Here is a 72,089-nt window from a genome sequence, read left to right as displayed (position 1 = left end):
AACCTCTGGTAACAACAATTGGTATCAAAGCCAAGTTGGAGGTGAACGTTGGTGAAAGATATTCAGAAATATGTGTGTTAAAGACCAAGAGCGAGAAGGAGGTGTCTCGAGTGCTACGCTGCCAAACCTGTTGCATGTATCTCTGTCCTCTGCATATGCATGGACCAGAGCTCGGAGAGAGGAGAAGAGTCATCCATCGTTGCAGAGAGGAAGAGTCGACGAGGAGGAGCTGTTGCTAGCCCTGTGGCGAGGAGGCCCGGTCCATCTGTCCAGAGTCTGCGTGGACCATTACCATTGCTGGTTGTCTAGAAGAATTGGAGTTTGCGGAGCAAGGTTGCTAGTTGAGGAAGCCAGGTGGAGGCCCTGTCCAGGTCGTGGAGCAAGTGTTGCTGCCTATTGCTGGCTGACCTCTGCGTGCTACCAAAGCCATCAAGGAGGTTGTTGCCGTTGCTGGCCTTGTCTAGGACCCGTCGAGGAAGCTTCTGCCGCCAAACCTGTTGAGGGAGCTCCTGCCCCTGCATGTGAAGGGAGGGACCTGTGTGCTGGCCCAGGACCTACATGGAAGGTGGAAGCAGCGTAGCCTGCATGTGAAGGAAGCCCTGCATGGCTGCATGTGAAGGGAGGGACCTGTGTGCTGGCCAAGGAAGCCCTCTGGCCTGGTGTGTCGAGCAGAACCACAGTGCTGCCCCTGCGCGTGAAGGAACCTGCGTGGAATTCCTCTGGCCTGAGCTATTGCTGGCCATCTGCGTACTGAAAACGGGTTTTTTTATTTAATATAAAAAAAAGGAGGCAATTTTTTTTATTTTTTATTTTATTTTTTTACTTTTATTTATTTTATTTTATTTTTTTATCTTTTATTTTTTATTTTTTATTTTTTTTGGAAGAGTTACAGAAAAATCTGAATAGGGATTTTTTGTTTTTAAACAAAAAAAAACTCAGAATTGTAGAAAAGAGTTATTTTTTTTTTTTTTTTTTTTTTAAATCTCAGACTTCTGAAGAGGAAACCCTAAACCCTTGTTTTTTTAAAGAAACCTAGTTAAAAGAAGGATTTATAGGAAAGAAAATGGCCAAGATGTCGAATGCAAAGTTCGAGGTGGAGAAATTCACCGGCAAGAGCAACTTTGCTCTATGGAAACTGAAAGTTAGGGATTTGCTAGTGCAACAAGGGTTGCACAAAGCATTAGACGGGGCAAATAAGAAACCTGCTAGCATGAAACATTCAGACTGGGAGGACTTGGATGTCCGAGCTCTCAGTACCATCAGGTTATGCTTGGCGGATGAAGTTCTCTTCAACATTATTGAAGAAAGTACAGCTTCAGGCTTATGGGAAAATTGAAAAAACTATATATGACAAAGTCGTTAACCAATAAAATTTATTTGAAAAGACAATTGTACAGTATTCGAATGAAGGAGGGTTCAAAAGTTGCAAAGCATTTAAATGTTTTTAATACACTTATATGCCAATTACCAGATATGGAAGTTAAAATTCAGGAAGAAGACACAGATATAACCTTGTTGTGTTCTCTGCCCAAGTCATGGGACCACTTCATAACTTCAATCAGTTTGAGCACTGTTGATTCTTTGAAATTTGAATAAGTTGTGGGAGCTCTCTTGTCTGAAGAAGTACGAAGGAAATCCAGTACTGAAACAGCAACATCAGAAGCCATGATAGTTAGAGGACAATCAAAGGAAAGAGGGGAAAAAACAAGGGGGTCTTCCAAATCTAAATCAAAGGGAAAGAAGTGTAAGGCAAAATGTTGGCACTGCAATAAAATTGGACACCTAAAGAAAGACTGTTGGAAACGAAAAGAGTCTGATAACCCAAAGAAGGAAGCAAATCAGGTTGATTCAGGTATGATAGACGAAGTTTTATCTGCTGAAGAATTATGCATGATAGGTGAAACTTCACCTGTATGTAATGTCTCTCACGGTTTTTAAAGCTGGCTGTTAGACTCTGGTGCTTCCCATCACATGTGTCCACACAGAAATTGGTTTACTTCATATGAAGACGTAAATGGTAGTTCTGTGTTTATGGGTAATAATGTATCATGTCAGACTGTTGGGATGGGAAATATCAGGATTAAAATGTATGATAACACAGTTAGAACATTAACTAGTGTTAGACATGTACCTGAATTGAAGAAAAAATTGATTCCTTTGGGAGTGTTGGATTTGGATGGTTATGAGTTTACAGGTCAAAATGTGGTGCTGAAAGTCTCTAAAGGTGCCCTAGTTGTTGTGAAAGTAGAAAAGGTCGGAAATCTTTACAGACTCAAGGGAAGTACGTAGTTCAGTGAAGTAGTGATTATGCCAGAAAAAGAAGAAGAAGGTACTCGCCTATGGCATCAGCAATTGGGTCACATGAGCGAGAAATGTCTTCAGATACTAATGAAGCGTAAATCTCTTCTCGATCTAAAATCTTTAAAGTTGGATTTATGTAAACATTATGTGTATGGAAAATAGTGTAAATAGAGATTTAAAACTGGAAATCATAATAGTAAATATATTTTAGACTATATTCATTATGATTTGTGGGAACCATCTCCTATTGTATCGTATGGAGGTGCTCTATACTTTTTAACATTTATTGATGATTTCTCCTATAAAATTTGGGTCTTTATGCTAAAAATTAAAGTTGATGTATTTAATATCTTTAAACAATTTAAAGCAATGGTAGAGAAAAGAATAGGCAAATGAATTAAATGTTTAAGAACTGATAATGGTGGTGAATTCACTTCAATAGAATTTGAACAATACTGTAAGGATGAAGGAATTGTTAGACACAAAATTGTTGTTTATACTCCTCAGCAAAATGGTGTTGTTGAATGTATGAATCAGACTCTTATGGAAAGAGCCAGAAGCATGATCATCAATGCTAACTTGCAAAAGGAGTTGTGGGTAGAAGCAGTATCCACTGCTTGTTATTTAGTTAACAGATCACCTTCAGAAGAAATTAATTGTAAAATTCTGAAGAAGTTTGGTCAGGTCAGTCTCGTGATTATTCACATTTAAGGATATTTGGCTATGATGCTTATGCTCTTATTCCTAAAAATTAGCGTTTAAAATTAGATCCAAAATCAAAATGTTATGTCTTTATTGGGTATGACTATGCAGTTAAAGGATACAGGTTGTGGGATCCTACATCGCAAAAAATAGTCATTAGTAGAGATGTAACATTTGATGAATCTTGTTTTTCAAAATCAAATGTTGAGAGAATTGAACAGGAACAGGGATCACCAAATCAACAAATTCAGTTGGAGGCTAGACTTGAAGAAGAGACTTCTAGAGAAAAAGGTGTTGAAGATACAAAGGAAATTGTTGAAGTTTCTGAACCATTCAGCAACCAGTCACTCTAAGAAGGTCTACAAGGGAAAGAAAAACTCCCAAAAGGTATCAAGATTTTGCTTCATCTTTTTCTTTGATTACTGAAGATGGGGAACCTTCTTGTTATCAGGAAGTAGTAGATGATATGGATAGCGAAAAATGGAAAACGGCTATTGAAGAAGAAATGGATTCCTTAGCCAAGAACAATACCTGGGATCTTGTAGAACTTCCTGAAGGGAGAAGTCTTGTTGGATGCAAATGGGTCTTCAAACTGAAACGAAAATTTGATGGAAGTATTGAAAGGTATAAGGCGAGATTGGTAGCAAAAGGGTATTCTCAGGTTGAAGGTATCGACTTTCATGAGATTTTTTCACCATTTGTAAAACTTGTTTCTATTTGTACTGTGTTGGTGCTAACTGCATTACTTAACCTTGAGTTAGAACAGTTAGATGTTAAAACAACTTTTCTACATGGTGATTTAAATGAAGAGTTATATATGGAACAAGTAGAAGGTTTTGTACAAGGTCACAACAGAAGATTAGTTTGCAAGCTCAAGAAATCATTGTATGTTCTAAGGCTGTCTCCCAAACAATGGTACAAGAAGTTTGACTCCTTCATGGTGGGCCAAAACTTTATTAGAAGTGAATATGATCATTGTGTATACTTCAAAAGTTTCAATGGCATATTCATTATCTTAGCTTTGTATGTTGACAATATGCTTATTGCAAGCAAAAGCATGGAAGAGATCAACAGGTTAAAGGCTCAACTCTCTAGGATGTTTGATATGAAGGATCTTGGAGCAACAAAACATATCTTGGGCATGGAGATACATAGAGATAGGAAAAATTGTAAGCTTTGGTTATCATAGCAGAAGTATGTGGAAAAAGTACTTGAAAAGTTCTGTATGAACAATGTGAAACCTATTAATGTTCCATTAACTTCCCATTTTAAGCCTTCTTTGGTTTTGAGTCCTAGAACTAATGAAGAAAAGCAGTATATGTCTCATGTACCATATGCAAATGTTGTAGGCAAATTAATGTATGCGATGGTATCTACAAGACCTGACATTTCACATGCAGTGGGAGTTTTTAGCAGGTTCATGGCAAATCTAGGTGAAGAACATTGGCAAGCAATGAAATGGGTGCTTCGATATGTAAGAGGCACAAGTGACCATTGCATCATCTTTAATGGTAGTGAAGGATCAGTCCGCGGATATGTAGATGCTAGTTATGCAGGTGATTTGGACAAAAGAATATCTACTACAGGTTATGTCTTTACTCTTGCAGGTGGAGCAATTAGTTGGATGTCAAAGCTTCAAGAAACAGTTGCATTGTCCACTACCGAAGCAGAATATACAGCTACTTTAGATGATAGTAAAGAAGCAATCTGGTTAAGGGTCTACTTGATGAGATTAGAAGGATGCAGGAGAAATTGAATGTACTTTGTGACAGTCAAAGTGTTATTTGCTTGGCTATAAATCTTGCTTATCACAGCAAAACCAAGAACATTGATGTAAGGTATCATTTTCTGAGACATGTGATCAATGGCGAAAAAGTAGCTCTTCAAAAGGTCCATACACATTAGAATTGTGCAGACATATTCACAAAGCTAGTTACAATAGAGAAGCTGCGATGGTGTTTAGCTTCTCTTGGCTTGCAGAAAAGATGATGAATGGGCATGGGCAAGGGATTAGGAAAATTGTTGTCAAGGTGGAGTTTGTTGGTAATTGACAACAAATTAATGTAAATGTAAATTTGGATAAATTGTATTAGTTATTGACAAGTCAGTTTCATACCGAATCAGCAGTTATGTAACTGAGGAGGCTCATATAAAACTGATGAATGCCTGAACTATTGTAATGGAGAATCATTTCATTGATTGAATAGAAATTCCAATCCCTTGCCCCATGGATGTTTCCTTGACACTCTGTCAGGGTTTTACCACGTAAATCCTGTGTTTTTACTTGTATGGTTATATTCAGTTTCATTTTCTTTCTTGTTTTGTAACCTCCGGTAACTACAATTATGTATTTCAATTTGTGCTTTCATGCCTTCCACGCTTTACACATTCAAAATTGTTTTCTTGCAAATGGGACATAGATTTTTCTGTAATAGCCATTTTATGATGCAATCCAAGTGGTGAATGTGGCCACACTCTTGAATGCCTAGTTCTTCATGGTCCTTGTATTCCTGCAGACATATACTGCAAAATACATCCTCTGCCTGCTTCTTGGAGGCTTCATCTGCATTGGATTCCATGCCAGAGTAATATTCACTTCTCTTCAAACACTTAGAAACTATCTCTTCACTTAGTCCTATGCTCACATTACCTATTCATTCCTCCAAATTCAACAATTCCTCATAAGTCATGTTATCCACATCTAATCGCATCTATCTACGCTGATCATGTGCATTGGCACCAGCGTAAATCAAGATATTCTCTAATTTCATATTGTCAACTTCCACATCAATTTCTTGCATCGACCCAAATGGTACACCTACCAATCCATCACCCCGGCGTTCCATCAATATTACTGCTAATCTAAGATATTGTGGGACTTGCAAACCAGTGATTGGTGGCACAGGCACATCTGATGATGAAGAGGAATGAATATTCCAAGAAGGATTAAAATGACTACCCTGTGAAGTCCTGTAAATGGATGATGGTAAGCCCTGTAGTTGAGAAGAACCTCTACTTCTCCTAGTTTCTTGTGTGAAAGGAATATGATGTGATCCCCCAGGCATACTTGGTAGCGGGTGTAGCATCGAAGAAGAAATATCCTTAGGTCCATTTGGATTTCGGTTCACTGGAACCCAATTTCTAGATTCATGGTTAGTTGCTCTGTTCTCTGAACCTGAAACAAGCCTGATATTACTAGCAATACACATCATCAAGTTTCTTGAACTAGAAGATGAGCGCTCCCTTGCAGAAGAAAAATCCCCAGGTCCATTTTGATTTCGGTTCATTGGAACCCAATTTCCAGATTCATGGTTAGTTTCTTTGTTCTCCAAACCTGCAACAGACCTGGTATTACTAGCAATACCCATCCTTATGTTTCTTGAACTAGCTTTTTCTTGTTTAGAAGATGAACACTCCCTTGCAGAAGAAAAATCCACAGGTCCATTTGGATTTCGGTTCATTGGAACCCAATTTCTAGATTCATGGTTAGTTTCTCTGTTCTCCAAACCTACAACAAGCCTACTATTACTAGCAATACCCATCATAATGTTTCTTGAACTAGCTTCTTCTTGTTGAGAAGATGAACACTCCCTTGCACCAGCATTGGAGCTGGAAGCATTGCCAAAGTCTATGAATAGAAAAACTTCCATTACATCCAATTGAATGTAAACTCCTCTGTATAACAGACAGCACATGAAACATGCTGGGCTGGCGCAGTTGGGCACTAGTGCTTACACCTAATGGACCTATGTCTGCAGACTATTTACTTGAAAACAATCTCCTGGAATGTGAAGAATTTGGCTGCAAGTCAGGTATATACCTTCCCACATTTGCATATGGCCATATTTTAGGTTAACTTAGTTCCTATTGATGTGGAGGGTTTTGTCTTGCTCAAACAACTTTCTGGGAGCTTATGATTGCCCAACCATATATAAATCTCTGAAATCTAGACTCGCATCAGCTACACTAGCCCAGAGTATGACTGGCTCTTCTACAGGCCTAACACCAGGACTTGTTGCAGTGATAGTAGGAATATTTAGTTTGCTACCGATGGTGTGCCGTGCAGGAGCTGTAAAGCGGAGGTGGCCATCATCTGACTGTGAAATGCTTTCCACTGTCTTTCTTTTACAGTGTCCTCATGTGCCATCTAAGGACGATGGACCTGAAATTCCTCCACTGTCTTTCTTTTACAGGGTTCTCGTGTGCCATACATAGGATGATTGGCACGTCCATTGCTGTTCTCTGCCATACATCTAGCCTTGCTGCTACAAGCAAAGGCCTCTTGTTTAGATTTTGATCCAGCCAATTGAGTTGGGTGAGGATAGCAGCTTAAATCCATCAATGGTTGCCCTTCATTTGCAACTATTGTCTGATTAGTGCTGAAGTCATAATTATTACCATCATAATGGAGATGTAGAAGATCATCCATCACCTGGTTGTTGAGGGCATCCACAAACACACTTTTAGAATGAAGGACGTGTGAGTCCACCACTTGCCTTTCAAACCTTGAAGTTGACTGCACATTTGAAACTGGATTCCAGCCAATAACCATTTTATCTTCAGAAGTGCATCCCTGATGAGCTGAAATATCATATTTTGTTACACTGCCAATGGCCCAACCATTGACAAGAGAACTATTGCCACTAGTTTGACTTCCTATGTTTCTGAAACCAGAGCTTGGGCTGCTCCCTGAAACCTGATAATCGGGCAAAATTGGAGCATCCATGAGATTCTGTTGCTCACCCATAGCCTGATAATCAGTCAAAGTTGGAGTAACCATGAGATTCGGCTGCTCACACGGATAAATATGTAATTAGTATCCACATTATGTTGGTCAGACATATTTTCCAAATCATAAGCTTTTGGTATAGGGTGTGAGTTGCTCCTTTGGGCTTGCATCATACCTTCAATCAGTCTCCTGCGCTTATAATTTAAGCAACAGTAACATAAATGTACTGCTGCGAGTCACAGATTTGATAGAAATGTAAATCCTTTATTGTTAGGCTAACCCTATTACATGTACATTTACATTTTAAGTGCATATATAACTACATATATTCTGTCATTTGGGGTAATATCATATACATTTAACCCCATATATTCCCTCATTTGGGGTAATTCCAGAGTAGATCCATCTTTACTCCTGATCTACCAAGGGCCTAGAGGGATCAAATTTTTTCACTCTATGCTAGTTTGAAAATCAATATATTTGATACCTTTGGGCACTTAGTAGATCCATAGTAAAGATGGATCTATGCTGATTTAATTTCCCCTTCTACATTCCACGTGAATGCCATGGGTCAATACCATTGGTTCTCAATACCATGTGCCATCTTTATTTTTATTAATATTAATATTAGGGTTAATAAATTTTTTTGCATGGTATTAATAATAATTTGGCCGATAGGCTTCACCTAAATAAAATATCTTTTTTGGGTGTTCGTAAATATAAAGTGGATTATGGAGTAAATAAGATTTATTTATTTATCATACCTCTGGCTTATCTATATTTTTATTTATTTTTATAAATATGGTATTTGGCCCATCGTATTTAGTCCATGGTATTAAAATGGTATTTGGCCCATAGGCTTCACCTAATAAAACTTCTTTTTTCTTTAAATATAAAGAGGTTTATGGAGTAAATATAAAAAGAGGCTTATCCCCAATATACCCCATTAGGATCATATCAATAAGATACAAATAGTTGATAAGAAAAAACATCGGCAGGATGACATACCACAGTATAAATCTACATTTAAATTTATTTTAGTACTATATTACTCTTATATGCAACATTGCTCTCATACGTTTATCCATATGTTTATCTTTACTCGTGCGTGTAGGAAAGGGCTTGAAAGAAAGCACAAAGTCAAAAAAAACTTAGAATAGGAGAATCAGCCATCCTTTTTATCAGGCGGATTCCTCCAAAATAGAGATTCACTCTTTTATATGCAATTGCTTACTATATTGTTTGGATGCATATTTTTTAATACAAAACCCTTATTTCTTACTTAAAGAAAAGAAGAAGTGCCCAGTGTAGTTATAAATAGCCATCTTAACCTATAAAGAAAGAGTAAATTGGAGTTGCATAAAGAGTAAATTGGAGTTAAACATTAAAAAAAAACTTGACAAAGCTTCCTCATACCATGTCCTTATGCTACTAGTCAAGTTACTCAAAGTTGAACATGTTAGGTTAGTGCACCCTAGGTCTCTTAAAAATATTACTTGCATCTCAAATTTATACTAAAAACTAAAATTCTCAATATGGCATGAAATTTGATCCAATTGCAATATGCAATATTTGGTTTCTAGTAATAACAAAAAATCCCAATGAATTTCATTGCTAAAAATAGAAAAAAATGGATGTGTGTGGTTGTCACCATATTTCAACCCCACACTATGTGATTGCTTATGTTTGATTGGCTTGAGCAAAGCCCAATAGTAGCTTGGGACCTTACATAAATAAAACCTCATGTTCACCTCTCTAACAAATTTCTAAATCTATTTTTATAAAACCCCATGTTCATCTCTTCAACGAAATTTCAAATCTATTTTTAGATTTTAAGAAAGACTCTAAAATTACTAATATTAGAAAATTCCAAAATTAAGAATCTTGAGACTTTAAAAGTAATCATTTGGAACTCAATAGCAAGTCTCTAAAGCTGTATGAAAATGGAAATGGCTAAAATAGTCGAAAGAATTTGAAAGTTCCCACTTAAGTGTCTTCATCCACCCAATAATCCATCAAAATTTTAATATCAATTCTATGCATGGAGATAAATGGCTAAAAAATGATCTCTAAAGGTTTGAATAGGAAGCTTGCTAAAAATAGAGTGACAGGCAAATTATAATCTTTGGATAATCTCCAAACACTCATAGATTGCAATTCTAAAATAGGGTCATGCTAGAGTAAAACTAGTTCCCACTTAAGTGTCTTCATCCACCCAATAATCCAACAAAATTTTAATATCAATTCTATGCATGGAGATAAATGGCTAAAAAATGATCTCTAAAGGTTTGAATAGGAAGCTTGCTAAAAATAGAGTGACAGGTTCTATCCTCCTTAAATTATAATCTTTGGATAATCTTCAAACACCCATAGATTGCAATTCTAAAATAGGGTCATGCTGGAGTAAAACTCTGCAACAAGGTATTCCTATGGCTAAGGCACTCAAAAATTGTTGATACCAAATGGTGAACTCTATATGATGAGCCCGCCCCTTGTGATATCCATGAAAATATGTTGGAAGCTATACACAAATTTGTAATTTTTAAACCATATCGAATAATACAATGTATACATAGAATTTTAATAGAACATGAAAGTAAAACAATGGAAATCACATATTACACAAATTAGTTAATTGTTTAGAGCCATACCTCTAATTTTTTTTTTATCTTCAATCAACTTTGTTATCTATAATACAATATATATGATCCCTCAACATTAAAAACCACGCATCGATTAAGCCCAAATTATATTACGACTATAGTTCCTTAACTATAATTATCAAACTGTGGACTAAACCACCATGCATTATAAAACCACTAAAAGTGAAAACCTTATGTTGAAAACTGCTAAAAATGGACACAAAAAGAATCCCAAAATGTTGTGAGCCCACCCCATATGATATCCATGAGCATATGTTGGCAGTTAATACCAAAATGTGTGTACAATCTAGTGTTAAGGTTGTCTCCAATTTCGGGACAAATCCCTTTTAGGGACACTAAAATCCAATAAGTCTAAAGTTGATGGATATCTATGAATACATGTTTAGGAACATGTCATTGATGCAAATCAACCCCAAGGAAATACTCCTAGGATTTTGCCTAAGCCAACAATTCTTAACTTAAAGACACAAGTTCTATCTTCAAGGCTCAAATACTCAACGACTAACAATCTTCACAAGGGTGACCATGGACATCACAAGAATATGAATATACATATATAATTTTATTTTTTCTTCTGGTAAACAACCTACATACATGAGAAAGCATCTCATGAATGATCCATCCTAGTAACCTATTATGTTCAAAGACATTTATTTTAACTTGAATTTCAACCACCATCCCAAAACAAACACAATATTGATAAGTAATGGTGACCATCGACATTACAATAATATTATTTCTCATAAATAGCCTCCATACATGAGAAAGAAACTCATAAAAGGTCCATCCTAGTGGCCGATCAAGTTCAAAGACATTTATTTTTTAACTAGAATTTCAACCACCATCCCAAGACAAACATAATCAACTAAAACCATATGTTGAATGGAAATAAACATGATTTGATCACAAATAACTTGACTCAAATTAGGAGTCTCAAACCCTAATTAAAGTGATTCTAGAATTAGAATTATAATAGAACCAAAGCACATCTAACCAAAAAGGGATTGTATCTATCCACCTAATCCAAAACCTAAGTGATTAGAAGTATTATTTGAGAAAATAAATTCACTATGGCCTTGAAACCATTGATGATCAACATACTTTTACAAGTGTCTAATCTAATCACGTAATTGACTAAATTTGTCGAACTCATCAGTCTACCTAAATCTCTAGTGAATCCAACCATCAAACAGGATAATCCAAACATATGTTTTCATGTGCTTAAAAGGTAGCAAAAGTAAAGGAACTAATTACAATTAATTATGCAATTCGTAACATAGTTCTTTTTACCTAGAAAGAAAGAATAAAAACCCTGGACTCCCCTCTTTTTTCCTCTATTGTATATACTTTACGTAGTGCTCAATTAGATCAATAGAACCTCTAAAATATAGGCCTTGATAAAACTAAAAAATATTCATTGAAATAAATTTAGGTTAACAAACCATTACCAAATCACTAGATTCTTCCCATTACTTAGAAACATCCTGCTATCACCTCTTGATTGCTAGAAAATCCACCATCAACTTGAATTGGTATAACGGTGCTTTGTTTTGAACTTTAGAAAAACTATTGAGGGAGGTCAATGTCTCAACTACCATAGCATGTCACCGTCAAATAAATCATCACAAGGAGTAATATTTGTATTCATAATAGGAATTTTCTTAACCATTTCATCCTTATTAATTCCAATCATTTATATTTCAACAAGGCAAGAAGGGTTTTGATCTCTTTTCCTGACAGTAAAAAAAGTCAACCTCCTATGGTCTATTTCTAGGTTCCTTCTACACATTTATAGAGGTGGTACTCTTCTATAGATCACACTCTCAGTATGCGTAGAACTTGAATACTAAAAATTAAACATTCAACTCATGCACCTGTGAGTGGACCAGATGTTTTTAAAAGTAAAAATGAAATGATATAAAAATAAATTGTGTCCTCACAAATCCATTCCACATTGTCATCCATAAGAATACATGAGGAAGCATATTTGAAGCAAATGCAAATAGATATGAATCTAAAGTATTGGTTCAGATATTTGTAGAACTATAAAATGATTTCACACATCTAAAACCACAAGAGCATAGGAAAACATTCACTAGACTCTTACTTTCTATTTGAAAATTAAGTTTCAGAATCACAAATGACATGCCTTCCCAAAACAATATATCTACAGAGTGAAAAGAATAATTTATAGACTTAAAAGTTTCAAAATAAAGTAAAATGCCAAAAGCATAATCACAAAATCATATTACTTAAACATAAAATAAATTGCATCTGTCCCTAAAGGACTAGGATGGGGAACCCATGGACCAAATAGTAATGATAAAGGTAAAAAATTGTAGAAGGATCAAAAGTGGAATGAATCTTGTCTCTTGTAGTTGTTGTAGAAGAAATTTATATAGTTGGCTCCTTGATTGTTCATTATCTTAACTGCTTAGGTAGTTATTGTGGGTTAACGACTTCATTCAAGAACTTCCTGAGGCATTTTTTGAGATAGTAATTCACGGGTGGCATGCTTATGTCTTTCTTCACATTCATACTAAATATTTCATCTTATATTATTTTAGCATCTAACTATAGCTGCACAATAATAGCCAATTAGTCACTTAAAATATTGTTAATGAATGTGACCAACCATTTCTTGATCTGGCCTTTTAGAAAGTTGGCTAGGTTGTCGAAGTTAGTTACCAATGATACAACTATGTAGGAAAAGCGTAGTCACAAGAAAGGGTGTGTATTATTTGTAGTGCATATTTATAGTGATAAAGGTAAGGATGTTGAGGATGCAGAAGTATTCAAGAGGTACCCAATTTTACAACAATTTCAGGATGTGTTCCCAGCAGATATTTTAGACTTGAAGCCTCACAGGGAAGTGGAATATTCTATAAAGTTGGTACCCGGGGCAAACCAACATCAAAGGCACCTTATAGGATGAGCACTCCATAGTTAGTAGAACTAAATTTGTAGTTGAAGAAAATGTTGGACAAGCGTTACATTAGGCCAAGTGTGTCGCCCTGGGGTGCACTAGTATTTTTTATGAAGAAGAAGGATGGCTCTATGAGGTTATGCATTGACTGCAGGCAGTTGAAAAAGGTAACCATCAAGAACAAGTATATGTTGCTGAGGATTGACGACTTGTTTGATTAGTTGAAGGGAGAATGAGAGTTCTTGAAGATCAATTTGAGATTAGTATACCATCAGGTACGCATCAAAGAAGAGGATATCTACAAGATTGATTTCTTGACTAGGTATGGGCATTATGAGTCTTTTGTGTTTTTGTTTGGTTTGACTAATGATCCAAATACTTTCATGTGTTTGATGAATAATGTGTTGCATCCCTGTCTGGACAAGTTTGTGATTGTATTCATTGATGACATATTTATATATTCTAAGAATGAGGAAGAGCATGCAGAACATTTAGTAGCAGTGCTGACATTCCAAAGAGAGCAACAATTGTATTCCAAACTTAGTAAATGTAGTTTTCTTCAGATGGAGGTTCATTACTTGGGGCATGTTGTTTCTAAGGAAGGTATAGCAGTGGATCTGGAAAAGATTAGGCTATCATGGAATGGGAAACTCTTAGGAACGTGGATGAGGTCAGATAATTTATGGGGTTAGCAGGTTATTACAAAAGGTTCATCAGGAACTTCTCACATATTTCCTATCTTATTACATCATTGCAGCAAAAAGGAAATAAATTTGAATGGACAGAGGGATGTGCAGTGTGTCGAGTAGTTAAAGAAGTTTATTTCAAATGCTCTAGTTCTAAAGATTGCAGATCCAGATAAAGAGTTTGTGGTATGTATATATGTTTGCAAGAGAGGAATTAGTGGGGTTTCGATCGAAGAAGGCCAGGTAGTGTGCTATGAATCAAGGAAACTAAAAGAGCACAAGAAGAATTATGTGATGTATGATCTTGAGTTGGAAACGATCATCCATGCATTGAAGATGTGGAGACACTATCTTATTGGTAGGGCGTTCATCTTGATGACTGATCACAGTGGATTAAGATACTTATTTGACCAACCTAATATGAATGTTAGGAAAGCTAGGTGGTTGTCTATGACCAATGAGTTTGATTTTGAGATCCGATACATGAAGGGAAAAGAAAACAGGGTTGCAGTTGCTCTTAGTAGAAGAATACATGTAAATCACATAGCAGCTATGAGTTCATATGGGACAAATTTACATGTTCAGATATGGCAGGCAGGACAACAAGATGACAAGTACTAGCATCATAAGCACAAGTTATAGCAGCAAGGCACATGCGAATAGGATGTGGACTATCATCCCACAATATATGGTTTGCTAATATTTAGGGACATGATCTATGTGCCAGACAATAGCAAGCTCAAGAAGCTTATCTTGCAGGAATTTCATGTCAATCCATATCCAGGTCAACCAAGATCAAAAGATATTGATAACGGTTAATAAGTTCTCCCATTGGCCGAATTTGAAGAAAGAGGTGAAATTTTTTTTGCAAGATGCTTGGATTGTCAACAGGTAAAGTCATAGTGTAATCATCTAGGTGGATTACTGCAGCTGATAATGATTCCAGAGTGGAAATGGGAGATCATTTCCATGGACTTCATTACAATGTTTCCGAGGACATCTAGACATCATGATTTTATTATGGTTGTAGTTGACATGTTGAAAAAGGTACCGCACTTCATTCTAGTGAAGTCGATGAATTCGGCTAGTGAGGTAGCATAGGTCTTCATCAAAGATATAGTGAGGTTGCATGGTGTTCTGAAGAATATTGTGTCAGACAAAGATTCCAAGTTCACTTCCAAGTTTTGGAAAGAGTTATTTGCAAGTTTGGGGACAAAGTTTTCTTTTACTACAGCTTATCATTCACAGACAGAGAGGGTCAAAAAGATTCTTGAGGGCGTGTTGAAGATGTATGTCATGCATTAGCAATGAAAGTAGGAAGAGTATCTTCCACTGGTAGAGTTTGTGTATAACAATGAGCATCGGGAATATTTGAAGATGAGTCTATTTGAGGCACTTTATGGGAAGAGTTGTAATACTCTTATCGGTTGGGGTGATCCAGTGAACAAGGTATTGATTGGACCAGACATGTTGGCAGAGATGGAATAGGAAATGCAAGTACTCAAGAAAAATTTAAAGGTAGCACAGGATAGGTAGGAGAGCTATGCATATCAGCATAGGATGTTTAAGGAGTTTCAAGTTGGGGAATATGTGTACTTTCACATCAAGCCCAAGAATATGTCCCTTAGGATTGTATCATGTGCCAAGATAGCACCTTAGAATTTTGTGACTTTCAATATTCTTAAGAGGATTGGACTAGTGACCTACTGACTTGCACAACCACCGACAATGAAATTCCATGATGTTTTCCATGTGTCATTTCTTAATAAGTATGTGAAATATGTTGATCATATGATTGATGACTTTGTATTGCAGGTGGAACCAAAAGGATAATTCTAGCTAGAACCTCAGTGCATTTTGCAGCAAAAGATGCTTATGCTCCAGAATCGAGCAATCAAGCAATTTGAAGTGCAGTGGAAGTGCTTTGGGCCCGATGAAGTTACATGGGAGATGGTTGTAAGATGCAGGCTATGTATCCTTCTTTATTCATTGGTTGAGCGGATTTCTTTCAGTATATGTTTTTATTTCTTGTTTTGGCTATGTCTATATGCATATGTATGTTATAAATACCACATCAAGTTGTGTTATAAATCTCAAATAAGCATTATGGTGTTCATGATATGTTTGGCATGTCTTCAGTAGTATGTGGTTTCATTGCTACAACACCCTCCAAAATTTGTTCTGCACCAAATTTTGTAGCATGCCTTGGTCTTGCATATTGTCATCACAAACATTGAAATCCATTGTATGTGTTTTCTCTATGTGTTTTGGTCCCTTCTGTGAGAAAAGTAAAATGTCTTCATTTCACATGTTAAGTGTTGCATAATGTATATAAGCCTTTTTTTGTGGTTTCAATGAATTATCTTTGTGAAAATGAGTTGATATTACCATGTAAACATTTGTTGCACTCAATCCCAAATTTTTAAGCACTATCGCACAAGTGTCGTCACAGTCATTGCAAAGTGTATCTTTAGTGTCGTACTTGTCACATGTCATCGCAAAGTTGTCACGCTGAGGGAAGTATGTTTTTCATTTGTCATGGATGGTCTATGTTGTTATGTCATCAAGTGTTCTAAGTGTGTGATCACAGTCAAGTCTCATCACTATTCACATCAGCTTCATTGAACCCAGGGTTAGTCAAATTCCAAAAACTTTCTAACCAAGCAACTTAGGCTCATATGGCCCTCCTGAATTACGCATTGCGGAGTTCCATCCCTCAAGTTACAACCCTACCTCTTGATATTATGCAATTCACAATTCCTACCTCCCAATACTACGCACTGTGCAATTTCAGTGCTCAATCCTGGACCTTCACGTCCAAAATTACGTAATTCAACCCTCCACCTTGGTCTCAAATACGTATTGTAAAGTCTCTAAGCTCAAGCCCAACCCTTGAGCTCCTAATCTATGCAATTTCGCAATCACCAGGTTTGTTATGCCTTCCAGAACCGCGTAGTTGGCTAAAACAGTGCAAAACCCCTCAGCCCAACTCACTGAGCCCCAAAACTGTGCAATATGCATGTCCAACCTAGCCTGAACTACACATTGATTAGTCTTGTTACACAGTAATTTGTCACTATCCTCATCTCAGTCCCTCTACTGCGTCATGTATCAAATAAACATGTTCATGTCTTCCCACTCATGCAAAGAAGGTTAAGCAAATGCTCTCTGATGTTGCAAGTTGACCCTTTTTCCCAAAGTCTCTGCCTCGTTGCGAGTAAGTCCTTAATATACGAGACAATCCTTGGTCATAAATAGTCTCATCGCGCCACCATCGCAGGTGTACACCTGTTTCCCAGGACGATCATATTTCAAAGCCTGGCACAAGGCTATTAGCTATTTATCGTGACAATCGGTTAGCATGCATTGCCTCCTTGCGATGCCATCACGGGGACTTAGTTCACGGCTAGTGATGATCCAGATTGGGTGAATTTGTTCCAACAGTCGGCCTACCAGATGTCTCTAGACCTAGCTTTTGGGTCAGTTTGGGTCGCCTTTTCTCCTCTGGGATGGTAGTTCCATCTTTTGTGCAACCATCCTTGAGGATAAGCTCCCTCTCCCTCATTTCATGGAGACTCCTCCTCCTATAAAATCACTCACCATTGCTATGATCTGCTAGTTCTTTTGGTTGGACAATGCTTCTAGTGTTTTTGAGTTTAGTAGATAGCTTTGGTGTGAGTGTGACAAGTGCGAGATTGCTAATAGCTTTTTAAGAGGTTGTGGAGTGCCTTCACTTTGTATTCAAGCTTGTTAGTGAGAGAGAGATATTGTCTATTTGGGAGACCCATTCTTGAGAGTGAATTCTTGAAGAAACATATTGGTTGAACCCTCCAAGAAGACTTGTGACATCAAGACTTGGTTGTAAGATTTTCTCTTCATTCATTTTAATACAATCAATAATGATTTCCTATATCTTGTGTACATTTACTTGACAGCTCATGATTTCTTGACTTTAAGATCAAATACATCATTTTTGTTCTCGGTTACATGCTCTGTTGTTTCCTTGTGGTGTTTCAGGTTGATTGCTCATTGAGGAGAAGGAAACAGAAGCTGGAGCAGTGCAACAGAATGCCATCAACCATCGGTTTGAGGTAGGCCTCTAACGATGACTATTTAAGGGAATCAATTGTTTTTTTGTCTTTGTTGTGACTAGACCGACTCTAGGGCTAGAGGGGTTGTCTATGTCCACAAAGGGAACACTTTCCTACTTCACAAGTTGGTGATTCCACTGGGGAGTCCTTTGTATGTTTTTTTTGGTTTTGATTTAGTGTCTCTTGAATTTTTGGGTTAAATCATCAGTTTTTCGAGTCACCTGGGTCAATCTGGAAAGTCCCTTTACTGTCTGGAAGAATAGTCTGGTCTTTGTTTGGGAGTTTTCATTTGTTTTCCATTATTTTTAAGCTCATTGCTGAAAAACGCTTAACAGTCATGCCGATGTCGCCCTGTTTCTATTTTACAAACCTGTGCATCGCTAAATCCTGTCATACAGTCGTGACGATTCCTGAAATCAACACGTCGCGGAAGAGACGTGTACTCTCACGACGACGTGGCTCTGTTACTGCGACTATTGGCTGATCGTCACTAATTGTTGGTGTTATACCCGCGACAATTCCTGTAGAGTTGTTTTTTTCAAACTTTACCTTCTGAATCCACCAGTATTGTTTATCCCCTGCTACCTTCCTCTTTCCCATCAGTTTGTTTTAACTACTTTTGGTTAAAGGTACAGTCTCTTTGGTTTCATTGAGTGAATCTTGTGTTTTTTTGTAGGCTTTTTTACCTAGCTCTTTCAAGTTTTTGAATCATTTGTTTGGGTTGCTTGTCTATCCAAGGTTCATCTGTGGCCGTCTTATTGATTTGTTTGAGACTTTCTCATTGCTTGTTTTGCTGGTTGATGTTTAGTGTCAATTATTGAACCAATTCTTGATATTGATTCGATTTTTCACTATCGAGCATAGATTACAATTGCTTGGATCAATCAGTCCATGCTTGCTTGTTTGTCTCTTTAAATTCAAAACAATCAAAATCAAAAGATTGCATTCATTTGGTAGACAAAAGTGAAGTAAATTTGCATTTCAAGTTTTCATGTTTGAGAAATTGGAAAGCAAACTTTAAATCTATCATTAGTAGTATCGATGCACTGTGGGATTGGTGCATTTATGCATTGTGTTTCTTAGCACTTTCATTTGCTTGTCTTGCTTGTCTTGGTTTGGGAATGAACTTTCTACCTTCCTGTAAGTAGGTTTTCATCGAAATGAAAGATGTTTTACTCATTCTAGTTGCATCCTAGGGTTTTTTATATACATACAGTAGGGCCTGGAAATTAAAACATAATTCAAGATCAACTCTAAAATGAACTGAATGAACTTAACAACGCATTGGAACATAACACACATTCTTTAGAGGTCTAGGCTAAAGACGTGCTCCGGCATCATTAAACCTAGTCACTATTTCTTTCACTTAAGGTTGGGTGATTCCTCCTTCTATGACTTAATGGCTGCTAGTACGGACTTGCTCTCCCAATACCATCGAGTGTATGTTGGGAGATGACACTAGGTTATCATCCCACATCCATAGGAAGCCGTGTCTGCCGCCCTACAAACCATAACACACCGAACACAGCATTCAGGAAGATTTACTGCCATATGGAATGTCCTTGGTTGTCATATGATCGCCAAGGTGTATATGCAGTTTTATGGGTTGTTTGGTAAACCTTTTGTTTAGTTCTCCAGAGTAGTCACTTTCGTTCCTTTTTAGACTCTTTAAAAGAAAAGGTCCATCTAAGCACTTGTCCTTTCAGGCTCATTAAATATTCAAAGGTGACTAGAGTCATATTTTGTCCTTTTCTCAACTCTTTAAAGATGAAAAGGTCAAGTTCTGTTCCTGTGTCTTAAAAATCTATTCGGCCACGTTCACATTTACCTTGTTAGATCTTGTTTGTGTTTTACTTTGCATAGGGTTGTTTTCCTTACTCGTTTAGTTTTCCCTAGGACCTTTTAGTTAAATCATCCTGGCAGAATCACCGATCCCGTCTCCCGTACCAAGTGACCAAGGCTCTCCATATTCTGTCACTTCTGAGGTACCGATTGTTAGTGATACTCTTTTTGTTGTTCTGAGTATCCAACTGCTTAACTCTCGCGCTCCGGAAGACGAGTTTTATGATATTCATTGGAACCCTATTTGTGAGCCTTTCGAGGAAGACTTTCACATTACTCCTCCTGGTGTTTCGGTCCCAATGTCTTCGTCTGACATGGATGAGACAAACCCCGTCTTCGGTGAAGAAACCCTTATGGCAAGTGGTGAAATTCATATACCTACGGAAACTTCACCCTTCCATGTCACCCATGTTGGTATCACATTGCCTTTGTGTTACCATGCTTTGGCTGATATCATGAATTCCATATCTCCCCTTACGAGTTACATGTGGTCTTGTACCGTCACTCCGACCTCGAAGCCCTTTACGCCACAGATTCACAATGTGACTGTCACATCTGTCCCAACTATTTCGACTATTTGTGTGGCTTCTTCGACTCCCATTGTCAGTGTCGTCACTGCATCTTCAGTCGTGACCACTATTGCTGGACCTTCAGTTGGTCCTACTAGTGGTGGTCCGTCGGCCTCGACATCTGTAGTTGTTAATCCCACCCATAGTGTCCCACCTTCTTCTGGTTCCATTCCAGCAGGGGGGCATATGATCAGTATTTGCAAGCTCTTCAAAATCCGCATCCGCAGAATCCGTTTCATTATTATGATTCTCGAGGAGCCCATATTTATCACCCTAGACCCATGCCATCTCAACCTGCAGTTGAGATTTCGGTTCCATATCTGTTGCTTGGGGCCCCACCAACTATCATAGTGGCCAAGCATAGCCTTCGAATTTTCAAAGACCACCTTATCAAGGTCATCCGTCTCACAGGCAGCTATATTACGGGCAACCTTATCCAGGGCAACCTGTTGGCCCACAAGGACAACCCTTACAAGGACAACCTTCGACCTATAATGTTCCCTCCTTTACTTACTTCGAGCAACTTACCGGCAACCCAGGACAACCTTATATCCAACAAAGCCAACCTGGTGCCCAACAAGGTCACCCCTCTGGACAAGTTGGTCATCCTCAAATCCAGCAAGGCCAACCCACTGTCCAGCCTGGTCTATCTTCTAGACAAGTTGGTCAGCCTCAAATCCAGCAAGGCCAACCAATTGTTCAGCCTACTCAACCATCTGGTCAGTCAGGACAGCCTTCACTATGCAAGGTCAACCCGTTACCCAGCAGGCTCAACCTTCTGGGCAAATGGGTCCACCTCAGTCCCAACCAGGCCAACCTTCTAGCCAGATGGGTCAGCCTCAGTTTTCGTAAGGACATCCGTCTGGACCTACTCAACTGGGCACTCAAACACTCGTTGCTTCTCAAGCTCCACCTGGTTTTTAGGCCCAGTCTGGGCTCCAGACCCAATCCGGTCTTCAAACTCAAGTTGGCTTTCAAACCCAACCGCTTATCAAATGCAACCTGGTCCCCAGGCACAGTTTGGAGCACAGCCACCATATGGTTTCCAGCAACCCCAAGGGCAACTTCAAATTGCCCCATACCAAAATTATCAATAGCCACAGGTTAACCCTTATCAGAATTTTTAGCAACCATACATTGCTCCTGTTGGTCAGGTTGGTAATCAATGGGCTGCTGGTGGTCAAAGCCAGGGTCAACCATTCGGTTACAATTATAATCCCTACGTAAAAAACCCTTACGGACAAAACCCTTATGGGCCAAATATGTTCGGGAAAAATTAGTGGGGGCAATCAGGAACAGGATGGAATTCTAACCATGTTTCTTACCCACGGCCTCAGATGTCTGTTAAGGGATAAATTCCCCTAGGGTATTTGGGTTGATACCCTAGCAGATCAGAGGTTATTTACAGAGAGAAACACACATCCCATACAACCATGATGCTAATATAAAAAAACTATACGAAAAAGGGGTGTACTTGAGGGTCCTTCGTTTGAGAAGATCCAGTTAGGATCCAAACCCTCTTTGAGATCCTTTTAGTCCTTCAGCCTGCAAAACAAACAATTCCAAAAAGTACAATAGTATATTGACCAAGCATCATAAAGAAATCATCTTCATAACATAAGGAAAGGTAGTTAGTTATATGATTAGAAACAACCATTCACATATGAATTATAACATTGACATCATGAACATGAAGAAGATTTATATCAGGAACAAGACAAGTGTTTCTTTTATTATAAATAACTAAAGTACAGAAAGGAATGATTTCACCTGATTCGTCCTTTCGCAGGCTCCAAGCGGAACCATCCTCTGGATTCGTCTAGTCTCAAGCCTTCAACAAACTCCTTCCATGACTTACTCCATGATCTCTCAAGTACAAAGACACCATCAAACAGGAAACAAGGGTTTCCTGTAAATGGGGGAAGTGTTGGAAGCACAAGGATCTTCAAACCTGGTCAGGGAAAATCTCAGCAGAGTGATCTTTCTCTCTATCCTCTCCTCCTTTAGGCCTTCCCATTGAAGCATTTTTATACTTCTCCCAAAGTAGTTTTTTAGTTGGGAATTCGTTGGGAACAGTTGGGTCATGGGCACTAATAGGTAATCAGCAGGTAAAACTCGCGATCTCCACTCAAAATTAAGGAGTTTCAATTTTTTTAAGTGTTTTAAGACATATATGCGGGTTGGGTATACACAGACCCGCGTACACACACATTTAGCTCAGGGCAATGTCGCGAATAGGGAGTAAAACTCTGTTTTTTTTTAATATTTGGACTAAGTCTGAAAGGAGGGGTTGCCCTAGGCCATGAGTGCAGCATCACAAACATCAAGAGTGAGGTTTGGAGCTATAACAATTTCCTTCAACCCTCAATTACCGTTCTTGGTGACGTTGGAATTGCCGGATGTGTCCAAACTGACAAATGATCCCATTCTTGATAATCCGTATTGGCCACCGGTTCCAACTAAGATTCCTGGTGATTGTCCCAAATTCGACGGCAAGGCAGGAGAAGATCCTCAAGCTCATGTCATGACCTATCACCTATGGTGTTCATCGAATTCATGGCTTGACGATTCAATCCAGCTCTGTCTGTTCCAACAGACTCTCACTGGCTCTGCTGCAAAATGGTATATTGAGCTAGCTCGTGGAACATTTCAGGACTTTAACTCGCTTGTTATGGTGTTTTCAACTCATTTTCAGTTGCTGATTCGATATGAAATGGGTACACACCTCCTGACATCTTTGAAACAAGACACGGCCATGCATATCTCTGATCATATTCATGAATGGAGGAGGCGTCGTCGTCTGATTAAGTTCTGGATCCCTGATCAGCTTCTGACTGACTGGTTTACAACCTCATTCGTTGGTCTAATAGCTCGGGACACTGCTATGGGGGCATGTGTAACTGAAGAGCAGGCTATTGTGTGTGCTTAGTATCTTGACTTGGTTTACTCCCAGTCTAGTACATTATACGATTATTTTCCTGATGCTCCGCAGCCCAGAACTTCCAAAGCTCCATCAATGCCATCTGTTGACAGTGTCATCAGTTCTGTTAATGCATCCTCCAAAAAATCTTCCGCGAACCCTGCGAAGCAAAAGTCTACTACTCCAAATGAAAATTCTTCTCAGGCTTCACCCAATTCTGGTAAAACTTCCGAAGTTAACGTCGTCCAGTCCACCGCAGCGGACAAAACTTCAAAAGGTAAGAAGAAGGGAAAAGGAAAGAATAAGATGATCAACCAAAGTAGGATCCCCCTAAGCCTCCGGCTGAGGATGGTGCCAAGTGCAAGCCTAAGTATCCTTGTCTTATTTGCGACGAGGATCACTATACCAAAGACTGCCCTAGGCAGTCTGAAGTTAGTCGTTTGCTAAAAGGCACCCCTGGGACTCCTGCCATGCTCAAAGAGCCTTTCCCTTTGCAACAGACTCAAATGGTGGTTGATCCATCTCAATCCTCTTCCACCTTCAGCTCTCAAGTCTTTATGGCTGGGATGATTCCCATCCATATTAGTACACAGTCAAAAGAATATCCTTCACCCACCGGGAAGGAAACTGAGGTCCCCTCTAGTATTCCTTCGTCTAGTACTGGCCGACCTAGTACTGAGTCAATCATTAGACCTCCTCCTAAAGGAGTGCTTCGGAAATCTTCCTACAACCCTAATGCTCGTGCTGCACAGCACTATAGCATTGTTGAGGACTTAGCCCAAGCTCCTTTAGCTATGTTCGCTTTAGAAGTCCTCCAGAGCTATCCCTCCCAGAGGAAGCCATTGCTATCAGCCATTAGTGGCATTGACCCGGCTAACTCAGATTTGATCACTTTTGACCTAGATAATCATGTACCGAGACTACCTCACCAAATCGCCTTCCTTATTCAAGTCATCATCAATTCTAAGACTATTCACCGCACTGTTATTGATGAAGGCGCTTCCACTTGCATTATGTCTGTGGCTTGTTGGAAGGCTATTGGTTCTCCGACCTTGAGTCAGTCTCCCAATACCTTGGAAGCCTTTGATGGGAGAGATTCCCGTCCTTATGGTATCCTCCCGCGTCTGCCTATTACCTTGGAAGGAAAGACAGTCGAAGTTGAGGTCAAAGTTGTCGATGCAAGTTTAACTTACAACCTCCTCTTGGGACGAAGTTGGACATACGCCATGCGAGCCATGGCTTCATCTCTATTTCGTGTCCTTCGTTTTCCCCATCAAGGGAAAATTGTCACGGTAGACCAGTTGTCCTTCTTCACTTCCTCTTCTTTCAATGGCAACGTGCCTTACGTGGAGCATACGTCTATTCCATATGAGAGTGTGGGTGCTGAAACTTTTAAAGATCCTGCCCTTATGGGTGTTTTTTTGCTCCCACCTCCCAACATTGCTCCCATCAATATGATCTCTGCCTATTATGATCCTTAGGTCCTTCCTCCCATTGATGAGGTAGAATCTTGGGGTGATGTCATGCTGTTGAGTCCTGTCGAGCTCAACTTTGTCAAGATCATTTCTGCATCAGCTTCATCTTCTAAACCTACTCCTTTGAGCAAGGCTCTCAACACATATATCCAATCGCCTTGGCTCGGAGATAGTGATTCTTTAGATCCCTTGCAGGAAATATTTCCTTCTAATGAGGCGATCATCGAGACTATGTCTTTCGAGGAACCTCCTTGGTCTGATCATCACCATCGTTCCTCGTTTCTCCCTAGCCACGGGGCTATGATTACTTGTCTTGAGTAGTTTGCTTCTTGTGTCCTCTCCCAACCCCTTCAGACACCTATTCAAATCCATCAAGTTTTCTCTGAAGGCAATATGGGGAACATTACGCAAACTATGCCTATCGACATCTCTGTTAAACCAGGGGTTGTCGAGCATATTCATATCGGAGTAACCTGTACTCCAGAGGAAATTCAACTTTATACCGATCTTTTTAGAGAATTTCGTGATTTTTTTGCTTGGTCATACGAAGAGATGCCCGGCATTGATCCTAGCATCGTGGTGCATGAAATACCTACGTATTTGGGTGCTAAACCTGTTCGACAGCGTCTATGCCCCATGCACCCCCGAAAGGCTGCAACTATTAAAGCAGAAGTTGAAAAACTTCTTAAAGCAGGGTTTATTTACCCTATCCCACTTACAGATTGGGTTTCTAATATTGTCCCTGTGACCAAGAAACAGGGCACTATTAGGGTGTGTGTTGATTATCGTGACATTAATCGTGCCTGTCCCAAAGATAACTACCCTACGCCTTTCATTGATCAGCTCATTGATGATTGTGCTGGGAGTGAAATTTATTCATTTATGGACGGCTTTTCTAGTTATAACCAGATCAATATATCACCAACAGATCAACACAAAACTGCCTTCATCTGCCCGTGGGGTACCTTCACCTATAAGAAGCTCCCTTTCGGTCTCAAGAATGCTGGTGCTACCTTCCAACGCGCAATGTCTTATGCATTCCATGATATTCGTCACATTGTGCAGCCTTACCTGGATGACCTTCCGGCTCATTCAGCAAAGCACCACGACCATCCGCAACATCTTCACGAAATTTTTCTTCACTATCGACACTATCATATCCGTCTTAATCCTCATAAATGTGTCTTCTACGTTGAATCTAACAGACTTCTTGGGTTTGTCGTCTCCAAGGAGGGCATCCATCTGGATCCCCTTAAGGTTGAAGCCATTTTGAATCTTCCTCCTCCTGCTTCTTTGCAGCAATTGCAGAGTTTGCAGGGCAAAGCAAATTTTTTACGTCGTTTTATTCCAAACTATGCTGAAGTTTCCAAAGGCTATACATGGTTATTGAAGCGGGATACCTCCTTTGTTTGGGATGCCGCTGCACAAGAGTCATTCGAGCAACTCAAGGCACTCCTTGTTTCTACTCTGTTGTTACATCCACCTAATTATCACCGCAACTATACTCTTTATCTAGCCACCGCCAATAGCACCATCGGCATGGTTTTGGTTCAAGACGATGATGATGGTGTCGAGCATGTTGTTTATTATCTCAATCACAATCTTCTTGATACGGAAAATCGCTATGCCTATGTTGAAAAGTTGGCACTGGCGGCCATTTATGTCGTCCAACGTTTCCGCCATTACATATTATTGTGTACAACGATAGTGATTTCTAACTACAACCCGATGACTTACATCTTGCCATGTCAGTTACCGGGGGGAAATACTCAAAATGGATTGTCATCCTTCAAGAGTTTGACTTGGATTTTACTACGGCCAAGTCTAAGAAATCCCTCATTTTCACTTATTTGCCCTGCTCGCTACCATCCGCTACTGCACCCTCTCGATCCGAAGATCATATTCTAAACGAGTCTCTGTTCTTGATTAGCACCCTCGATCCCTAGTACGGGGATATTACTGTCTACCTTCAGACGTCCTCTTTTCGTCCTGATTTGTCTAAGAATGCTCGATGACATATTCGCCATCATTCTCAACCTTATCGCATTATTGGGGACACCCTGTACCGTCTCCGAGCTAACTCTGTTCTCTGCCATTGTCTAACGCTCAAGGAAGCCGAATGAGTTTTAAATGACAGCCACTCTGGCGCCTGTGGTGGTCATATGTCTGAATATGCTACTGCTCAGAAGATCCTCCAAGCTGGTTATTTTTTGCCATCTATTTTTAAGGATTGCATTCTCGCCATCCGCTCTTGTCATGCGTGCCAAATATACCAACAGAAGATACGTGCGCCTCCTACTCCTTTACACCATGTCATTATTGTCGACCCTTTTTCCAAATGGGGCATTGATTATATGACTTGTAACCCTCGCTCGGATGGGGGGGCATGGATATATCATCGTTGCCATCGAATATTTCACAAAATGGGCTGAGGTGATGCCTACATTATCTAATGATGGTAAGACAGCGACTCAATTTTTATTCAATCATGTAACTTCTCGATTCGGAGTCCCTCAGGCTATCATCATTGATCACGGATCTCATTTCCACAATCATATGATGACTGAGTTAACAACCCAGCTAGGCTTGCGCTATGATAGTTCGACGTTGTACTCTCCTCAGGCCAATGGCCAAGTAGAAGCCGTCAACAAAGTTTTGGTCATGATGCTTCAATGCACCATTGGCATGCTCAAGTCTAACTGGCATTTGATGTTTTTTTCTGCCTTATGGGCCTACCGAAATTTCGCGAAGGATGCCACTGGATTCACCTCGTTCCAATTGGTTTATGGTTTGGAGGCTACCCTTCTGATTGAATGTGAGATCCCTTCTCTTAAATTAGCTATCGAATTGCTCCCAAACACTACTCTAGTAGAAGAACATCTTCTTTACTTAGAGTGGTTAGATGAGACTCGTCGACTAGCCTCTTTAGTCATTGAAACATAGAAGAAGAGAGTGAAAACTCACTTCGACCAAGTTGTCAACCCTCATTATTTCATTGAAGGAGACCTAGTCCTGCTCTATGATCAAGCAAATGATAAGCTGGGGGTAGGAAAATTTGAGCCTATGTGGCATGGGCCTTACATTGTGAAATGTGTTTTACAAAAAGGGGCCTATGAGCTAATCGATTATGAAGGGAATCCTCTAGATAAGCCCCGAAATGGGCTTTATCTGAAAAAATATTATGCATGAATTTCGTGCATTTGCTATGTACATACGTGTGTTTTTAGTGTGTGTTTGCATGTATGGCTTGGTGTGTAGGCATAATTGCCGCTTATTGTGTCTTTTTACTTCTTGTGCAGATGTCTGGTACACCTTACGTTGGTTTTGCTGATGGCTCCTGCCGTAGTACTCAGAACCTTTCGTCTGCGGCATGGGTGATCTACAATCCTCACGGTGAGTTAGTAGACCTTCAAGGCATTTGTCTGGGTTGCACCACAAACAATGTCATTGAATATAGCACTGTCATTGAATTACTGACCAAGGCTATTAACCTCGATATTCGTGCATTGGTTGTGAATCTGGATTCTCAACTTGTTGTCCACCAACTTAATGGGCGTTATTTCGTCAGAGATCATCGGATTTTAAGGTTGTATTTACGTGTTAAATTATTGGAAAGAAATTTTGATTTTATCACATATCAACACATTCCAAGAAGATTAAACACATTAACTGATGCATTAGCAAATCATGTATTAGACAGACATTTACGCAACATGTAATCAAACATTGTATAGAAGCATTTAGACACAGTAATAAACCATAGATAGCATATATATATATATATATATATCGCATGGCACACCGAGGTGCTCAAAAAATAAGTGTGTATGTCAAAAAATAGAGTCTGTGTTCCTAATACATCCGAGACACATGTCTCTCAAAAATAACAGAAAGTAAAGCCTAGGTGTCTACAGCGGTGGGTTCTGCTCTCTATAGCAGACCACTACCCGTGCAACTCGTCTCAAAAGCCTGTGTATCCTAGGTGTTACTCTGACTGTATGTCTCTGATACTCTACTGGGACCTCCTCGATCCCCCTGTAGTCTGGGATCCCGTCAGTCAAGCCCTCAAGGTTACAGGAAATCTCCTCCTTTGCATTGCCGCCCGGGCGAACCAGAGCCAGCTCTCTATTGCCCTGCAGGTCCCTCTGTGCCTCAGGAGCCAGTACTACAGGTCTCTCTGGTCTCACATCTGCAAGTAACATAGAAACGTCATTAAGACATATGCATGACAAAATCCAACAACATCATAAACAACAAAACACATAAATAGTGTGGTGTTTGATCAAGTGTTTTACCTCTCTCATGCCACTGCTTGCTAGCTGGGAGTAACATGTCGGGGTCTTCATTTAAATTCATGCCTACATATGGCCAATCTTCGATAATGACCTTCTGGCAATCCAGCCACTCTTGGAATAGCATCCCCCATGACACTGGTCGGCCACCACCCCCCCGTGGCATAACATGTGCCCATCGAGTGATACAAGTCTCCCATGGTCTAGGTATATAGAGGTCCATGTCCTGTAGCTGTAGTGTTGGCACCGACTCCAACATGAGCGGGATCATAATGGATCCGTATCTGAACTATTTCGTCTCCCCTTGTCAGCACTTAGTAAGCTGCCTCTTCATGTTAATGGCCATTGTTTTGGCCGAGTTATACATGGTCGGGATGAGGCAATCAAGAGCTAGCCAGAGATGAGTCTTTGTTGCCTCATGTTGTGCTTGAGAGCCCACTACTCTCATAACCATGAACAATACTGAGCGAAGGGTCAAGTCCCCCACTGTCAGAATCTGTAGTTTCCCGTTGGTGGATGACTTGCGTACCCCTGGGCACACACGCGCTATCAGCATATCAAGGGTCTCACCGATGACCCGTGTACCCTCTAAGATTGGTCTCTCGCTGCGACAAGATAAACCAGTCAAAAAATATATATCCATTGCATCAAATTCAATGTCCTTTCCATGGATGACAAACTTCCCCTCTGTCGAGTTCCATGAGCGGATCAGCAGCTCAAGCAGGTTCGATTGTGCCCGGAGGTGTAGTGTAAGGAAAAATTTCAGCAATCCACACTCAAGTAGGGCTCTCCTACACCCAGGATCATTAAATTCTTGTTCATCGTTGTCATCGTGGGTTCTTTCCTACCATACAAATGCCATTTTGCCATGCGTTGAAGGAAAAAATAATTAGGAACTTTTCCATAAACTTAAATGCACAAATTATAAAAATTTCAATCTTTACGGTGCCATCGCGACTGTTTTTCAAACAGTGGCGACAACTCGAGTTCAAAGTTCATTTTTTTCATGATCATCACAAGAGTACATATATCTCTAGCGACGATCTCGACAGTGGTGTGGGTTAGTATGCTTGGTTGTCGCTAACCTGAGCAGATCTTCCGCGACGACCGAGAGGTGTATTTGGAACTAAAAATCCATTGAAAACCACCTATGAAACACGAAATTGACTGAAAAAACCACTGGAATGCAGTGCAAAAGAGGGATTACTTACTTGTTAGGAGTCTTGGACGAGATGGTTGATTGCTAATGTCGGAATCGAGCTTGGAATTTTGCTCAGGTTTGCACACAAAATCACCAAAGGTAAAAAGAAACTTAAAGGTAAATGTAAAAATGAATTACCATGGAGCCTTTTCATAGTGATTTTTCCAAATTTTTGGGTTTTTGCACTATAGGGTTTAGGGTTTTATCATTTAATTTGAAGTTTTGTCTAGGGTTTTGAGTCTTTTAACCTAATTTCCAGATATATAATGTATTTGTATCGAATGGATCTTATGATGTGGTGTTTTTGTGCAAAAACAGGGATGGCGGGTACATGTCATGATCTGTATACACTTGGTCCATATTTTCCAAAAGTCCTCTTTAAGCCCTTTTCCAACTCAAAAGACGAAAAGATTGCTGAGTTTTCCCTTTTAACTCGTTAAACGGAATCAAAGGCGGTCCACTTTGAGCTCTTTTCTGACCGTATAAACATGAAAAGATTGCCAGAATTTTGTCATTTCGAGTTCGATACTGGTTATGAAACGACGTGTTTTCGATCACTTTTTTACTTTTTTAGATCGAGGGCACTACTTACGAAAAGTACTCCTTGATAGTAATGGTCAAGTGGTTCTCTCAAGTATTATTTTATACTTTTTTGGGCTTGAGGGACACAAATTTACGAAAAAGGACCCCCCTGGAGTTTTCTTTTCCATGTCTTTTCAAACTCTCTAAACAAGAAAAAGACTCTGAGTTTTCCTTATGTTAGACACATTAAACCCTAATGACATTGGACTCATCACCATGATGAGACTCGACCTTCTCCTCCCTAGGGCTCATTAAATTATTACTAGGTTGGATTCGTCCGAAGGTCAAACTTATATTACAAGCATATGCTATCCCCTTCACGCTTGTTTTAAAAAATAATTGGGGTACTCACCGGCAATGGTGGGGGAAAAATTTGGAAGTCATCATTGGTTACCTACGGTAGCTAGTCACTCTTGAACATCGACACTTTTGTTTCTTGTCGGGTTGGGATATCCTCACATCGTCATTGGCCTTCTGGGGTTTTGGGTGCCATTTTGTCTCATTCCATCTGATCCATGTTGTCTCCATCAAACCTTCGATCCTTTGGTACTAAAATGCTGCCACCCTCCGAGTTGTGTCGCCGATATGTTCAAGAGTATAATCCTTCTGCAGTTTTCACCCTTACCTCCTCCTCTGATACTTTGTTTCGCCATCTACCACTTATTCCTTATCTTGTGTCATTTATGGGGGAAACATGATGGCCCTCCTGCGACAGATCGTTTCCTATCGACACCAGCTCATTATCCAGGAGATCGGTCTAAAGATCCCCTTCGGTACCTTGGAACTTGCATGCCTCAATGGCAAGTTCTTCGCACCTGACAACAAACTTTCATCATTGGTCTTCGATTGGGTGATTCCACGAGTGTTTGAATTTAGCTCATTTTTCACACTTAGTGGATTGTACTGGGTGGTACCTTGAGAGCCATTGGCATTATTGGCAGTTTCTCTCGCACTTGTTAACAGTTTTCATCATTGACCGGTAATCAAGCGAATTTCTATCATGCTCGACCTCAGCACATCTATTTGCATGTTAGAATTTGTACTATGATCGGTTGGGTTTCAAGACCCCAGACTAAGATTACATATGTTCGGGTTGTGTGGATTGGTTCATGCTTACATACATGACTCTTTGATGGATGGCTACGACCATACATGAGTCTTCATGGATGGCTACGACCATACCTTTATCATTATCATGGTCTTGTCAACAAGGTGGCTACGTCCATACCACAGACCAAGTTTCATATGTCTTTTGGATGGCTGCCCCCATGCCTAGACTACATGTATTTCACTGTAAAAGATATCAGTTGTACTTGCGCCTGCAGGTTCTTCAAGGTGGTGTTCCAGTTCAGACATTTTTGTAAAGCATTTCACCCCTTCCACTCTCTCGGGCTTCATGCTTTAGGGGGCATCTGTTACACAGTAATTTGTCACTGTCCTCATCTCAGTCCCTCTGCTGTGTCATGTATCAAATAATCATGTTCATGTCTTCCCACTCATGCAAAGAAGGTTAAGAAAATGCTCTCTAATGCTGCAAGTTGACCCTTTTCGCCTAAGTTTGTACCTCGTCGCGAGTAAGTCCTTAATATACGTGACGATCCCTGGTCATAAACAGTCTCATCGCACCACTGTCGGAGGTGTACACCTATTTCCCGCGATGGTCGTATTTCAAAGCCCGGCACGAGGCTATTAGCTATTTATCATGACAATCAGTCTGCATGCATTGCCTCCTTGCGATGCCATTGTAGGTACTTAGTTCACAGCTAGTGACGATCCAGATTGGGAAAATTTGTTCCAACAGTTGGCCTTCTGGATGTCTCTAGACCTGGTTGTTGGGTCAGTTTGGGTCGCCCTTCCTCCTCTAGGATGGTGGTTCCATCTTTTGTGCAACCATCCTTGAGGATAAGTGCCCCCTCCCTCATTTCATGGAGACTCCTTCTCCTATAAAATCACTCACCATTGCTATGATCTGCTAGTCCTTTTGGTTGGACAATGCCGCTAGTATTTTAGAGTTTAGTAGATAGCTTTGGTGTGAGTGTGACAAGTGAGGGATTGCTAATAGCTTGTTAAGAGGTTGTGGAGTGCCTTCACTTTGTATTAAAGCTTGTGAGTGAGAGGGAGATATTGTCTATTTGGGAGACCCATTCTTGAGAGTGAATGCTTGAAGAAACATATTGGCTAAACCCTCCGAGAAGGCTTGTGACGTCAAGACTTGGTTGTAAGCTTTGCTCTTGATTCATTTTAATACAATCAATGATGATTTCCTATATCTTGTGTACATTTACTTGATAGCTCATGATTTCTTGACTTTATAAGTAAATAAATCATTGTTGTTCTCGATTACATTCTCTGTTGTTTTCTTGTGGTGTTTCATGTTGATTGCTCATTAAGGAGAAGGAAATGGAAGCTGGAGTAGCGCAATGGGACGTCATCAACCACCGGTTTGAGGTAGGCCTCCAATGATGAATATTTTAGGGAATCAATTGTTGTTTTTTCTTTGCTGTGACTAGACCGACTCTAGGGCTAGAGGGGTTGTCTCTGTCCGCAGAGTGAACGCTTTCCTACTTCACAAGTCTCAAGGCTCAAGCTTCACCCTTGACTACCTGAGCTACATAACTTCAAAGTCACTGAGCCTCTCCCTCAACCTTAAACTCACTTCTAGTTTAGTCAGTGGATCAACTTGAAACATCTTAGACTAGTGGTTTATCTTACTGATGTCATCTTGTCATGAGTGAATTGCAGATGAAAGTACTCTATCATACCATGATAGGATGATGAAGAAGGATATTGAGAAGGGAAACATTTTGGAAGACATCTTTGTAGTTTGAGACCGCAGCTCAAGACCTGATATCACTAAAGACTCCTTACCTCCAAGCCATATGGAGGTGGACAAAAGAGCATTCCCACGAAGACACATAGCAAGGAGCAGCAAGAATGGCTTGACATTACCATGTCAGCAGTGTCATGTCATGTCATGTCACGATTCTTCATATGCCACATCATTATTATGGATTATGTAATTATCTATTCAAAATGTATTATAAAGTGGAATTCTAAAGGACACATACATAATATAAAGAGTGAGGTAAAGTCAAAAAGTCATAGGAATTCAAACATTCATGAGGGTAGTCAAAGAGTCACAAGGGATGTGAAGCATCACCCAATTGGTTATATATACACCCTCATTATATGAGAAGGGGAATTTTCACCTTGGCTCCTCCCATGAGGCATTAGAGAGACAATCTTGTCCTTTTGAGGAGCAAGTGATGGATCCAATGCTCCAATATTGGAGATAGTGGTGTTCTGTGTATACATGTGTCTTGGGACTTTTACTTAATTTATGAAGCATGACGGCCAACACATTCTTCATGCATGGATTATGAATAATGGTAAGACTATTATGTGAATGTTTATGATTCATGTTTGCTTTCACTTGTACTAAATTCGTTGAACTATTTCAATTATTTTAGTGATTATCATATTAAGAATGTGTTGTATTGGTTGCAATGACTATCAGATCTTTGTGGAATATTCCGCTGGATATTAAAAAAATCCTTTATGTTCATGTGTGTCTCTAATAGGGTGGTACTCTTACCTCTCTCTTATAGGTTCACTTTATCCTTCCCTCCGCAGTAGAAGAACCTTGACACACTTAAAAACAAACACTCACCACGAACACTTACTTGTTTTCTGAAGGAACATCTACGCTCCTCTCTCTTGCTGACAGTTAGAGCCAATGCGAATCTCTTAGAATATATGGCAGTGGGGCCGACACTCCGGATGGGGATCCTATTCCAAATGGTGTGAGGTCTAATTGGTACATCACACTGGGGAGACCCCCTTGGTTGATTAATTTCCAACATAGTCAACAATATGATATGATGTAAATGTTACATCGAGTTGTTTTATAAAGCTCCATGAGAAGCATGTGTTTTTATGGTTTATAGGTGTGATTGAACACTGATTATAGTGTTCCCCCAAGGGGGAGGGTTCTATAATAGCCTTGGTTAAAAATCGATGTAACAAAGTTAATAAAGGAAAAATAAGACCAAGGTCATGGGATACGTATTCCAAGCTAAATGTTCAACACAAAACATAGTGATGATGATCACTTGTGATTAATAAATGGCTATGGAAATTGGAAAAGGCATTGGCAAAGGTAAAGTGGCATTAACTGGCATTTAATTTATGAAAATAATGGAAAATAGGAGAAAAGGAAGGTGAAAGGTCACAAAATTTCATGTGAGTAAAATTGAAGGAAAAATAGAGGAAAATGAAGAAAACAGAGGCCTCAATGATAAAAAGGCTCATGAGGATCAGTTCATAACTTTTGTCAGTTCAGTCTTTGGCACTCTCTTTCTATTCTCTCTCTCTCATACTCTTGTACATTTAGATTTTTCTTGGAGCACTCTTGGAGGATATTGGCATACTTTGGATTTAGAGAAAGAAGGCAAAAGAAAAGTAGGAAAGCGCAAGGGGACAACATGATCAGCGACTACAATAGGTTTTCTTTGTAGGTATCGAGTTGCATGTATGATGTCTTTGCTAGTTTTGTCTTGCATGGTATATGCATGTGGTTATTTGGTTCTGATTTGTTATTGGCATGAAGGATTTCCTGGATTGACAACTATTTTTCCTAGCCTTTACATTTCTTGGATAGCCATGGTGTTGTGGGTTTCCCACTTGATTGTTTTTTATTGGTGCTCATGTTCCTATGGTTGTGGGTTGGGTTACTAGTTCCTCGTGCCTTGGTTTGACAAACACTCTAGAAGCCCTAGAACAACATGCGTTGAGTTACTAGTCTTGGAATCCTTTGTGGAAAAATGCTCTGGAGCCCTTAGTGGGTTGATTTAATAGTATTGAAGCCTTGGTTGGACAAACTCTCTAGAGACCTGTGGTAGCTGTGGGTAGAGTTACTTGTCCTAGAGATGGGTTGGAACAAATGCATTGGAGCCCTAGACAACTTGGGTAGAAACCAACCCAGTGATGGTTAGTGATGTCCAACCATGAGGTGGAATCATTGGTTCAGGGTTGAAGTGGTTTGGCCTCTAGAAGCCCTAGTTTAGTTTTTCTTGGTTTATTCCATGAGATTCCACATTCATTCTTATAATATGGCATGAGGGTGATTGACTAAAAGAGAGATTTGGTTCATCCCAATCTATGGTCGGTTGGTACATGGAAGTCCCTGACTTGGTTGGCTTTTGCATATGTTAATAAGATAAATTTTCCTCTTGTATTTCATGAGTAATTATACTTCTTATTATGTGGCTTTGATGGTTGTTCTATCATTGTTATTATGTTGGTTATATGCTATTTATAGGCATGGTTATATGACAGACTCTAGTTATGGCCCTCATCATGTCTTGATTGGTAAATGAATGGTTATTTAATGCGTGACCTAATATGTTTTTTTGTAGATATTATGAGAGGGCGTTAGACCTTGATTATTTTCAGATAAGTATCAGACCCCTATGTTTAGGTATGCACTTATGACCTGTAGATCACATGTTGACAATGTGTTTGACGAAATGTCTGTCATGGTTAGGCATGGTTAGGTCAAGTTATTATCTAAGTTTTGTGTTAATGTCTTTGTACTAGTGTCATTTATCATTATAAAAAGTTCTATCAAGTGTTGGGTAGAGGTCTGGATCCTAACCCTGAAAGAGTGGCTTGGATTCCAAGGTCGCATGCACAGAACTAGGAATTCTAGACTGCAGTCTCTGCGAGGCAGGGTTATCCATGCGACTAGAGGGTTACAATTGTTGTATTTCCTTGTAATGCAAGTGACTAAGAGTCAATATCCTTATAAAGTAAAGTTAGCTCAGGTTTTGGGCACCTGGAGTGGTTGTTTGGCTATTGGGGACCCTATAACTCCTGAAGAAGGTTAGTATATTTTTAGTTTGTTGATTCCACTTCCTTAACTATACTTAGGAGGTTGATTCACGTCATAGTAGATCCTCCTCTCATTTTTACCCTAGCAAGGCGATTAAAGTGGTTAGATATGGGAGGGCTGGTTACATTCACCTACCTGGAAAATTTGTTAAGCAAGTTACCTAGACCACGTCCTTGAAACCAATTTGAAGACTTGTGATAGCTTTGAGTAATTAATTATTTAAATGGAGAAACTAATATATAATTGGGAAGGTAATGAGGTAACATATAATTTCGAAAATCTATTTTTTTATCCCCATCATTGAAACATTTTAAACTTTGAACTGTGCCCTAAAATTAGTCTTGATCTTGTGAAAACATTTTCTCAACAACCTAGGCTCTAAACAAGGAATATGATATACTCTTAGAAAGTTATTACACCCCTATGTTTTCATTAATACACATTTTCTCTCTAGGTCATATTTATATTAGAATTTGGTTAACGCTGTAACAATTTCGAAAATTCCCCCACTATGAGACACTCAACTTGTGCCCTTAGTAAACCAAGCATAGAAACTCATATTTAGGTAAATGAGGGATAGTGGGAAATATTCCTCCAATCACAATAAGTTATTGCCATTATATTTTCTAAAAATTATGAATAAATCCTTTCATTTCTCTGCAAAACTCAACTTATATGGAGTTTTACCAGTAAACAGTGAAAGGGGACATTATGCTTCCTTTTAATGAAACCTAACTTGATCATCATCAATATATACATTGATTATATGGGAGGGTTTCATAACTATATTTTTCTCTCCATTTGAAAGAATTAACCCTCAATGAATAAAAATTGAACTCTTTGAAATCATAAAATCTCCTTACTACAATTTGTAGTTCTATTACATTCTGGTAGTTATGATATTAATGATAAGAAAGAATGTGGCCACCTATGTATGTATTTTTAATAATAGATTGAATTCTTTTGTACGTATTATGATTTATAATTATTCATCTCTTTGTTGTATGTAAAATGATATAGAGAAACCCAGATCATTCATTTAACTCATATTGATGATTTTTTATCATATTAAAATGCATATGATGGTAATTACATTCCTATAAACAAGGAAAGCGAGCCTAAAATAGGTAATTACCTTGATACCTATTTTAGGCTTCTCATATATTACCCACTGAAACCCTATAAAGACTAATTAGTTAAAATATTAAGTATCTAATGTTCAAAATAGTAATTATTTACTACATCAGAAATTATTGAATGTAACAGGGTTGCAGGAGCTCTTAGCAGAAGAGTACAGGTAAATCACATAGAAGCTATGAATTCATATGGGACAAATTTATAGGTTCAGATATGGTAGGAAGGACAATAGGATGACAAGTACCAGCATCATAAGCACAAGTTATAGCAATAAGGAACAGGTGAATAGGATGTGGACTATCATCCCACAACAGATGATTTGGTAATATTTAGGGACATGATCTATGTGTCAGATAATAACAAGCTCAAGAAGCTTATCTTGCAGGAATTTCATGTCAATCTGTATTCAGGTCATCCGAGATCAGAAGATATTGATAACGGTTAATAAGTTCTCCCACTGGCCGAATTTGAAGAAAGAGGTGCAATTTTTTTGTGAGATGCTTGGATTGTCAATAGGTAAAATCATAGTGTAATCATCTAGGTGGATTACTGCAACTGATAATGATTCCAGAGTGGAAATGGGAGATCATTTCCATGGACTTCATTACAGTGTTCCTGAGGACATCTAGATAGCATGATTTTATTATGGTTGTAGTTGACATGTTGAAAAAGGTACCGCACTTCATTCTAGTGAAGTCGACGAATTCAGCAAGTGAGGTAGCATAGGTATTCATCAAAGATACAGTGAGGTTGCATGGTGTTTTTAAGAAGATTGTGTCAGACAAATATTCCAAGTTCACTTCCAGGTTTTGGAAAGAGTTATTTGCAAGTTTGGGGACAAAGTTTTCTTTTACTACAGCTTATCATTCACAAACAGAGAGGGTCAAAAAGATTCTTGAGGGCATGTTGAAGATGTACGTCATGCATCAGCAATGAAAGTAGGAATAGTATCCTCCATTGGTAGAGTTTGTGTATAACAATGAGTATTAGTAATATTTGAAGATGAGTCTGTTTGAGGCATGGGAAGAGTTGTAATACTCCTATTGGTTGGAGTGATCCGGTAAACAAGTTATTGATTAGACCATACATGTTGGCAGAGATGGAGTAGGAAATGCAAGTAATCAAGAAAAATTTAAAGGTAGCACAAGATAGGTAGGAGAGCTATGCATATCAACATAGGATGTTTAAGGAGTTTTAGGTTGGGGAATAGGTGTACTTTCACATCAAGCCCAAGAATATGTCCCTTAGGATTGTATCATGTGGCAAACTAGCACCTTAGTATTTCGTGCCTTTCAATATTCTTGAGGGGATTGGACTAGAGGCCTACTGACTTGCACAACCTCCGACAGTGAAAGTCCATGATGTTTTCCATGTGTCATTTCTTAATAAGTATGTGAAATATGTTGATCATATGATTGATGACTTTGTATTGCAAGTGGAACCAGAAGGAGAATTATAGCTAGAACCTCAGTGAATTTTGCAGTGAAAGATGCTCATGCTCCAGAATTGAGCAATCAAGCAATTTAAAGTGCAGTGGAAGCGCTTTGGGCCTGATGAAGTTACATGGGAGATGGTTGGTAAGATGCAGGCTATGTATCCTTCTTTATTCATTGGTTGAGCAGATTTCTTTCAGTATATGTTTTGATGTCGTGTTTTGGCTATGTCTATACGCATATGTATGTTATAAATACCACATCAAGTTGTGTTATAAATCTCCAATCAGTAGTATGGTGTTCATGATATGTTTGGCATGCCTTCAGTAGTATGTGTTGTCATTTCTACAACACCCTCCAAAATTTTGGTCTACACCAAATTTTGGAGCCTACCTTTGTCTTGCATATTGTCATCGCAAACATTGAAATCCATTGTATGTGTTTTCTCTAAGTGTTTTGGTCCCTTCTGCGAGAAAAGGAAAATGTCGTTGTTTCACATGTTAAGTGTTGCATAATGTATATAAGTTGCTTTTTGTGGTTTCAATGAATTATATTTGTGAAAATGAGTTGATATTACCATGTAAACATTTGTTTCACTCATTCCCAAAGTTTTAAGCACTATCGCACAAGTGTTGTCACGGTCATCACAAAGTGTGTCTTTAATGTCGTAATTGTCACATTTCATCGCAAAGTTGTCACGCTAAGGGAAGTATGTTTTTCATGTGTCATGGACGATCTATGTTGTTATGTCATCAAGTGTTCTAAGTGTGTGATCACAGTTGAGTCTCATCACTATTCACCTTAGCTTCATTGATCCCATGCCTAGTCAAATTCTGAAAACTTTTCGACCAAGCAACCTAGTCTCATATGGCCCTCTTTAACTGCGCTTTTCATAGTTCCATCCCTCAAGCTACAACCCTACCTCTTGATATTATGCAATGTGGAGTTCCTACCTCCCAAGACTACGCACTACACAATGTCAGTGCTCAATCCTGGACCTTCGCCTCCAAAATTACATAATTCAACCCTCTAGCATGGTCCCAAATATGTATTACAAAGTCTCTAAGCTAAAGCCCAACCCTTGATCTCCTGAGCTGTGCAATTTCACAATCACCAGGTCTGTTATGCCTTCCAAAATTACATAGTTGGCTAAAACAATGCAAAACCCCTCAACCCGACTCACTAAGCCCCAAAACTATGCAATATGGATGTCTTGCTTGAACTACACATTGATTAGTCTCAAGGCTCATGGTTCGCCCTTGACTACCTGAGCTACATAAATTCAAAGTCACTAAGCCTCTCCCTCAACCTTAAACTTGGTTTTGGTTCAGTTAGTGGAGCAACATGAAACATCTTAGACTAGTGGTTTATCTTACCAATGTCATCTTCTCATGAGTGAATTGCAGATGTAGGTACTCTATCATACCATGACAGGGTGATGAAGAAGGATATTGAGAAGGGAAACATGCTAGAAGACATATTTGTAGTTGATTATGCAAGCTTATCAATCAAGAGAAAACAAACAGACCCAGTTTTCTACCGCAACTCAAGACCTGATATCACTAAAGCTTCCTTACCTCTAAGCCATATGGTGGTGGACAAAAGAGCATTCCCACGAAGACAGATAGCAAGGAACAGCAAGAATGGCTTGACATTACCATTTCAGTAGTGTCATGTCATGTCACGATTCGACATATGCCACATCATTATTATGGATTATGTAATTATCTATTCAAAATGCATTATAAAGTGGAAGTCTAAAGGACACATACATAATATGAAGAGTGAGGTAAAGTTGAAAAGTCATAGGAATTCAAGCATTCATGAGGGTATTCAAAGAGTCATAAGGAATGTGAAGCATCACCCCATTGGTTATATATACACCCTCATTGTATGAGCAGGGGAATTTTCACCTTGGCTCCTCCCGTGAGGCATTAGAGAGACAATCTAGTTCTTTTGAGGAGCAAGTGGTGGATCCAACGCTCCACTATTGGAGATAGCGGTGTTCTATGTATACATGTGTCTTGGGACTTTTTTAAATTATGAAGCATGATGACCAACACATTCTTCATGCATGGATTATGAATAATGGTAAGACTATTATGTGAATGTTTATGATTCATTTTTTCTTTCTCTTATACTAAATTTGTTGAACTATTTCGGTTATTTTAGTGATTATCATATTGAGAATCTGTTGTATTGGTTGCAATGGTCGTCGCATCTTTGTGGACTACTCCACTGGATATTAGAAAAATCCTTTATGTTCATGTGTGTCTCTACTAGGGTGGTACTCTTACCTCTCTCTTAGAGTTCACTTTCTCCTTCCCTCCGCAGTAGAAGAACCTTGACACGCTTACAAACAAAAACTCACCAGGCACACTTACTTGTTTTCTGAAGGAACATCTACGCTCCTCTCTCTTGCTAACAATTAGATCCAATGCAAATCTCTTAGAATATATGGCAGTCAAGTTGACACTCCGGATGGGGCTCCTATTCCAAATGGTGTGAGGTCTAATTGTGACTTTAGATTGGGGAGACCCCCTTCTTTGATGAATTTCCAACATATTCAACAATATGATATGATGTAAATGTTGCATCAAGTTGTGTTATAAAGCTCCATGGTAATCATGTGTTTTGATGGTTTATAGGTGTCATTGAACAACAAGGACAGTGTTCCCCCAAGGGGGAGGGTTTTGTAATAGCCTCGATTAAAAATCCATGTAATAAAGTTAATAAAGGAAAAATAAGACCAAGGTCATGGGATACGTATTCCAAGCCGAATGTTCAGCACAAAACATAGTGATGGGGATCACTTGTGATTAATAAATGGCTATGGAAATTGGCAAAGGCATTGGCAAAGGAATGGTGGCATTAACTGGGATTTTATTTATGAAAATAATGGAAAATAGGAGAAAAGGAAGGTGAAAGGTCACAAAATTGCATGTGAGGAAAATTGAAGGAAAAATAGAGGAAAATGAAGAAAATAGAGGCCTCAATGATAAAAAGGCTCACGAGGATCAGTTCACAACTTTTGTTAGTTCAGTCTTTGGCACTTTCTTTCTATTCTCTCTCTCTCATACTCTTGTACACTTAGAGTTTTCTTGGAGCACTCTTGGAAGATTTTGGCATACTTTGGATTTAGAGAAAGAAGGCAAAAGAAATGTAGGAAAGCACAAGGGGACAACGTGATCAACAACTACAATAGGTTTTCTTTGTAGGTATCGAGTTGCATGTATGATGTCTTTGCTAGTTTTGGCTTGCATGGTATATGCATGTGGTTATTTGGTTCTGATTTGTTATTGGCATGAAGGATTTCATAGATTGACATCATTTTTCCTAGCCTTTCCATTTCTTGGATAGCCATGGTGTTGTGGGTTTCCCACTTGATTGTTATTTATTGGTGCTCATGTTCCTATGGTTGTGGGTTGGGTTACTAGTTCCTCGTGCCTTGGTTTGACAAACACTCTGGAAGCCCTAGAACAACTTGGGTTGAGTTACTACTCTTGGAATCCTTTGTTGGAAAAATGCTCTGGAGCCTTTGGTGGGTTGATTTAATAGTATTGAAGCCTTGGTTGGACAAACTCTCTAGATCCCTGTGGCAGCTATGGGTAGAGTTACTTGTCCTAGAGATGGGTTGGAACAAATGCAATGGAGCCCTGGACAACTTGGGTAGAGACCAATATAGTGATGGTTAGTGATGTCCGACCATGAGTTGGAATCATTTGGTTCAATTTTGAGGTGGTTTGGCCTCTAGAAGCCCTGGTTTGGTTTTTCTTGGTTTATTCCATGAGATCCGACATTCATGCTTATAATATGGCATGAGGGTGATTGACTAAAAGAGAGATTTGGTTCATCCCAGTCTATGGTTGGTTGGTACATGGAAGTCCCTGACTTGGTTGGCTTTTGCATATGTTAATAAGAGAAATTTTCCTCTTGTATTTCATGAGTAATTATACTTTTTATTATGTGGATTTGACGGTTGTTCTACATTGTTATTATGTTGGTTTATTTATAAGCATGGTTTTATGACATACTCTAGTTATGGCCCTCATCATGTTTTGGTTGGTAAATGAATGGTTATTTAATGTGTGACCTAATATATGTTTTTGTAGATATTATGAGAGGGCATTAGACCTTGATTATTTTCAGATAAGTATCAGACCCCCATGTTTAGGTATGCACTTATGACCTGTAGATTACATGTTGACAATGTGTTTAACGAAATGTCTGTCATGGTTAGGCATGGTTAGGTCACGTTATTATCTAAGTTTTGTGTTAATGTCTTTGTACTAGTGCCATTTATCATTCTATAAAGTTATATCAAGTGTTCGGTAGAGTTCTGGATCCTAACCCTAAGAAAGTGGCTCGGATTCCAGGGTTGCATGCACAGAACTAGGAATTCTAGACTATAGTCTTTGGGAGGCAGGGTTAACCATGCGACTGGAGGGCTATAGTTGTTGTATTTCCTTGTAATGCAAGTGACTAAGAGTCTATATCCTTATAAAATAAATTTAGCTCAGGGTTTGGGCACCTAGAGTGGTTGTTTGGCTCTTGGGGGCCCTGTAGCTCCTGAGGAAGGTTAGTATATTTTCAGTTTGTCGATTCCACTTCCTTAAATATACTTAGGAGGTTGATTCATGTCATAGTAGCTCCTCCTCTCATTTTTACCCTAGAAAGGCGATGGAAGTGGTTAGATATGGGAGGGGTGGTTACATTCATCTACCTAGAAAATTTGTTAAGCAAGCTACCTAGACCACATCCTTGAAACCGATTTGAAGATTTGTGATAGCTTTAAGTGAGTAATTAATTATTTAAATGGAGCAACTAATATATAATTGGGAAGGTAATGAGGTAAAGTATAATTTGGAAACTCTATTTTTTTATCCCCATCATTGGAACTTTTTAAACTTTGAACTGTGCCCTAAAAGTAGTCTTGATCTTGTGAAATTTTTTTCTCAACAACCTAGGCTCTAAACGAGGAATATGATATACTCTTAGAAAGGTATTACACCCCTATGTTTTCATTAAGACACGTTTTCTCTCTAGGTCACATTTATATTAGAATTTGGTTAATGATGTAACAATTACGAAATCCCCCCCCCCCCACCCCACCATGAGACACTCAACTTGTGCCCTTAGTAATCCAAGCATAGAAACTCATATTTAGGTAAATGAGGGATAGTGGGAAACATTCCTGCAATCATAATAAGTTATGGCCATTAGATTTTCTAAAAATTATGAATAAATCCTTTCATTTCTATGCAAAACTCAACTTATATGGAGCTTTCCCAGTAACCAATGAAAGGGGACATTATGCTTCCTTTTAATGAAACCTAACTTGATCATCCTCTATATATACATTGATGATATGGGAGGGTTTAATAACTATATTTTTCTCTCCATTTGGAAGAAATAACCCTCAATGAATAAAAATTGAACTCTTTGAAATCATAAAATATCCTTACTACAATTCGTAGTTCTATTACATTATGGTAGTTATGATATTAATGATAAGAAAGAATGTGGCCATCCTTGTATGTATTCTTGATAATAGTTTGAATTTTTTTGTACGTATTATATGATATAATTATTCATCTCTTTGTTGTATGTAAAATGATCTAGAGAAACCCAGATCATTCATTCAACTCGTATCGATGATTTTTTATCATATTAAAATGCATATGATGGCAATTACATTCCAATAAACAAGGCGGGCAGGCCTCATCTAGATGCATATAGTTACCTTGATACCTAATTTAGGCTTCTCATATATTACCCACTGAAACCCTATAAAGACTAATTATTTAAAATATTAAGTATCTAATGTTCAAAATAGTAATTATTTACTACATGAGAAATTATTGAATGTAACCCTCCACCCCACATTTACACACTTTTACAAGCTCTCGAGGGTAAATGTTAGTTGAGTGTTATTATGACATGACCTGATCTCCAAGTTCCATTTCTGGAAGTGGGGATTACAAACTGAAAGCTTACTAGTCTTTCTGAGGGATTATAGATCACTCATGAGCCTAACAACTACCCTAGGTGATCAATCCCTGAGATGGAACTCTTTTTTACTGACTTGAATCGAAAAACACACACTTGACACATTGTTCATGTAGTTATGAGGTTATAAGCGCACCCATAAGCCTGCCTCCATGTGGTTATGACCCAAAATCCTCAGTTTTGTGCCCGCGGTTTTTAGGCTAGCCTCCATATCACTACCCAAAACTACCTATAACTTTCCAAAAACATAAACAAGATGATAACAATGCTAACCATTCAAAACTTAAACAAGATCTTGAGTGAGACATACCTAGTACATGATATACATTTTGTCAAACATATGGTAAACATGAAAGCTATAGTTCATGAATGCATATCTGATCATAAACTTCTGAATATCATCTTATAATCACCAAGAAGGCTCAATGCCCTCTCATGTTACTTGCAAAACACTTGTTTTCCCATGCATTCATCAACCATTCAATAATTTATGAAATCATGAACTAGAGCCATAATTAGAGCACATCATGGAACTAGGGATATAACCAGAATAGAAATCATGAAAAATCTTCCATAAAATCATCATAATAATAAGTACATGTGCTCATTATTCATATTAGCAAAATATATCTTATTAACATATACAAAATCCAACCAAGTCAGGGACTTCCACTTACCACCCAACCATAGGTTGGGTTAAACCAAATATTTTTTTCAGCCAATCACCCTTGTACCATTGAAGGCTCCAACCCTCAACTCTTTCGGGGACCACGTTTCATAAGTTTTCATACTAGATCCACTTGCAAAAACACATCACAACTTGTAGACCGCTTTTCATCAAATTTTCATACTAGACCCACTACCAACATTTAAGCCAAAAACCAATCATCAAAACTGAATCTTATCACTGTAGCTCAACCATAGAACCAACCAATCACTAAACCAACAAAACCACCCAATCATTGAATCAACCGAATCAACTGAAACCCAAATCAATCAGCTTAAACAACCAGAACAGTCAGGACATTGTAACCAGAATACCAATCAACATACTGCACATTATAGAAACGAGATTCTGTTACTACAAGCCCTAATCAACCATATGTCAAAATATGTACACCACTTTATAGTAGAAAAGCTGTGTGTATGCGCTTTCCATGAAGCATACTCGCATATAGATCTTAAATCAGTGATTTCTGAAAACTAAACCACTACCATTATGAAATAAATACTGAATCATACTCATATCTATTGCATCATTCTGAAACAATCACAAAACCTTCATTGAGCTTCAATCACAAACAAGAAGTATCTTCAAAATTCTTCAATCAATCAATATTTAATCAAAACATCATTATTTAAGCCCAGATCATCAAGAAGACTTCATTGGCAGATAACAAAAACACAGTAAGATTGATTAAACTGATCAGACATGCTTTTCATCAAAACCCTAGTTTTTGTATGCACTTTCCTTAAAGAATATCTGCGTGTATACGCAATTTTTAGGAAACAAACTCGCGTATACGTGACTTTTAAGTATCACACCCGCGTGTGTACGCACCTTTCAGGCTATAAAACTCACATACATATTTTCAACTTCTTTTTCAGACCTTCGCTACAACACAAAACTTCAGACATACCTAGATCTCAACATACACAAAAAAATCACGCGTTAAGACGTTATCAACACATATCAAATCACCTCATATTCAAGATTGTCATCTCATATCTATTGGATCTAATCCATCATAAAATTCTCTAGCACATACTTAGTTTTAGATCAAGAAAAACACCAACATCCCTTTACATGCATATTTGATTAAGATCTAACTATTCATAAAATATTCATCACTTGTAGAGACTACCACTTTGATCTTCATCTCCCTATATAGCTTAGCCCTTATCCAATACCACAGGTCAAAACCATACTCCAGCTGATGGTTTTCTTAGATGGGATCAAAACATTTGTTACTAGGCTCAATACCATAGGGAAATACCATGGTAAGGACCCTTGGTATTTAGAATACCATGGTGCGGAAATTGTACGCGCCTTTGCTTCTTCATACCCGCGTGTGTACGTGCCTTTGCTTAACAGAACCCGCCTATACTTCTTAAAATTTCAACTTGTCATTCCTCTACATCTGAATTGCTATGCCGCCTATACTTCTTAAAATTTCAACTTGTCATTCCTCTACATCTGAATTGCTATGCCTTTGATCAAATTCTTTTTCACATGTAGACACATCATGTTTACTTCTTTATCAAGCAGATTTACATAAAAGTGCAACTCATCAAGTAGGTTGCCATCAAGGACAACATATAATTCATAATGCCAACACATATACCATAAAAATAGGAATGCAACACATATTTATCCATGGAATTATTTTTTGTAAGATCGAGTATTTTATATTACTACAAAAAAGATGTACATCAATAAGTATTGCAAGCTACTAGTCTACCACTTAGGAAACCAGAGCAATAACATAAATTCAAAATTTTATAGTTTCATATATCATATATATTAGACTATCTTTCAAACTATAAAAATAACTAGAAAATAAACTAAAACAAAAAATAATAATCATGATGATGGGAGTGCCATCATAGAAATGTTTTGTAAAAAATATGGCTTGCTTGATCATTACCCTATAGGAGAATCCATTGCGATGGATGGATGTAATTCAATGTCATCATCCAAGGAAGAAAAATCAAAATTTTCCAAATTTCTTGGTAAGAATTAAAACTTTCTTACTTAACCAATCCACTTTTTCCATTACTTCAATCATGTAGATCATAATTTCTTATTTAGTGCACACATGGTCTATAAGTACGCTACCCATGAGAGTTTTGATATGCCAATATAGGTTGAATCTTTCTCTGCAAGAGGAATAGTTAGCTCTGTTGAGTTTTCTATCATAGAAAGAATGAATCTTCTTGCTTATTTTACTTACTTATTCAATATCAATAATCACTCTCTAAACCACTCAAGGGATTATATCTCTATATCTGGGCATGGCAGAGCTAGAAATTACTTCAATACAAGTTTGGATGGTAGAGGGGGAGATGTATCAAGGGTTATAGAGGGTGCATGATGACCTCATTTGCCTCCTCACCCACTAGAGGAGAGTCAAAGCCTAACCATGAAATGTGAAGAATAATGAGGGGGGTAATAGATGGAGAAAACACAGTAAGGGAGGGAAAGGTTGAAGCTTGAGATAAGTTTGAGAGGAGATACAAGGGAAAAGCTAGAGGTGGACCAAAAGTAGAATTGAGAGAGGTGGTAGGGCAGCAAGATCATAAGAGTTGGAGAAAACCCAACCTTTACCAAACTAGGAAGGGAGTGATTAGTGAGGCAAAAGAAAAGAACCATGAGAAATAGGATTTAAAGTGGATTTGAAGGAACAAACCACCCAAAATTAATAAACCAAATGAGTGTAAAAATAACTAGAACGCAACTATCCCAAGACATGATAAAAAACCAAGAACAAGAAGTTTAGTAATGAAGCATTTGTTCGAAACAAATATGGTTATGATACTAAACCTAAAACTCCTCAATATATCTCGTAGAAATATATAAGTGACACACTTGGTGCTAGTTATTTTCCAACTAAAAACCATAGTAAAGGTTGCATGCATTAGTAGCTCCATCATAGAATGCACATTTGCCTATACTTCCTTTAAACCAATTCCTCCTAGAAATGGTGATTTCAAAGAATCCTCCAAGATCACACAAGTGGTTTCCATATTATATATTGTAAATAATAAGAAGAGTGTTTATCAACATATGCTATCATGCTACTCTCCACCTTGGGATCGAGATATAAACTTCTCCCACCACCCTATGTCATAATAGTGGATTAATCACCCAACAACTTCTATGATTATGTTTTGAGGTACCTCTATAAACTGAATTCAATATGGATCATCCTTCATAGGACTCCTACACAATGAAAATGGCCACTTCGATGACCTCCCACAGATTAACCAAATTCCTCATCAAGCCTATTTGTACTATATTACATGCAAAACACCATTCGAGGGTTGTTCTGCCAATATTTATTAAATTTCCAATACACATTTCAAACAGTGGAGGCAACCCCCCCATGTGAACACCCACCATGGGGATCCATGACAATATTTAAATCCTTAAAACTTTGAATATTTCTACCTTAAACGTGTGCTCTTTGAATTTTATTTGTGGGTACTTCCAATCTTTTATCCAAGTTAACATTGATGAACTTATGTTTAGAATTAATAAAAACAATGACCTTATATTGTTGAATACTTCCATGAACCTATAATATGAAGTTATCATATGAAAATCAAACCCTAGTACTCTTCTTATCCTTCTTCAAAAAATGAGATCCACTTATCTAAAAATACATTTTAATAGTCATCATGGAAAAGTGTTATCATCTTGTTAGGCTTAAGAAAGTTTCACCATATATCTACATCATCATTTAATTTATACATACAAATAATTGTAATTCCTTTCCCCATGATGCTTTTATATTTTTTTATGTATTATTAAATACTAGGTCCATCATCTTTCCTTATCAATTGCATCTTGCTTTTGAAAACCCAAAAATAGAACTAGCGAATGAAGTAAAATCATTTACTTTTCAATGGAGCTCCTTTATGTAGTGGGGTTTTAATCAAAATATGTAAAAATAATCATAACTTTGGTTATATTTATTTGATTGGCACTTATGACCCTAATTATGAAATTTAATGACTTTTTTGGATATATAGATACTAGTTTGACAAAAATATGTGCACCATATCAAAAGATATCCAATGTACAAAATTCCCAACCATCATTGAAAACCCTAAAAATATTATTGTTTTTTCAATCAGTAATATCTTGACTTCTTAAACTCCATTTTGGATTTTTTTTTTTAATTGAGAATTTTTTCAAGAATAATTTAGATCTCACATTGGTTTGTCTAAATTCTATATAGAAAATTCCAAAAATTGACCTAAATCATTATGTACTCTGTGTCCTACGTAAAAAATCAATAGGGAACAAAAAACCTCCAACTTTGTGCCCCAAAATTATCCCGCTTCATGCCCAAGAAAGAGTACTAATACCATTTGTAGTAAAACTTCAAAGATATAAGAGATAATCTACCATAAAACTTCAATCAATTCTTGAATATCAAAGATATTAAGATATTCACCATGAACAACACAATATTAATATAGAGAGAATGATCCTTAAGGTAGGGTAACACCGTCACATACTTCTTATGGAAGGAATCACTCCCTGAGCCATGCTTACTACAAGATAATACAATACAACACACATCCAATATAATGATACTCATATATATTTAGACTTTCTCATGAATATTCCTAGGGGTCTTATGCCAACTACCCCTTATTAATATATTTTTTCATTTTAATTATATAATGAACCTATACAATTATTGTGGAGAAATTACATTTATTACCCCCTTGGTTACCTTTGTATGTATTTTATAGATTCCTTTAGGTTCTGTTACATCTTTCCTAAAGTTGTAAGTGGAGTTCATATGCAACTTTAGGGACCCTATTGAAGATGATGATTTTTAACTATGATATTGATTATGTTGATTATTCAACATAGAGGAATGACATGGAAGTTGTTTCTAGTTCCCATTTATTGATTCATTTTTTCACTCCCACTCTATTTTTCTCATCCCCAATTTTTCTTGACTTAGTCATTTTTCAAGTGAAATGTGCAGAGGTACTTCACCTCTCTGCACTTCGCACAATTCTGCACCTGCACTATAGTTTTTTGTATGTTTTATACGTAGTTATTTTTCTTTGTGTGTGAAATGATTCATCAACCATTATTCAACACATATTGTCCTTTCACATATCCATTATTCCTACAAATTAAATCCTTTGCACAAACAATTTTCTACACTTTCATGTTTTTGCACAACATGCCATAAACTTACCTTTCTACTTTTGTTCCATAGTGAAAATCAATCATTTGATCCTTTAGAGGTTAATTTAAATCTCATTTAAGGAATTATAATCCTTGAGATGTAAAAGGGTGCTTGATATTATATTACATAAATCATATCCACCTGCACCTTAATATCGTGTTATGTGAATTAGCTTTGTGTCATGTCCTACCCTTGCACTATGGATATTACTTAACTGGTCACCTTGACATTGAGTTACATGGATGTTTTCTTGTACCATCTTTTTAAGACTAGTAATAAGTTATTAACTTTCATAATCACTCTCACATATCTCGATGAAGGTGGTATGTGAAAAGGTGATATCCTATTAAATACTACCATAACTCGAGGATTTAATAGCTAAGATTCCCACTAAGGCATAATTGATCCATCAAGCATCTCCAAATACATTAAACAAATGAGAAATATGGTGAATAAAATAAGGAAGGAGTCAATTTGTGGAGAAACAACCAACTCATTAACTAGATAAGGAAAACGTTTCCACTGGTCCACTACATACCAATGGTACCTAAAGTTGGCTCTAAAAGAAAGACAAATAAATAGAATTTGGAACACAGGGTTGTTGAATGTTCCATGCATCCCAAAAATCTCTAACTTAAAAGAGATAATGCACTAGTGTGAAAAATAATTTGACTCAAAGACTAGAGTTATCAAGCTCAATTCAGAGAAAAATCCAATGCTTCTTATTCCAAATATTTTAAGGAGAATTCTAAAGCTACTAAGCCTAATAAGAAGCTTAGACTCGCCTAAGTTAATTCTTTCCTACATTCACAAGGTGGAAAAATGAGTATTCTTCAAGAGTTTGTATTTCCCTCTACACTCACCCCATCGAGTATTTCTCCCATATACATATCTATTTTTTCTAAGCCATATAAATATATTTCTTGGTTATTTTCTTGAGTTATGGGGTGCGAGTTGAGTTTAATGGTTACTAAGTTTAGTATTGTATGTTTTGTATTTTTCTTTTAAAAGATACACCATGTTTGATTGTGGGGAAGTCATTTCCAACAAGATTTCGTATCACCTAATCAACTTCCAAAAACCCCAAAAATTCTATATAATGGCCTACCTAGTGATGGCTAAGTCTCATGCAACTTATTCCACAGATTACCCTGCAAAAATAACATGAACTTAGATACAGAGCCAACTCAATTCTAGTCTCCTATGTTGTGGAAGCACAAGGCTCCATTTCGTTTATATCGGGTCTAGGATTATTTCCTCTATGAGTTCAACATGTGCTAACAGGGTATGAGCACAAAATCATTTCCAATGAATCATTGAAGTTTCTAATAGGGAAAGGGATATATGAGGATTGAGAGGATAATACTCTCATTAGTATATATAAATAAAAAAGAAATCCCTTACTTCTCCCTAAGTTTGTTCTCGATAGATACTTTGTTGTTGAAGTACGTTGAGAGTAACATTATTGGACAATTATATTTGATTAAAAAAGGAAGATAATTTATTACACTCCCTTTTGTCATAGGAGGGTTTATAGTAAGAAATATTTCCCATTTTGTAGAATTTATTGAATTATTAAAACCCTTTAATTTGATTGAATTTAAATTTATCCAAGGTTTTAACCCAAAAGGCACCTTTTCTTATCACTTGGCATCCATTAGATATGAAAATTTCTTATCACTTGGCATCTCAAAAGAAAATGGAAAGAATTAATTTGGAACTTCTAAAAAACCTACCTTCATTGACAATGTTACAACATAAGCAAGTACAAATACCGAAGAAAGGACAAAGAAAAGAGGGAAACTGCCCTCAAGCTCTCATGCCACTCAAGCACCACAAACTAATTGAATTTCCTCTATTGAAAAGAGGAGAAAAAAATAATTTCTATAAGAGGACATTACAATGACAAAAAATCTAGTGACAATGATGGAGAAAAGCCACCCCCTCATGCTTCCCTTGAAAATCCACATGTGGTTTCAACATTTAAAATTAAAATCTCAAGTAAAAAAAGGTCACAAGATGCAAAAGGACACATTGAAATGGAAGTAAACAACACTACATTTCCAGAATGGGTGATGACCTGAATGGTTGAAGCCCAAAATTTTGTTGAGGAAATGGCTACTAAAGAGTTTGTCCTATTTTAATACCAATATTTAACTATGCAATATACCCATTATGATAAATCTGCGAAAAAGTTGCAATTTGAAAAGGTGCAATAAGAAAGAAGAAGATAGTGAGTTAGATGAAGAGAAGAATAGATGTTTCAAAAGTTGGACCTTCTAGACTCTTGAAACTACATCAATCTACAAGGGATTTTGTGTGAGGATTCCATCCTAGGGTCCTCTAACAGAACTAAATTCTCTTATTTCAAATACAATAAAATAGGAAATAATTCATTTCTAACTAAACATTCAATCGATGATATTTTTCGATTAAAATTTATTTCCCACAATTAAATAGTGGGCATTTCATTTCAATCACTTACATGAGTAATCTATAAATAGAGGAATACCTATTCCGATAGCCTGGATAAGATTCCCCTGAACTCCTGATTCGGCTGGGATGCTCTTCTTGACTACCGACTAGATTTACCTCCCAGCCAACTAGGAAGTAATTCCTAGCATCAGAAACCTCCATAGGTTCCCTAGCCCTTCGAGCCCCAGTCCAACCAGATGTAGTTTGTCCAAGATAAACAATACTCTCCTTCTCTCCCTTCTCTCTTCCCCACCTTACTCTCAAAACAAATCCTCCAAAACCACAACCAAACCAATACCAAAATCAAGCCAAGGATCCCCCCTCCTTCCCTCATCCTTCCCCTTTTATGCTCCCCCTTCTCCTCTCCACCTCAACCACTTCTCATTAATGTCATAACTACTCCCTCATCCTTACATTTGACTTCTCTTCTCCCAATTAAACATGAGAGGACATTTGGGGATGTGATATGAATATAAAATTGGGCAAATAATTGGAGAGGACCATGTCTTCTCCCAAGTAAATATTTTGGGGATGAGAGATGAATATATAAATTGGTTATTAATTGGAGAGGACCATGTCTTCTCCCAAGTAAATATGAGAGGACATTTTGGAGATGAGAGATGAATATATAAATTGGTAATTAATTGGAGAGGACCATGTTATAGACAATTTTGTGCCTTGCAGCATCAGGCATGAATTGTCAATAATCCAAGGGATCCAAAGTCCCTAAACATGATGTTCCTACCCCTAGAGGAACAAGGTCAGCAAACCAACAGCTCTCAGATCAGTTATCCACCTGAAAACACTCAAAAACAAGCAATCCTGAAATCAAAGCAGGTGCTCCACTAGGCTTCTGCGTTGAAACTCAACTCCTCCATGGTGTACCTGCGTTGCAAAGCAGGTAGAACAAAGGCCACCTGCGCTGAGCGAGATGGGACAAGTGGCACACTGAGTCATTGCTCTGGAATCTTCCAAAAATGACACTTGGATCAGGGATTTCGCCTTGTGATGAGTCAGAGGCTCTGTTTCTCCAAGTGGAAGCAAGGTTCTCCAAGTGGACTCAAGAACTGAAGATCAACTGAAGAGAGAAAGGACACAAGGCAGCTACACATCAGTTGCAAGCTAACTCATCCTTTCTCAATTCATCTATATATTGAGCTCTCTCCTATGAGCTCAAGGGGCTGGAATTTTGTGCAAAGTAATGATATGCTGTTGGTTTCACTATAGAACTATTGGGTGATTGCTTGAAGGAGGTGAAGAGGAGAAATTCTTTCTGCTGGGAGGTGTTGCTGGATTGGGGCCTTCAATGGTTGTAACCTTCTCAGAACTTTACTTCTTCCATTAATAAAAGCTATTGAGGTTCTTCTATATGCACTTGTTTCAATGATGTATTGTGATGATTGTATATTTGATTTATGCTAATCCTTGAATCAGTTATGATTGCATGCTTCTTGTAGTTTCCTCCTTTGTTATTTTGCAGGATCTCATCGTAGCTGGGCCAGCAAAAGAGCAAAGAGCTAGGAGCAAGCAGCAAAGAGAAGAGATTGGAGCAAATATTAAGCGCAAGGCAACGGTTAGTGCATTTCTTCATTCTCTCTTGCTTTCATAAAGAAGTAAACCTTAAGTAGTTTTATTTACAGTTGTTGCTGAGGTACTATCACCCTTAGAGTGGGATAGGGTCATCCGAATCGGATACTTTTCCCTACAAAAAACTGGCGACTCCGCTGGGGATCGTATCTGTTTGATTGTTTGTAGTATTTTGCTATTCATTTCCTGAACAAAAGAGTACCAAATCGAAAAGCTTTTGACTATATCAAAAGCGAAGTAGAGGGCAGCTACTCTAGCTCATGTCTGAGCATGTTCATGATTTGAAGAGCTGATCTACAAGGATCCTTGTAAGCTCTTAGTGATAGCTTTTCATCTTCCTTGTCATCCCTTAGTGTGTGCTTGACTGATAGCTTCTGATTTGAGCAAAAACTGTGAATTTTTGAGAAAATTGTGACCCGGAAACTGAGAAAACGCAACTTTCGTTTTCCAAAGCAGGTAGTACACAGGCTACCTGCTTTGCAACGCAGGTCCCGAAGGGGCTACCTGCGCTGAGAGCCAGACTGGCTGTGCAGCACCTGCGTTGGCCCAATTTTGCCTTGTGCATTTGGGGTTTCCTCCCTTTTTCTTGCTTGTTTTCACTATAGATTTTGCAGCCAGTTACCAGTCTTGTACCTGTTCTGAAACCAACCTTACTTGCCATCATTCCGCCTCTGTTATATAACGAAATTGTACTTGTTCTTTTGTATTTCTTACATCATTTACAATTTCCCATAACGAAAGTGAACTAGTCTTGCTTTGGCCTCTTAGATCTGAACCTGTGTTAGGCATTTTGTTGGTCTAAAGAGTTAGCTTGTTTGCTGTCCATAGCTGATGAGTCTTTTTACTTTCGTCATTATGGTTTGATTTCATGTATTTCCAGTGATTAAACAAGTAAATCTTAAGGTGTCTTTTGATTTTGGACAAGCTTGTTTGTTTTCGCTTTAAATCGAAATCAAAGTTATATAACAACTTTCTTTTTGTAATAAATCAACATTAAGAAAGGGAAAAGAAAATACATGCATTGTGCATTTTGCATTTGACTGTTTGCATGCTGATTTAGGAAATTTTGCATTAGTGTGTGCTCTATGATCTGTGTGAAAAGATTTGCCTTTCTTCTCCTCAGTAGTTAATATTTTCAAAGTTGAAAGATTGAAAAGTTTGCTTCTCATCTTAGACTGCATTCAGGAATTTGTTACATACATCTCGTGGTGATCCTTAAAGGCAAACTGCTAAGCAAGATCAACATTAAAATAAATCCAATTTACTTAACAACGCTTTGAAACATAACGCAAACACATAGAGGTCTAGGTAGAGACGTGTTCCGGCGTCGTTAAACGTAGTGACTGTCGATCTCTACGAAGGTGGGTGATTCCTCCTGAGAGTCGGTGGCACTAATACGGACTTGTGCTCCCACGTACCGTCGCGTATATATTGGGAGACCCCTATAGGAACAAAGCCTTTATCCATAGGAAGCCGTGTCGGCCGCCCTACTGATCGCGATGCAGTGAACACAGCATTCACGAAGATCGACCACCCGTACCGTAAAACGTATTCTGTGGTTTCGCGAAAAGTTTGGCACACCCTCTGCCTAGAACTCCAGAGTAGTTTCTTTTGGCCTTTTTCAAACTCTATAACTGAAAAAGTCCATCCGAGCATTTGTCACTTCGGGCTCGTTAAAACATCGAAGGAGACTAGAGTCATCTTTAGCTTTTTCTCGACTCTTAAAACATGAAAAAGCAAAGTTGTGTCTAAAGCGTCGTTAATAAAATTTATTTTAAACGGAACATAATCACCTATTATTCCTGCGTTGATCTTTCAGTTGAAAAGTATGGAGCCCACCAACCAATGAAGTCACCTTGGCGGAAGTCCCAGTCCCTTCTCCTCTTGGGGAGATGTTGGTGCGCCCCATATGGCCACATTGTCACTTCCAAGATTGACAATTGGCCTACCTGTATGGCTCTTTTCAACTAATGTAGTTCAGACCACCACAAATCCTGAGCAGTCGAATCAACAGTCAGACCAGTCTAGAGCTACCCACCAGCCTTCCACTTCTTACAATTCTTCCTCTGATCCTTCATCTTCGCAAGGTAGAGCCGGCAAAAGTCAGCCTCCCATGGAGAAGAAGGAAAAGAAGAAGAGAGAAAAGAAGCAGAAGGGGCCTATGGCGAAGGCGACTGGGGGCAAGCAAAAGACATCTGACAAAAATCCACACACTGCACCGACCGGGCCTAAATCGCCATGTGTCATTTGCAAAGGGACCCACTTCCACCGTGATTGTCCTTGTATTCCCCGGATACTAAGGGACTGGTCCCCCAGGTTGCACAATCCGGTAGCATCAACCTCTGATAGACATGTTGATTGCATTCCGTCAACTAGCGAGAGTGAAAGACAAAGAGGGAGACCAAGATCACCCTGCAGACTGTGTGAAGGCGATCACGCCATCCACCATTGTCCATTCTTAGATGAGGCGAAGAGAGTTTTGGAAGATCGTCCGGTTTCACCGTTACGACTTCCTCCTGGATACCAAAAACTCGTGCCAAGTCCCTCGATAGTTGAAAATCCAGCTGGCCCGATCAAGTGGTCAGCTGAAGTGTCGGTCATTGAGAATGAACCTACTGAATCCAGACCAGACGAAAGTCTAAAGGTCGAAACGGCAGTTGACCCGGTTCTTCTTTCAGAGGTTTCATCCTCAAATGACACCGTCATTGAAGATTCATCTTCGAATGACACCCTCACTGAAGAGAATAAGGATGACACCATCCAGATTCTTTTCATCAACACAGACTCTGATGAGCATCAGGGCAACGCGCCCATTCCTTTATCGCAGGAAGGAACATCGTCAGGGTCGTATCCGGCCGTGTATTCGGTCCCACCACCAAGCAACCTGGTTGTGTCCTTTGATTGGAATCAACTAGGCAGACCCCGGTTACCAGCCAGTATCCCATTCAGAATCATCGTCCAAATCTATAGAATGGTAATGGCTGGAACTATCATTGATGAAGGGGCATCTGTGAGTATCCTTTCCTCTATTGCTTGGAAAGCACTGGGTTCCCCGGCGCTTTTACCTGAGATGAGAAATCTATCAGGTTTTGATAAAGGAACCAGTCGCCCTTTAGGGATCCTCCCCAATGTTCCCATTACATTGAGGAAGAAGACAGTTCATATGAACGTCATGGTCGTCCAAGGACCCTTGGATTATAACCTACTCCTTGGACGGGACTATATATATTGCATGGGAGCTATAGTCTCCTCACTCTTTAGAGTAATGTGTTTTCCACACGAAGGAAAGATGGTCAAGCTCGTAGACCAACTTTCATTTCCGGGATCTCGCATCGCAAATAGTCAAATACCATCCCTGAATGGCTTATTCACTCAAGAAATGCCTCCACCCCCGGTTCTACTTCCCGATGAGTGCGAGTGATTCGGAAAGATATAACTGGGACCCAGGGGGCATGCACCCTGGCCTGCCTTGGGCAGAGGAAACCTTGGGTATAAAGTCAATTTCCGCGGAGGAAGATGACTAGTCCGTACCCCGTCCGGCATGGAAGAGGGGTTGTTCTAGAATAAGATTCTTTTGTCAAGGTTACTTGTTTGACAAAGGTCATTCATCTTTATCTAAATAAGTAGGCTCTGCCAAGGAAGGGGATCCGTTTGTGGCAGTAAGTAGTAACCGTCTTTGGATAAAAGGCAAGCCTCACCCATTAAAACAAATGTTTTAAAGGATAAGTAGGGGCAGCCTCCAAAGAATGAGTTTCTATTGCTGCAACAAATTGTAACCATCCTTGTGTAACCTAATGATAGATATCGCCGAAGAAAGAGTTTCATTTGCGGCAGCGGATAAAACCATTCTTCGGGTAACCAGAAAGAGGTAGGCCTCTCTCGGTAGAACGAAAGTTTTGGCGGAAAGAAGTAGGGGTAACCTTGAAATTGTACTTTATACCTGGGGGCATGCAAACCTTTTGGAGTGCAAGCACGGGACGACTATTTATTTTTTTAAATTTTTAGGTCCTCCCTTTAAACCTGTAGGTCTAACCCGTTAAACTCGTAGGATTAGCCGTTTCCAGCTTGCATAAAGAAAGGATGTGGGGCAAAAGTCAAAACTTGCCAAATAGGAGCATAGCTTCGTGAGATAAAGCTCCTTAAAAAATAGCTATCTCACCTGAGGCGTTTCTTGTATTATGACTGGTATATTCGAGCAGTTTTAGCACACAGTTCATGCTCGTTAAAAAATAAACGCAAGATCCGAGCAGTTTTCGCACACAGTTCATGCTCGTTAAAAAATAAACATAAGTTGTGAGCAATCTTCCCCTAGAGTTCAAGCTCACCCAGAAAAAATGAACCGGTAAATAACCTTGGTAAATGTAACCTTTGACAGCCATATTAAAAGCCATTGGTCGTGTTTATATGCCATCACCTCCATCCGTTCATTTGGCCAATCGTTCATCTCCATATGTTTGTTTACCCTTTTTGAGGAACAGCTGCAAAGAGTGATTTCACTTAGCCATCCTTGTGACACTGCCGTGATTGGAAAATTCCAACCTGTACCTGGAATCTGCTGCTATCCCTGTTTATCACTCGTTCCTCAAAAGACGAGTCTTCTTTGAGCTCTTTTCTCCTGACTCGTAAAATATGAAAAGTTTGCCGAGTTTTGGCCTTCCAGCTCGTTAAACGACCGGAAGAGTTATCCCTCCTCTAGATTTTAATCTTTTTGGACCTGAGGGATTATTGCACAAAAAGATCGAGCGCTTGTTTTGTTCGGCTCGTTAAAGCAATCGAAAATTCATCCCTTCTGTATTGTTTTATACTTTTTCGGACTTAAGGGATTAGATGACGAAAAAGGAATTCTGGAGTTGACTTTATGTACCTTTTCAGACTCTCTAAAAATGAAAAGGACCGAGTTATCCTTGTCGTTAGACTCGTTAAATTCATTAAATAGCGACAAACTTGTCTTTAGACGAGAACGAGTTTCCCTATCGCTAGGCTCGTTAAAACATAGCGATGGGCTTGCCCGAAGGGCAGGTTATAGAACAAGCATATGTTATCCTCCTCAAGCTTGATAAAAATAAAGAGGTACTGGTCAGCAATGACTGGGGAAAAATTGGGAGAACCTCACAGCTTTAATGGTAGCAAGTCACTCTTGAACATGACACTTTGTCCTCCGTATCACATCGGGTTGGGTTGTTTCATTCACCGGTCTCATCACCATGGTCCTTGCCACACCATCCACATTTGGGGTAATGCTACCAATCCATCACATCAGTGTCTTTATATGTTCAAGAGATGTTGTTCTGCAAAGAGTCAACCGTGTCCCATCCACTGCCATACATTGTCCTTCATCCATTTCATGACCGCCACCCTAAATCATACATCACAGTTTGTTTTTCACCTCATCACAATCACTAGCTCCGTTCCGTGTCACTGATGTGGAATTCATTAAGGCCCTCCTTTGACGGATCGCTCCTTGTCGACATCAGCTCATTATCCAAGGAGTTGATCTAGGAACACCCCATTCAGTACTTTGAAGCTTGCATGCCTCAATGGCAAGTTTCTCACTTCCGGCGACAGGTATACATCAATGACCTTCGACCAGAAGATTTTGCATGGTGGTCGACGCCAAGTCCTTTATTCCCACCATGTGAATTGTACTGCTGTACCTTGAGGGTCATCATCCTTATCGGTGATTCCTCTCGCGCTTGTTAACGGTTTACATCATTGACCGGTAATCAAGCGATGTCTTTCCATGTTCGACTTCAAGAAATTCTCACATGGATCGACTTGTACATCGAGTGAAGATCGGAAGAGATTGAAGACCCCGGATCTAGTTTCATCCATCCGGGCTGCGATATATATTCAGGATATAAAGACATTTGATATGTACATCATTGCAGCAGATGATCATCCTTCTCAAAGGATGATAATTTCAGCAGAGAATTATCAGTCTATCATCAGACGATCGTCTGTGCTATGTACCAAAATGAATTTATAAAGCTGAGCATGGGAATGCCCGCCTCAGCTAGATCATGAAAAAGAATGAAAAATAATGTATTGTATTGTATCTTATTACAGGACACTTCTCAGCAGATTGAATGAACTTCGGATCCTCCTAATAAAGCATTTCACCCGATAAACGACCTCATACTTTAGGGGGCATCTGTTATAGACAATTTTGTGCCTTGCAGCATCAGGCATGAATTGTCAATAATCCAAGGGATCCAAAGTCCCTAAACATGATGTTCCTACCCCTAGAGGAACAAGGTCAGCAAACCAACAGCTCTCAGATCAGTTCTCCACCTGAAAACACTCAAAAACAAGCAATCCTGAAATCAAAGCAGGTGCTCCACTAGGCTTCTGTGCTGAAACTCAACTCCTCCATGGTGTACCTGCGTTGCAAAGCAGGTAGAACAAAGGCCACCTGCGCTGAGCGAGATGGGACAAGTGGCACACTGAGTCATTGCTCTGGAATCTTCCAAAAATGACACTTGGATCAGGGATTTCGCCTTGTGATGAGTCAGAGGCTCTGTTTCTCCAAGTGGAAGCAAGGTTCTCCAAGTGGACTCAAGAACTGAAGATCAACTGAAGAGAGAAAGGACACAAGGCAGCTACACATCAGTTGCAAGCTGACTCATCCTTTCTCAATTCATCTATATATTGAGCTCTCTCCTATGAGCTCAAGGGGCTGGAATTTTGTGCAAAGTAATGATATGCTATTGGTTTCACTATAGAACTATTGGGTGATTGCTTGAAGGAGGTGAAGAGGTGAAATTCTTTCTGCTGGGAGGTGTTGCTGGATTGGGGCCTTCAATGGTTGTAACCTTCTCAGAACTTTACTTCTTCCATTAATAAAAGCTATTGAGGTTCTTCTATATGCACTTGTTTCAATGATGTATTGTGATGATTGTATATTTGATTTATGCTAATCCTTGAATCAGTTATGATTGCATGCTTCTTGTAGTTTCCTCCTTTGTTATTTTGCAGGATCTCATCGTAGTTGGGCCAGCAAAAGAGCAAAGAGCTAGGAGCAAGCAGCAAAGAGAAGAGATTGGAGCAAATATTAAGCGCAAGGCAACGGTTAGTGCATTTCTTCATTCTCTCTTGCTTTCATAAAGAAGTAAACCTTAAGTAGTTTTATTTACAGTTGTTGCTGAGGTACTATCACCCTTAGAGTGGGATAGGGTCATCCGAATCAGATACTTTTCCCTACAACAACCATGTCTTCTGCCAAGTAAATCTAAGAGGACATTTTGGAGATGAGAGGTGAATATATATATAGATAATTAATTGGGGAGGACCATGTCTTCTCCCAAGTAAATCTAAGAGGACATTTTGGGGATGAGAGATGAATATATAATTGGTAATTAATTGGAGAGGACTATGTCTTCTCAAAATTTAAAAATTTGGGGAGGTAAATTGGGAATAATAACAAAATTTATATCAGTACTAAATTTACAGTTTCACCAATGTAGGTATGTACCAATATTTCTTGATAATTATAAGTCAATATTTTAAGGTGATTTAAACCCTAGTAAAATTTTCATGATAAGATTAAGTAGGCATTACATACACTCCTCCTTCAGAAAACTTCGTCCCGAAGTTAGAGTGTAAAAGATACAAGGAGTTCGAAGCAGTTTGGAAATAAGGCATATCAAAATAGAGAGAGAGTTATAGTAGTAAAATTTGATAAGTCAGACAATGACATCACGTCCCATCAAGAGTCTCCAATTGATCTATATCCTCCTATCCTTCCTGACCTACTTCCATTCCCACCCTATCCATCCTCTGCTGCTATATACGGTGGCATCGGCTATACCAATCTAACCACTAATAAAACCAATATGGCTGAAGTGTCAGCTATATCAACCTAACTTCCCCAGCAGGCAACTGGAAATCGTCATCACACATCTAGGGGAGCGTGTCCACCACTGCCCTCCCACGATTCTAGGTTTGGAGGTTACAAAGTGGAAAATGCCTCCACCCCTCCTCACAACTAGGGTCAACGCCCTAATATGGACCATAATACAGCACTGGTTGGACTTGTCATGGAATAATCCAGTTAGGTCGTCTTACCACCTGTCATTTACATTTTACTCATGGCATAAGAGTGCATATCAAGTAGATACCAGATATAATATAACAATGTACATCATACCTTTCCTCACTGGATGTCTCTACCTTCCCAATGGAAGAGTAGATCTTGGTTATCATATAGTTCTTCCCATTCTGCGGGTTAGTTCTCATCCATGCATATATATAACAACAAAATAGATATAGATACGTGATCTTAAACATCATCTTATTAAGTCTAGTATCCACGTATCAATTTTGTAGTTCATACTGGAAATAAATCTTACATTAGATAAATCATAATTTCACTAAGTCATTCATTAGATAAATCATATCCACTTAAGCCATACATGAAGCAACAATAACTCTAATAAGTCATGCACTAGATAAATCATAACCAAGTAAGTCATACATTAGGTCATACATCGAACATTTCAATCATCAATACCTAATCCATCTAATGATTTATGTAAGTAGTTTCACTTATCCAACTAAATGCATCAATATTACATAGTGTTCATAAATAAATAACATGGAATTGAAAATAGAGCCTTAGCATAGGTAGCTATCTAAGTCAAGATGGACATCATAAATGGTCAAAAGTGAGGGGTAATTGCGACATATAGTCTTTGCATCCTCCCAGGTAGTAGATCTTGGGTTATACTTGTCCCATTGTATCTTAACTTGGTCCACCAAGTGATCCTTGAGCTATCGAACCCTATGGTATAGTATGCATAAAGGCTTAACCATTATGGTTCCCACATCTGAGACCTATAATTCCCTCTAATCGAGTTTGTGGGATTCATTCAAAACATAATGTTATAGGACAAATACATAAAAACATCATGAGTTTTATGCAAGTGGGGTGGTAGTACAAGACAATAGGAAATTGGTCCAATTTTTCTCTTTGATTCTAAAAGGTCTTATAGATCAATGTGGTAAATTCACACATTTCTCAAATTGAATAGGAATAGAATAGATGCTTGCATAGTCTTCTAGCGCATAATGGTAGACATTTGTACAAATTTCTTTCCCCCTTTTTTTCTATAAATCTTTGTTTTTGGGTCACACAATAAGGAAAGAGATTGCATCATCACTGATGCCCTGGGCTCTATTCCGGGTATTGGAAAAGATGCCTCCCTTTGCAGGAAGGAATGGAGAATTTGATCATTTTTCTCTACCCTATCTTCAAATAATATTTTGTTCTACTTGTTTGATGTCTTCAGAAAGTTGGGAGGTACACATCCCCTATAACAATGTCAAAAAAATTTAGGGATGATCCAGGACATTCTTTACAACCTCCTGCCCAACGGTTCCACCAAATATAGCTGCCATGGGATACAACACTCCACTGAAACCACTTGAAAAATATTCGAATACATTATAGTCAACAACATTAACATCCATCTTAACCAACGAGCTATCATTTTAAAAGCTTTGCCACATCAATGACATATTGGCATCTTCCTAAGTTGCAAAATGGAACACCCAAATTTATGAACAAATTTATCTGGGGTTCAGACAACCAAGTGTAAAAGGGGAGGGCAGTCAAACATGGAGAATCATTGAGAAGAAGTTCGCTAGGACCTTCAAGTGCTTCCTTCAGTGCATGAAACTTTAAGAGCTTGGATTTCTTTGCCTAAGTGATTATGCCACCCATCTCATAGCATCCAAAAGTTAGTGGTATCTTCATGGACGTGGAAAGAATATGGTCTTCCAGTCTCTGCCTTTCTTGGCTTCCCATCACTGAATTCATTCATAACTTTAACTTTAGAGAATCAACAAATCGCCATCCTTGAAATGGAGCCTTCCATCATCAACCACACATGACACAAGAGTAGGATTGTAGTTAGAACAGAAGAAATGATGCCCATCTGTGCTTCCACAGCATTCACATCAAACACATTAAGCTCTGTCCCAAAGTCACAAAACATACTGCCAAACAGTCCCCAAACATTGGATTTGATTAGAGCAATTGATGGTTTATGATTATGATAGAAATCGTTTGTATTCAATTGCTTTCTCGACACCTGTGTCTTTGAACACTATCCCCTGTAATTGCATGGAATATTGAATCCATTACCACTTGGAAGTTCCATCATTTCCTAGGAAATTAGGCATCAATGAAATTGCCTGGCAAAAAAAGAGGTGTTGATGTCATATCTTAGATTTAGCAGAAACTGAAACTGCAACACCAACATTTAATTTCTACAACTTATTACAGCAAGCAACTGCCTTGTTTTTGCCAATATCAGGTTCGGTAAAATAGAAAATTGGCAGACAAGTCCTACCTTTCAACATTTGATTGGTCATGCAAAGTCACTGATTTCGCTCCCGCTAGTATCACATCGTTCACCATTTCAACGTTGAGGCCTTGAAGGCCAAACATGAGAACATTTGCACTAGCTTGGCATCTGATAGCCCCCCTTCCATAAACTGCCAGATGTTTGTTGTGCAAACCTTCATCTATGTATTTGCATTCGTACATGATCAGAAGGAATCAAGTTTGTGCTACCTCCACTAGAAGACATCATGTTAATTATGTTTGTGTTATTCACTCAAGATAAGATGATCCATTATTACCACTTCAAAGCACTATCTGTTCTTATCTTGATCTAATGAGGACAAGGACAAGGACAAAGGATGCACTTTCTTAATTGAGGTCCCCTCTACCATAATATATAGTTGTTCAATATATCATGGCATACAACCCCTTCCTCTATAGTCATGACATCATGAACTGCTCAATTAATTATACATTATGATGACTAGTCATCGTCATTCCTACTCATTGCATGTCTGCCTCGCCTTTCAAATTATTTATTTTCCTAAGGCCAACCTTAAACTACCTCACAATTTTTTTCATGTTTTCAAACTAATGTGATCTTCATGCCCATCTCAACCTTCTTGAAAATATCTCCACACTATAAGGGAAAATCCAATCAATGTGGCATGTAGCAAGTCAGCTCTCTTTCTTCATTATTACAAGTCTCATCCAATCTCTTGTCTGAATTGTCATACAAAGTCTCTAAATATTTGATCATCATTTTATTTATTTATTTTTCAATGTTTTTGGGTGAGAACCGTGTTATATTAGCTAGCAGTTTGTCATCTTGAAACTGAATAGCAACCATCTATGGACATTGAAAGAAGGCCCTCACTGTAGGAAGTCACTTTTCGATATCAAACTGTGTTTCATGGCTTCCAAGGAATGCCATATGCTTTTGACTACAAAGGTCCCTTTCATAATGATCGGCACAGGGTAATCAAAAGTGTATGCTAGCTTATAACCTGATCAGGCTTTAGTTGATAAGGCTCAAGAACTAAGGCACTGCCCTTGAATTATAATGTTGTCAGTGCAGATCCCAATTAGTGTTATAACCACAACAATCAATCAAGCAAAAACACCAACAAGAAAGAATATTACAGTCATCCAATATGCTGAAAGACAATATGTTTAAGGCTATCTTCCTTTTTTGTTTTTCTTCTTCCTTGACATAATTTCCAAAAATATTTTCACAGTCTGGATAGGGTCGTACATATTTATTATAAAATTGTCTGCATGTAAGTTTCATCATAGTTTTTCAATGTAACTTCCACACCAAAAGCACCTTTGGATCTTAGATTGGCAATCACCTTGTAGCGAGGAAGTACCTGCTTATGAAAATTTACACCCAAATAATCAGGGACTTCTACTAGGTTCCTAACAGGGAACCCCATGTCACTAATCAGAAAATTAACCTTCTCTTTTATAGATTTCAATTCATACATAATAATGCGTGGTTCCTTTTCTAACAACTTGAAGGCTTCCCTATGTGACAGTCCTTGTTTAATGAGATATTCAAGGCATGCTTTCACTCGTCTACTTCCTGTTATAATGCCCTCTCTCAAAATCTTGTCTTGCAAGGGTTTTCTACATTTCAGGTTATTCAACAATGAAACACACCTTGACAGCTCCCCACCCACCTTCATAAAAAATACATAAGGATTGTGCATAATTGTTTTTACAAGATGCTGACCAGTGAAGCCTGAGCTCTCCAACTCATTAACCAATGGTTTCAACTTGTCTTCGATGCTATGAGCCAATAATGCAGGAAATGTGGAGTAGACTTGATCTATGTCCTCTCTTGTTAGACTAATGCTCTTGAGATACTCAATTTTTGAAGCCAAAGATTATGTTCTATAAGTGACAAAATTCAGGTACTTCCTCAAAACAAGATATATGATCCCATTCTTAACTCCTGTATCCCTTAAAACCTTAACCTTTGTTTCTAAATTAGTGTGTTTATTCAAGAAGAATAACAAGGGACACTTCTCCAAGCATTTGCCTATGTAAGAGGATCCAATTCTATGATCCAATAGAAATTTCACATTTTCTTCATAGTTTAGTGGACCAATAGGTTCCAATCCGAACTTTGCACAATAATTTAAGAGTGCCTCAATAATATCCTCTCTATTTGGGTATTTCTGAAGTCTAGAAAAAAAGAGGGTGCCATTGATTCAAGTAATCAACGTTCAAAACAGAGGGGTAGGAATGAAAAACGAGTGGCAAGGTCTCTCTGCTTAGACCATAAACCTCAAGGGCTTTGAGGGTCTTTTCCAGTTCAGAATCGGTGCCATTGATTCAAGTAATCAACATTCAAAATAGAGGGGTGGGAATGAAAAAAGAGTGGCAAGGTCTCTCTGCTTAGACCATAAACCTCGAGGGTTTTTAGGGTCTTTTCCAGTTCAGACTCGGAGCATTTTAGTAAAGGTTTATGTTTCTGAATCAAATCATAAATATCGGACCTCAAAAATCCATACCTTTCAAACAGCCTGGTAACTACAACCAGTCCTCTGTCTGCACAAAGCTCAATCCCAGATGGCAGCGTACCATCTTCCTTCTTGCCAATGCTCTCCAGAAGGAGTTCAACTTCACTAATGGTATCAACTTCCTTCAAAAGGGTTTCTACTACTACAGGAAAGTTGGAAAGTTGCAAAACCCTGAGTTTAAATCTCGTTGGCATAGAGTTTCGAGCATCAGTTGGGAATTGAGCATGATGTTAGAAGGTTTTACCAGCTTCTACAATGTCTCCGCAGAAAATGACGCATTATAGCAGGAGAAAACTCTGAAGGCGAGGTAAACTGTTACAATGTTCTGGCATTTGATTTTGAGAACACGCGCCCAACCTCTGTATTCTTTCAAATTGAATCGTTCACTCCTACCATGATCCAAATATATAAACACATCCCCTCATAATTTGTTCATAGAAATGCAACTACTTCTCTTTGCATTTCATACATTTTCTATATCCACTTGCCAAGAATTGGAAAATTCAACAGCTCCAAATGTTACCCAAATATGTTCGCATGGACGCATTTCAGAATGCGTTATTTTTTTCATGCAATGTTGCCAAAATCGTGGAAATTATTATTTAGACAGATGATATAGAAGTGGGTTTTGATGGGGTTGGCCTCAAAACATTGACCAATGATATTGTCTGCGAAGTACTCAGAACCCTTCAAAGAAGTTTCTCAAAGAGATTACGCAGAAGGATTCCAACAAAGGTTCCTCATTGTAGAGAGATGCCTTTGGAAAGAGGCCCAGCAAGATCAATCTATACGAGGATCCTGAGGTCTTAGAAATCCTTTTTCAGTTAAACAGGGTGTGGGTAAAGCATTGAGATTCTATTCATGGGCTGGAAAACAAGATGGGTTTGCGCATGTTTAGCTTACTTGCCAGGAGATGGCATGGACTCTAGCAAGGGAAATCCTACTGAAAATGTTATGGAGGTTCCTCCATGAAATGGCAAGAAAAGAAAGTGGTCTTGTAAGAACAAAAACTGTGACCTTTGTCATAAAAGTCCTGGGTGAACAAGGTCTAGTGAAGGAGGCAATGGCTTGCTTTTATCGAATGAAACAATCCCATTGCAAACCAGATTCGATCACCTACAATATCATTAGCATCTCTGTCACCACATTGTAACTGCGTTCAAGCATGCATCATTAAATTGCGGTCTTGCTCGAATTAATTACCTGGTTTGTTTGAACTGGTCCCTGAACTGAAGTTAAAACTGTATTCTCTAAGGCATTGGGTTACTCACATTTTGCATGTTCGATATAGGTTTGTGCATTGAATATAAAAACCGTTGTTCCATGCATTTGAGTGGTCATATTTTGGATGTTTTGATTGAATTTGATGCGAATTTGAGGTAAAACCGTTTCCACTGCATTTGAGTATCCACATCTTGACATGTGGATCAAGGTGAAAAATAGGAAGGAATGAGGAAAGTGAGAGTAAGGTGGGGAATTTCAAGCGAGATTTCTGTTTATCAGATGAAAATGTCAGGCTCTAGATGCCCTCAGAATGTTTTCACCTAAACTATTCTGATCACATGTTATTGCAAACACAGTATGCATACAAGTATTCAGAAGGCGGTTAATAAGAGATTACAGGAAGCAAATTGGTTGTTTAAAGAGATGTGTTACGATGGTTTTATGTCGGACGTTGTTACTTACAATTGCTTGATTGATGGCCTTTGTAAGAATTACAAAATCGATAGGGCCCTGGAGATCTTCCGACAGATCCATCAGGATGGTTGTGCTCCTAACAAGGTTACTTATAATTCCTTCATCAGATATTATAGCACTGTGAATGAAGTAGATAAAGCTATGGAGATGCTGAATAAGATGGAGGAGAATAACATATCTCCCACTTGCAGTTCTTATACACCAATTGGTCATGCATTATGTGAAGGAGGACTGGTTGGAAGAAGGTAGTAAGGTATTGATAGAAATGGTTGTTAAGGACTCTATTCCAAGATCTTATACATATAAGCTTGTTACTGATGCTCTTAGGAAAGCATGAAAAGATGGATTACTAGCAGAAGCAGAGGTATGTAGGAAGATCGAGCTTGGAATTGAAGCTAGGGATATACATGTAAAAGAGTGAAGGGCATGGTCTATACATGAATCCCCGAAATATCACCTCTTCCCATATAGGTGCACAAATTTAGACAACTATGACATAAAGAAGCACGACAACTGGATCTCGATCCATTATTGACTTCTCTCTGTGGGAGGTTGTAATTGGAGATGGAAAGGGCAGCAAATCCAGATTAATTTGTGATAACATGTTCACCAAGGGGAACATCAAGCAACCCAAGCAAGCATCTATATGCTAATTTCCTTTCCTGCTGATACAAAACCAATTATTTGGAAGAGGGTGGAAACAAGCTAGCATCGATAAAATATTGCCAGTCCAACAGCTCCCTCTGCAATATCTATCACAACATTGTACATAGCTTGGCCTCTGTATGTCATATTCAATCTAATATATATATATATATATATATATATATATATATATATAAGGATTACAAGTAATTATGAGGGTTACAAGCTCTTATAGCAAAAATTTGGGTTTAGTGGGTTTTGGGTCCAGGTTTTGAATCTTGGCTCTAATACCACGTGTGAGGATTCCATCCTAGGGTCCTCTAACATAACTAAATTCTCTAATTTCAAATACAATAAAATGGGAAATAATTTGTTTCTAACTAAACATTTAATCGATAATATTTTTCCATTAAAATTTATTTCCTACAACTAAATAGTGGGCATTACGTTTCAATCACTTACATGAGTAATCTATAAATAGAGAAATATATGTTTCGATAGCCTGGATGAGATGCCCCTGAGCTCCTGATTCGGCTGGGATGATCTTCTTGACTACCGACTGGATTTACCTCCCAACCAACTAGGGAGTAATTCCTAGCCCAAGAAACCTCCACAGGTTCCTGTTGTGCTCTACAACAACCCCCCATTTCATATCATCTTTATTTATAAATATTAACATATGAAATGGGTCCCTTTAAAGATTAATTGGTATCAATTCCCAACTGATGCTCGAAACTACATCTGGTTGGCTAGCCCTCCGAGCCCAAGTCCAACCAAATGTAGTTTGTGCATGATAAACAATACTCTCCTTCTCTCCCTTCTCTCTTCCCCACCTTACTCTCAAAACAAATCCTCCAAAACCACAACCAAACCAATACCAAAATCAAGCCAAGGATCCCCCCTCCTTCCCTCATCCTTCCCCTTTTATGCTCTCCCTTCTCCTCTCCACCTCAACCACCTCTCATTAATGTCATAACTACTCCCTCATCCTTACATTTGACTTCTCTTCTCCCAAGTAAACATGAGAGGACATTTGGGGATGTGATATGAATATAAAATTGGGTAATGAATTGTAGAGGACCATGTTTTCTCCCAAGTAAATATTTTGGAGATGAGAGATGAATATATAAATTGGTAATTAATTGGAGAGGACCATGTCTTCTCCCAAGTAAATATGAGAGAACATTTTGGAGATGAGAGATGAATATATAAATTGGTAATTAATTGGAGAGGATAATGTCTTCTCCCAAGCAAATCTAAGAGGACATTTTGGAGATGAGAGATGAATATATAAATTGGTAATTAATTGGAGAGGACCATGTCTTCTCCCAAGTAAATCTGAGAGGACATTTTGGGGATGAGAGATGAATATATAAATTGGTAATTAATTGGAGAGGACTATGTCTTCTAAAAATTTAAAA

General features: G+C 38.5%; 1 pseudogene; it reads left to right on the top strand.

The window, feature by feature from the left end:
• The first annotated feature begins 30,717 nt into the window (after positions 1–30,717).
• On the top strand, positions 30,718–70,360 carry LOC149246659 (pentatricopeptide repeat-containing protein At1g77405 pseudogene; annotated as a pseudogene).
• The last annotated feature ends 1,729 nt before the right edge of the window (positions 70,361–72,089 follow it).

This window comes from Pinus tabuliformis, chromosome 7 (genome assembly GCF_031772625.1).
Source record: "Pinus tabuliformis cultivar Carrire ecotype Pingquan chromosome 7, CPIR1, whole genome shotgun sequence".
NCBI lineage: Eukaryota > Viridiplantae > Streptophyta > Pinopsida > Pinales > Pinaceae > Pinus > Pinus tabuliformis.
This window is presented reverse-complemented; position numbering and strand designations above follow the sequence as displayed.